Raw genomic sequence first — 60,996 nt, forward strand, 5'->3', positions numbered from 1 at the left:
GCATTTATAATCACATTTCTGAAGTTTTACCTTAAAATATTAAATATTTTCTGAGCTAAAATGTTTTTAAAGTTGCCTCTCGACCCATTTTCAGCACATTTTGTCCCCCCCCCCCCCACTTGTGCTACTGGTAAAAGCTAGAAACAATAAGATTCTCTGCCAACTTCAGAACTGTATTCATCTCAGTTTCTAAGTAACTTCCAAAGTTTATTATGATGGACATAAGAAATAATGATAATCTGGGAAAGCCAAACTTAATCTAGAAATCTGTTTTATGACTGTGAGTTCTTGATACTAAAACTAGCTTCTTATTGTTCGAAATGAGCTCACTTCTCTCCATTTGTGTCTCAGTTTAAAACTGAACTTTTTGCAGACAGAATCGTCATATTTTTGACTCTCAGACAGCCCATGAATGCGTCATCTGTGATGCATGAATCAAAATATAAGATTAAAATCCAGATATTTCATCAAAATCACTTTTTACACATTATATTTTTAAAAATGCTAAAATGCCAGCATTTATCAACCGAAAAATTGTAAAAAAGATAATAAAAAATTAACAGAACTGTCAGATTTTCTACTCTCAGATGGTCCTTGAATGCATCATCTGTGACGTCTGCCTCCAAATATTAGATTAAATTCTTGATATTTCATCAAAATCACTTTTTATTTACTCGTTTTATGTTTTTTAAATGCCACAATGTGAGCATGAATCAACCAAACAACTGTAAAAACTAACAGAACTGTCAGATGTTCTACTCTCAGATGGTCCTGAATGCATCATCTGTGAGATGTGATTCCAAATGTAAGTCTAAAATGTGATATTTCTTCAAAATCTCTTTATTTTGTAGGTTTCATTGAAAAGTCACCAAAAATGCCACCATATATTAACCAAAAAAGAGAGAGATTAGTCACTTTTTTACCATTACATGGTCATTAAATGCATCATTGGTGATGTGCTGTTTCAAATCTAAGTTTGAAATCATATTGAGTTAAAATTTCCCCAAAAAGTCACCAAAATGTTGCCATGTATCAGAATTACTGAAACCTCTGAAAAATGTAAATCACAAAGAACCTAAAAAAATCTGTTTCATGTTTAAATTTAACTCATTTCCAGCACTATGATTGACTTTCTGTTGTTTTTAAACCATCTCACGTCTCTCTATCTGGGCTTTATTTACAGTTTACAAGCAAACTTTTAACAGCTGGATGTTTTATTTATTTGTAAAGATAAAAAAAAAAACAAGATTTGAACATAAAACCGAGCAGACAAATTTAGAAAAAACGGCTGAAAGTCTGTCAACTCTGCAGCCACTTGTTGGATGTTTTCTCAACATAAAGAGACAGTAGGTTCATTTATTTGTCCTCCTCACTGCGTTTGTCTTTCTTCAGCTATAATTTAATGTTATTCTTTTCTTTCCCTCTGATTTCGCTGCTCACTTCCTTGGAAAATGTGGTGAGAAGAGAAAGTTAGTGGGAGCTTGGTGGATTTTCAGGCTCCTTTTCAGTGGGACTCCATAAAAGAGGCAGTGAGGCGGTGATCTACCTGAGAGGAAACACACACACACACACACACACACACACCAATGGGCTGTCAAGTGCAGCTGAGAGGGGCAGAGCGAGGGGCAACAACAATGAGCCCCTGGAGCTGCAGAGTGACCCCGAGGAGTGGACGATTCAGAGAGGGTGAGTCCATCATTCACACTCCCTCTGAACAGACTCACAGGGGCAAGACAGGCAGTTCATTATCACCCGGGGGGGAGGCAGAGGGGGGCAGGAGAAGGAGGAGAAGGTGTAAACAGATCTCCGCTGAGAATTAAAACAGCAAAATAAGCTTTGGCATTAGAAACGGCGGACAATAAAAGGGGAGCAAAGGGCAGATCCACGGGGACGCAGAGGACGTCTGTCATGGTACAAAATCACGTTTAACCCTCAGGACCCCCGAAACCTGCTGCTGGCTCTGAAAGGCAGGTTATCTCTGAAAGAAATCACCACAATTCCACCATTTATCAATCAAAAAAAAGAGCTTAAAACAGACAGAATTGTCCCGTTTTCGACTTTCAGATGGTCCTTGAATGCATCATCCTTAAATGTGGTTTCAAATCTGAGTGCAAAATCATCAAAATCTCTTTTGTTACACGTTTCTTTAAACACATCACCAAGAGGCCACAATGTGTTGGCCAAGAAATTGAAAAAAAAGAGAATAAATTGTGATATTTTCACTCTCCAATGGTCTTTGAATGCATCATCTGCGGTATTTGGTTCCATATCTAAGCCTAAAGTCTTGATATTTCATGAAAATCTGTCTTTTTTATGTGTAATTAAAAATTAAACAAAATTTCACCATATTTCAGCCAACAACAAAAAAAATGTTAAAACAGACAAAATTGTCACATTTTCTACTCTCAGATGGGCCTTGAATGCATCATCTGGTTTCAAATCTAAGATTGAAATGATCAACATCTCTTCTGTTACATGTTTGTTTAGCAGGTATCAGCCAAAAAAAACTGTAAAAACAGAACAGATCATCAGACTGTTAACTCTCGGATGGTCCTTGAACACATCATCTGTGACGTGTGGTTTCACATCTAAGCTTGAAAATATCAAAATCATTTTATTTTAACAAGTTTCATTTAAAAATAACCAAAATGTCCACCTGTATCTGCCAAGAAAAACAGACAGAATTATCCCATTTACGACTCTCCTATGGTCCTTGAATGCATCATCTGTGGTATTTGGTTCCAGATCTAAGCCTTAAGTTGTAATATTTCATCAAACTTTTTTTTTGCATGTTTCATTAAAAATTCAACAAATTTCCACCATGTTTCAGTCAAATACTTTTTAAAAACAGACAGAATTGTCACATTCTCAACTCTCAGATGGTCCTTGAATGCATTCATCCCTAAAACGTGGCTTCAAAGCTAAGCTCAAAATCATCAAAATCTCTTTTGTTACGTGTTTTTCGAAAAAATCACCATGATGACAGCATGTATCGGCCAAAAAACAGTAAGAACAGAACAGATTGTCAGATGGTCATTGAACATATCATCTGGATAATGTGGTTTCAAATCTAAGCTTAAAATAATCAAAATCCCTTCATTTGTTTCATTAAAAAAATCACCAAATTGCCCTCCTATATCTGCCAAGGAACTTTTAAAATAGACAGAATTGTCCAATTTTTAACTCTCCGATCGTCCTCAAATGCATCATCTGTGACATGTGGCTCCAAGTCTAAGACTAAAGTTGTGACATTTCATTAAAATTTCTCCTTTTTTTTTGCATATTTCATTAAAAATTTAACAAAATTCCACCATTTATGAGCCAAAAAACTGTTAATACAGTCAGAATTGTCAAAATTTCTACTCTGAGATGATCCTGACATTTCCTGAAAATCACTTTTTATTTACACATTTCATTAAGAAACATCAAAATGCTAGCATGTACCGGCCCCAAAAAAAAGAAGAGTAAAAACAGAACAAATGATCAGATTTTCAACTGTCAGATGGTCCTTGGCCAAACCGTGTTACTACAAGGTGATGCACTTTGGGATCCTAAAGCCTTTTTCTGATCGTTACAAACGTCACAAATTATTTTTTTTTATCACCGGAATTGGATCCAATCAGTCGATTTAAGTCTGTAAATTATTTTACTTTATCATATTTATGATTCAGCGTGACGAAAACCAACACAAAGTCTCAGGTTGTCCAGGTACGTAGCGATAAGAAAGTCTGGAAAAGGTTTCCAAAGTGTTTACAGATAAGCTGTAGCATTAGCATATTAGCATCAGGAGGCGTTCAGGTGCAACACGAAGCTGTAGGACACGACAGATTCACTGAAAAACCTGAATTTGAAGCTCGCTAACGAGGCTAGTTCTGCCCCCTAGTGGAGGAAATCCATCCATGATTGGAAGCCACGTGTGTGTGTGTGTGTGTGTGTTGTGCAATACCACACAGAGCTGTGACGAATGCAGCAAAATACAGACATTTCACACACACACACACACACACACACACACACACACACACACACACACACACACACACACACACACACACACACACACACACACACACACACTCAGAACAGTTTTTCAGCTCATTAGGCAGCGGCTAGCGTGAAGAATGAGGTTTTGTGAAGATGCTGCCGGTCATTATGATCTAATTTAGCATTAGTGGTTATTCAGCTGGAGGAGGGGGAGGAAAGAGGGAGGAAAGAGGGGAGAAAAGGGGTAGAAAGAGGGAGGAGAGAGAGGAGGAAAGATGGGAGAAAAGAGTAAGAAAGAGGGGAGGAAAGAGGGAGGATAGAGGGGAGAAAAGGGGAAGATAGAGGGGAGGAGAGAGGGAGGAAAGATGGGAGAAAAGAGTAAGAAAGGGGAGGAAAGAGGGAGGAAAGGGGAGAAAATGGGAATAAAGAGGGAGGAGAGAAAGGAGGAAAGAGGGAGAAAAGGGGAGGAAAGAGGGAGGAAAGAGGAAGGAAAGAGGGGAGGAAAGAGGAGAGAAAAGGGGAAGAAAGAGGGAGGAGAGAGAGGAGGAAAGATGGGAGAAAAGAGTAAGAAAGAGGGGAGGAAAGAGGGGAGGAAAGTGGGGAGAAAAGGGGAAGAAAGGGGAGGAAAGAGGGAGGAAAGGGGAGAAAAGGGGAAGAAAGAGGGAGGAAAGATGGGAGAAAAGAGTAAGAAAGAGGGGAGGAAAGAGGGAGGAAAGGGGAGAAAAGGGGAAGAAAGAGGGGAGGAGAGAGGGAGGAAAGGAGAGAAAAGGGGAAGAAAGAGGGAGAAAAGGGGAGGAAAGAGGGAGAAAAGAGTAAGCAAGAGGGGATTAAAGAGGGAGGAAAAAGGGGAGGAAAAGGGAGAAAAGAAGGGATGGGAAGGAAAGAAAGGACAAAGAGGGTGAGGAAAGAAGGGAGAAAGAGGGGAAGAAAGGGTGGAAAGACAAAAGGAAAGAGGTAGGAGGGGGAGGAAAGAGGAGGGAGGTAAAAGGGGAGAAAGAGGGAAAAAGAAGGAGGAAATAAAGGAGGAAAAAGGAAAGAAAGGATAGAAAGCAGGTGAGTGACGGAGGAGAAAAGGGAAGGGAAGGAAAGAGTAAGAAAGAGGGGATGAAAGAGGGAGGGAAGAGGAAGAAAGAGGGAAGAAAGAAGGAGGAGAGAGGGGAGGAAAAGGGATAAATTTGGGAGAGTGGAGGAAAGAAAGGAGAAAGAGGAAGAAAGGGTGGAAACAGGGGAGGAAAGAGGGGAGGAAAGAGAGAGGAAAGAGGGGAGGAAAGGATGGAAAGAGGGGAGGAAAAGGGTAGGAGGGGGAGGAAAGAGGATGGAGGTAAAAGGGGAGAAAGAGGGAAGAAAGAAGGAGGAAATAGAGGAGGAAAAAGGAAGGAAAGGATAGAAAGCAGGTGAGTAAAGGGGAGAAAAAGGAGGGGGAGGAAAGAGTAAGAAAGAGGGGAGGAAGGGAGAGGAAAGATTGAGGAGAGAGGGACAAAAGAGGGAGGAAAGAGGGAGGAGACCAAAATCCAGCGAATTTTGCTGGATTTTGGAGAAAGTTTTACTGATATATATGTAATCACTTTGGGTATTTTTTTAGGACTTTTGGAAGATTTTTTTACTCATTTTTTGAAAATATTTACAGGACTTTTTTGCTAAATTTGGGGGATTTTTTAAAATAAAACTTTTAAGAAATTTGTGGATTTTTTTTCTGAATTTTTGGATTTTTTTCAGACAAGGAAACAATATTTTTTGATGCCTGTAAATGAGGACAACAGGAGGGTTAAATGTGCTGTATAAATAAATAAAGTTGACTAGTTCTTTGTCCTCCACTGAGGCCTTGGATTTGGACCAGAGACTCGGCCGGTGCAGGTTTGCTCATAGAAACATGAATAATGTTGTGATCGGAGCTTCATCGGTTCCCAGCAGGACTCCCAACTCTGGCATTAATCTTTTGTAAAAACACTTGAGCTCGGCGGCTCGTCTGGAATCGTGTTTATCTTTTCAAACGCTCAGAGAGTCATTCAGCGGCCCGGACAAAGCAGCGCCTCTACAAATCAAAGCCTCTTAATGACGCCTTTCGTCTGATGCTGCCGGTTCAGGCCGAGGGGAGCTTTTGGCACATTTGATTAGGAGATTAGAAAAGAAACGTGAAAATTGGTGGAAGAGAGGAACGAGAGAAAGCGGCTTTGCGGGTGTTTACAGGTTTCCATTGTGTGTGGTCGAGGTCTTCGAGTGCCTCTACTCTGGACGTTTGGAGCTCTGATGGACTCGGCATTGTGTCACGTTGAAGGAACTCGGGGCAGAAAGCGGCAGATAAGAAGCGTGGAGTCGTCCGGCAGCAGCGGCCTTCCTTCCCATGACCCGCCGGCTGCAGGTCCTGACCGCTGTGTGGTCCAACACCTCACCTCAATTTGCACTTCAGATTCAGCCGCCGGTCAAATCCTCTAAATCTGGAAGCGAGCGTGGAGCTGGACGTCACCGTAAAGCCCCAGAGCAAATATCCTCATCCCTCATGGAACTTCAAGTACAGTTGACGTATTTCATGTCCATGTTTTTGCACATTCCGCACATTTCACAGGAAACTTTGTGCTAAACTCGCTGTACGAATGCAGGTTTTTGCAGTTAAACTTGTTCAGAGATGGTAAATAAGTAAAAATGAACAAAGTGATAGGAGAAATGACAAAAACAAGCAAAGAAAACAAACAAATGAGGCAGAAAATGACAAAAATGATTTGTTTGGTCTTTCCTCTTTTTGTTCATTTTTTGTTATACACGTGATTTTGTTCACTTTTGGTCTATTTTGTACCTCATTTTGTTCATTTTTGGTCCCGATACAGATAATTTTGTTCAGGTTTGACTTCTTTATACCTCATTCTGTTTTTTTGGTCACAGTACACATTTTGTTTTGTGGGGGGCTTTTGTATACCTCCTTTTGTTCATTTTTTTTTTTTTACCATGTTGCACATAAGTTTATTTTATACCTTATTTTGTTAATTTACGGTCCTTATACACAAAGTTTTTTCTTGTCGTTCTATACCCCATACTGCTCTTTTTTGGTCCCGATATGCATAATTTTTTTTTCAGGTTTAGTCTTTTTATACTTAATTTTAGTCATTTTATATCTCACTTTATTCATTTTTGACCATGCTGCACACACATTTGTTCATTGTTGGTTAATTAAATAAAATTAGAAACCTTAAAATGTGCAGAATGTGGACTAAGGCAGTCAAGAAGAACTGAAAATGGAATATTGAAGATTTAAAGACCTGAAAAAAAACTTAATGAACTTGCGACTATGAGAACATTTATCTGCACCTATGTGGGTAAAACTACCAAAACATTTGCTTTTTTTGGAGCCAAACACACTTAAAGACGTCACCTTAAGTTGTTTTAAAGAACATCTTCCTGACAAAATGATTAATCAAACAATTAATAAACATTTCCAGAACAAAATCTCAGAGCCAGACTTGGATTGTTAAAAAAACAAACAAAAACAAAACAAGACTTTATTGCCGTTTTCCACCATGGATTATACAAGGAGAGCAACGTGTGAGACTACAGAATTAAATACAAAAACAATGTTATTTATTTACTCCACATTCGGCTACAGAACAGACGAGTGACGCCGTCTTCATCATCCTCATCAACATGAGAAAAATTAAAGACTCAGAATTAAAACAGCAGATTTATTAATGCAAACTTTATTTACACCAGAAAATAAAAACATGCCATGCTCTACCAACGCCACAGAGGCCATGTCGACTCTGCAGCGGCCATCTTGGCTCTGCAGCCGCCATGTTGGCTCAGCAGCGGCCATCTTGGCTCTGCAGTCCTGATCCAAGGCTGCCGTTAAATAGGTGGAGGGACGCGTTAATGGTTACGTACAGTATTTACAGCCCGACGTCGACCCACGCCGCTCCGCCGCCACACTTCCTCTCCTTCAAAATAAAAGCTTTTTCAAACTACGTGCCACCCAAACCGACACCAACGACATTTCAGTTTGGCTGCGAGGGAAAAATCCTCTTAAAATCGAACGAGGCTCGAATTTAGCGACAGGAAAAGCACAAGTGCAGGTAAATTCTGTGTTTTACGTCATGCCACAGTGGCGGAAGTGAAATTTATGGAGTGATCCATGCAACCAAAACCCTAAATTTGAATTACCGGCTTTCAAAATGAAAAAAATTGCCGTTTGTCTTCATCTGGTGTGGATAATTTGAGCTGTATTTTTGCTTTCCAGGAGATTCTTCAGAGTTTTCTGATGTGTTAACCAGCACAAACATACAACTAACCAAGAAAGTAACCTGCAGATTAATAGAAAACGGACTCCTAAAACTAAACCAGCGATCAATGTCGTATTTTGACACACTTCTGCTTTTCCTGCCACCAAAGCGATCAACTGAAAACCACTGACACTGACTAAAAGGCCACAAAAACACCAGAGAAGAACCCAGATACAGAATCTGACAGGACTGAGTAAATGCATTTGATAAAACTAAGTGCTGCAGTTTAGTTTCACGCTGCTACTCTGTCAGGAAGTTAAATTTAACACGATTTTCTTGTAAAAACACCAAATAAAATGAGATTCACCATCAAACCTGTAGGGACGATAAGGCCAGCAGCTTCCTATCCATTTATCTGTCTACGTTCCAGCTGATTATAGCAATAACTCCTACTTAAATAAACCTGATACGCTGATTAAAGTGATTTTTGCTTTACTCTTTCAGTTCGGAGGTGAAAAACGAGCCCCAATAGCTGGATTTACATTAAAAATTAGGAGTTAGCGACCTGCTGAGAGCTTCTGTTGGGTGAATTTAACCACTAGATGGCACCGGTGAGCTGAAACCACAGAGCTATGAGTTACTATGACGGTGTACGACCACTAGGGGGCACTCACAGCTACAAATCTGTTCTTCACCAACAGGAAGTAAAACATTTCCTGTTATTCTTCCTGCGAGGAGCGGCTGTTTAATATGTACAGACGAAGAAGGAGGAGGCGGCAGTTTCACCGTTCTTTTTTTGTTGTTTTTTTTTAATATGATACAGTGTACAGAGAAGGCGGGAGGGGATGGAAGTTTAATCGCAGCTAAAAACACTCGGATGGTTTCTGGGTGCGTTTGATTTCTACTAACGAACAGGCACAGTGGGTGGAGTCAGATCCGAGGGTCCGTCTCTGTCGGAACATGGATAGAAAGTGAGTTGAAAAGGTGATGCCGTGTTTCCTACTAGCAGCTGGACTCCGCGGGCTCGGCGACGTGACGAAGCCGCCTCACTGCCGGTTGCTCTTTATTCTCTCCAGACGCTTCTTCAGGTCGTCCAGGTTGGCGGCCGGCGAGGCTGAGCGGGTGTGACCGTGGCTGGGTGAGTGGGAGCGGGCGTTGTGCTCCTGCTGGTAGAGCTCCCGCGACTCTTTGAGCTGCGACAGTTTGCTGTGCAGCATGTCGGTGGACGACGCCACCGACGGCTTCGACGACAGCAGCGAAGAGATGGCCGGTCGCTGCTGAGGCTCGTCGTCGCTTCCTCCGACTCCCTGCTGCTGGTGGACCAAGAAGAGGAGACGTTAGATTCTTTTAGACACCAAACATCTACATACAACAATCAGCCACAACATCAAAACTACTGAGAGGTGAAGTGGGGTAACACTGGTGTTCTGAGCTGTGAATTCTTTTAGTTTAAATGCTAAATTCACACATTTATACAGTTAAAAGATTCATTCATTCATATGTTTAATACAGTGAAAGAGATGCTTTTATTCTATGAATGCGATAACAGGAAGTGCATGCGTTTCATGTGCTTTTATTTTGTGGTGAACAGGAAGTAACCGCCTGGCAAAAAGTATGAGTTCCTGAAAGCCACGTTGGAGTGTTCCTCTGTAGCTGCAGCGTTTAATGTTCAGTAAAATGAACAGAGTTCTGAACATTCTCTCTGGATTCATTTAAGAAACAACATTCTGCTGGAAAACCTTGGATTTTGGCGTCCGTGTTGATGAGACTTAGACATCAAAATAAACGTCCCAGAACAAACACACTCCTTCATGCAATGGAAAACCTAAATATCACTGGTCTACCCCCTGAAGGAAAACACATCCCTACACATCGTAAAAAGATCAATCAGGAACATCTTGGGGAACATGACAACTGCCCAAAACGTTGAGTTGACCTCCAAACTTCCTAGACCTCTTTCTGATCAAGCACCCAAAGGATCCACTGCCAACGTCCTGGTTCCAGACCCCATAGGACATCCTGAGAGGTCCTCTGGTCAAGACCCAATGGTTCAGAGCATTTTTGACCACATAAGGGGGACCAACACAATATTAGGCAGATGGTCATGATGCCTGTGTCTGACTGGCGTATATACGAATAAATATGTCACTCACTGCAGAAAAATACACCCCACCATATCGCAAAAATATGAACCAATCAAGAACATCTTGGGAAACATGACAATCACCCAAGATGTTAATTTGATCACCAAACTTCCTAGACCCCATCTTGATCAAGCATCAACAAGATGCAGTGGAACAAAGGCAAGTTTAATTCCATGAGGCCCCACTGGTACCAGACCCTGTAGGAGATCCTGAGATGTCCTCTGATCCAGACCCAATGTTTCAGAGCATTTTTGACCAAAATAATACTAGGCAGGTGGTCATAAGGTTACACCTGATTGGTGTACATGTTGATGTTTTTGGGCTTTTTCTAAATTTCTGCATCATCTTAAGTTCTCCCATCTCAAATCATCACGTTCCTTCTGCTCAACCATCTTTGATTTGCTTGGAATTTCTTAATCCTGAATTATGAAAGTTAAAAGTCCTATCTGTGAAATTTAAGCTAATATATCACATACTTTACAAGATTTTTTTAATTTTTATTTTAAAACTGCCCGTCAACCCACGTTCAGCAGGTTTATTCTCAGATTGAAGTTCTAGGCTGTTTGAGCAACAACATCTCAGAAACTATCAAGATAAAAACAAATTCTTCACTGCCATTCATATATGCACCATCATGTCAAGGATTAAGAATCAGTAATATTCTACAAGTAGATGAAACAATCAATGACTTTTTTGTCAACGGGAAACTTCTTAAAGTGTTTAATCTATTCATCTAAAGGCTTCCTATTCTGTTAGAATGTTTTGAAGCTCAGAGTCTAAAGAACAAAACATGTGGAACAGAAAAGCTGATTTTGTGTGTAAACTAACCCTGGAGGTGTTTTCTAGTCCTTGTCTCTGTCTCAGGATCTTCAGTCTCTCGTAGTAAACGGCCGGTTTCAGCTCCTCGTTGCTGCTCAGACTGGAGTCGACGCCGTGTTGAGGAATCACTGCAGACACACACAAGTTAAAACACAACCCTGACTGGTGCTTTATCTACAACAATACAGACGTTTAACAACATTTTCCTCTCCGTTTCTGCCTCTCGTTCACACGAAATCGTCGTTTCACGTCAATCAAACTGAGGAATACCTGTACAGGCTTTAGCTGTACCTGCTGAGGTCTGGATCCGAGCTTTTCCCTCCCTCTCGGACTCGATCATACGAAGTCCTCGCTCCACGTAGCTCTGGAAGAACTGCGACGTGTTTTTGAGGAAAGGCTCCAAGTCGGCGTCTGAGTATTTCTGTTTGTACTCGTACAACTCCGTCAGACCCTGAGAAGGAAGTCACAGAAACTCATGTTTTCCAGGCTCTCAGTTAAAATACAACTATAGGTAAACATTTTAAAGTGTCAAATGAAACAGTGAAGCTAACGGACCTCTTTAGTGTTCTCCTTGGATCCGATCTTCTTGAAGATCTCGGACAAAATGTCGCTGACTTTTGCCTTCGACATTCGATCGTCCTAAAACACACACAAAAAAACACATCTCTCATCAGAATTCTAAGGCAAATTTACCTCCAGTCATTCTAGACAGAAACACTCAGTATTAGCTATTTTGCAAAAATATGTTCTGACACCCAAGCTCAAAGTTTCTGCAACATTTTCTCCCAAAGACCAAACAAAAACATCAGCATAAAATCCTACTTGAGGTTTACTTCATGTAAAAACTCATGAGTTCATTAAGTGAACTCCAGCTTCAAATTAGTCTTCGTGTCCCAATAAACGAAACAGACTGATCTAAAATTCTTAAAAACAATCATACAGCTGCTGAAATGTGCGTTTCCGCGTGGTTTTGTGTATTTATTGTGCGTTTCTAACCGAGCGCAGTCCGCCCTTCTCGTTTCCTCGGTCGCTCTTGTATCCCGACAGGTTTCCAGAGGGTTTGACGGAGCGTCTCAGATGAGCCTCCAACTCTGACTCGTTGCGGTTCTCGATCATCGACAGGTGATCCAGGATCTGTTCATCGAAAAACACAACAAAACCAGTCAACAGGAAGTACTTATTTATTCATAACGAGGCGCTACAGTTTGGTGTCAGAAAAGATATTCAAGCATCTAGAAAGTCAAATTTAAGGATAGTTGTTGGAGGAACAGAGTTCAGTGGGTGAAGAAGAGGCAACATTTTAGCTCGTAGATCCCCTGTGAACCAGAGAATTTAACTTCATGTCATACCTTTGCCCCGGTCAGCTTGCACAGTGTGTGTAACAGGGTCTTCAGGGTCCTGTGAGGGACGTCGCTCTTCAGCTGCTTGAGTTTCTCTTTGGGGAAAACCTTCATGAAGTTGTGGACGTCCAGCAGGATCCGGTCCAGGTTGATGTTGTTGATGGTTTCTGGGAGGAAGCGGATCATCCTCCAGAGACACTGAACGAACACAGACGGACAGATGGCTTACAAACACCGTAATAATCAGGTTCTACGGTGGAAACAACAGCTTCACAATCAGCATCAGGTCTGTTTACCTTCATGACCAGCTCAGAGACCATCGGAGATCCGGCTGTGGAGATCAAAGTGTCCTGAAGTAAAACCAGCAGAGCGCTGCAGAAGTGAGGAAAGAAAAGAGAAAGCTTTATTAATCCTAAAGGAATTCATCGGGGCGGGCCAGATATCGCTCAGGAAAAACAAGTTCATGATTCCAGACTATAAGCTGCACCACTGCCACAATCTAATCAGTTGGTCCTTATGTCATTTCTGACTTTTCATCTAAATCTGTTCCCAACATGACTCAAAAACTGACTAACAGACAAAAGAACAATCGTCACATAAGTCCACTGCATTCCTTTGCAGAGTAATTATGGTGATTATTTAAGAACAATTAGCTTTCAAACCCGTTGGAGAGTTCTGATGCACAGTGTTAAATCAAAAGCTGCATTAACTAGATTTACAAATCAGAAACCATCTTAGGGTGACCATGAACTGACCTGATCATGTTGGTCTGGTCTGAGTTCTCCAGGACTCGGATGACCAGCAGGTTAACGGACCTGATGACCTGCGTTCCGTCCTCGATGTCCTCCATTCTGCCGTCCAGCAGCAGCGTCATCAGACCGTGCATCAGATCCTTCAGGACGCCCATCGACGCCTCTCTGGCCAGAGACTCCATAGAGAAGAGCTGGAAACAGACAAAATGGTGCTTGTTCAGCTTCTGTTCACCCTGAAACTAACCTGACGTTCTTCGCTGGAGTCCGACCGGCGACTCACCGACAGCATGTTCCCAATGATGCAGCTGTACAGTTTGACGATGTCCTTCTTATCCAGCCGGTCGTCGGCCATGTGAGTGCTGTAGGTGAGTCTCAGCTGCATGATGGTGGCGATGAGGAACTGGTCGATGTGTCCAGACATCACTTCAGCTTTGTCTTCTTGCCGTAACACCTCGTCGATCTGAGGAGGACAAACCACACAGACGTTAATTCATTACCAAAAACTACAAATTATATTGATGGAGGGAAACCAACTGAAGCTAAGACAGCAGATCAGAAATTACTTTACTTCAAAAGAAACTCTTTTTGCTCAGTCAGCCATATAACACTACATGGCATTTCTAAGCCGTTTGCTGTACCTGTGCCAGCGCCTGTATGCTGGTGTTGATGTCGCCGCTCGCCACCTGAGAGATGACGAAGTTGATGGTGGAAGCCGTGCTGTTGTGGAGGTCGTCAAAGTGCGGAGAGACGGAGCGCATCCTTCAAACACAAAACCACAAAGTAACATTAACCACGGCAAACACTCATTTCTGCTTATTTGTCATCTCGGCGTGCTTACTTGGGTTCGGGGATCATGATGGGCTCCAGCAGCTCGTCCAGTTTGTGCTGAACGAGGTCGGGCAGCTCGCAAACTCGGCTCTGGTCCATCTCGATCATGTCCAGGTCCAACTGGAACTCCTTGGGGATGGACGGATGGGACGACTCGCTGTGCTGAGCGTTCTGCCGGGCTTGGCTGGATAAGGAGCAGACAGGATGGTACGTTTAGTCCGGTGTCTTATCGATCAGCGCCGCTCAGCTGCAGTCCCGACTGACACGTGCTTTAAGTTAATAGTTTAAGAATCAGTGACGGTAAAAGTGGCGATCCTCATGATGATGTGTGTGTCGGTCATAAGAAGAATGAAATATCTGACTTTAGTTGGAACATGTGCTTTTTTGGACTTATAAAAACATCATTGTCCAACTTTAATTAGCTTAAAACTACTTCAAAAACGTTCACTAATGAGGATTTGAAGTGTGTGAACAACTCGGTCGATAAATTTTCTGTTTGACCGTCCGAACTGCAGCTGATGAGCACTGATCTGAAAACAACATGAGGCGTTCATATCCTTTGGAAAAGGAGGGAAAAATCTGCAAGGACGAGTAGAGTACAAAAAACACAAAACCTCAGATTCTTTACCACATTAATGACGAATAAACACTCAAACTCTGCAGACTTTAGCTTCTTTAACTACTTCTGCAGCAAAATGTTGAGTAAGCTGCACGAGTTTGGGATTCACTGGGAAAATTCTAGGTTGTGTGGACTTTTAAAACGACAAACAAGGACATTTATTTTAATTCTGACAACATCAAACGGTGACAATCCTTCAAATCGGCTTGAACAGAATGATATAATCACTGAAACTATGAAATAGCGACTTTTGTAGCCACAAATTCTCACAGAAACGACACAAACACGAATCAAACTATCCTAAAAATACTTAAACTAGTCCTAAAATATGGTAAAATTACTTCACAGACATCAGTTACACTAAAAACAGACAAGAGAGAGTAAACAAACTTGTGGCATTGTTAGCGATGCTGAAGGTTGAGTAGCATCTGAAGCTACGTTAGCAGCTACATGCTAATTAAAAGCCATTAGCTGAGCAGCAGCGGCGTAATTTAATCCATTCATTTGGTTGTACGTTCAACAAGAAAATGCGGAGGACGAGAAATGCGTTTCTTTGTGTTTCTAAAGTCCTTTTCAGATGCAGTGCATGTCTGAAAGGGACTGAACTGTGGCAACTGAGGTGTCTAACTTAAATAATTCTGCTGCAACTGTTGAAAAGTTGCCAAATCGCTGCCATTTTCTGTTTTTTTACATTCACCTTTTCCTCTCACTTGGTGCAGTATCTTTCTGAAAAATGTCTCACAGCTCAATAAACTATCAATAAATCAATTTTCATCTCATAATTAAGGGTAAAACTGGCCCAATCTGGCATGAAAGGAGCCTAACCGTGATATTTATGCAATAAGTTTGATCAGATGCATCAAAATCGAGTCTACGTCCTTCGATATCTAATGGTGTTCTGTGGATTTTTATGAAAAAATAAAGTAGTTCTGTGTATGTGTAGCTGGCAGACCAAGCAGAAAACGGTTCATCTCATTCTCAGGTGTTAAACAGACACAGGTGAGACAGAGGGGTGATGGAAGAATGCTTAAAAAGTGACATTTTGAACATTAGTCCAGTGCTTTACCTACCATCTCACTGAAGAAGCACGACTAAAACTCAAATGTCACGACTTTTCTTAGCCTCGAGAGGTGTTAGAAAGCATTCAGAGAGGATTTCTTACAATGAAAACACGTAGAAAAGAGGAGGAGGAAGACGAGGAGGAGGAGTTGGTACTCACATCCTATACGTGCGATACATTATTCTGCTCCGGAAAGGAAGGCAGGCCGAGCAGAGAAAGGAGGAGGAAATCACACAGGAAGAAAGATGAAGGGTTAAGAGACACAGGTTGGTTTCACAGATCAAAACGCTGTGAGATCAACCCGGCATGCAGAGATTCAAACGGGACCAAACGAAGAGAAGGACAGATTAGTGGCGAGCGAACAGAAGTATGGCGTGGATCTGACCAATCACAGCACAGAGAAAAAAGAGGAGGCAGAATGGTTGACATGCTCATGAAGAACAGCTGGAAGAGACGGGGTTCAACACGTTAAAAACACGCTTAAATCTAAAAACTGACAGAAAGTCCTTCGACCTTGTTTATACGGTTTGATTTAGGGCGTAGCGGCACACAAAATTTAAGGTTTTGTATGTTTTTAATACAAACAAAACAAATGTGTTCATTGTTTGCAACCTATTTTTGTCAAAAACTTCGACACTAAAATTCTGCAAACTGTAAATATAAAATTAATGCAATGTCCATTAAGACAAGTGCAAAATCATCAGAATATAACAGCAGAAACAGCCATCTTGCTTAAATAATTGTTTGCTTAAATGCTTTTACTCCCCTTTTTAAAATCATATATATCTAATTTTGTATCGCGGGATTTTGAGGTATACAGGTTTTTACACATTTATTATTTTATATTTTTGTGGTAAAATAAGCATTTTCCAGCCTAAAAAGTTGAAAATTATATACACAAAAGAGAATTAAAACATTAAAAGAATATTAAATGAAAATAAAATGCGTAGCGTTCAGCATCTGGCCTCGTCCAATTCAAATCGACGTCTGATCGTTGCGCATAGTGTTGCTCTGCGGTGTCACGTTTTTGTGAACTTCTCAAAGAGAAATTGAATTTATTTCAAGCCCTATGATGTCGATCAAACGCTCTGCGCCTTCTAAGGCTTCCGGCATCGAACCCAAGCACCAGAGGAAAATGTTTGCCGTCGCAGAAAACTACAAAATTACGTAGGTTTAAGAGTGTAGAAAGTGTTTAAGAGCATAGGAAGTGTTTATCAGAGCGTGAGGAGGGTTTATAAAGCCTTAAAATGTATATAAACAATAAAATAAACATAAGGTCGCTACTTCAGGGTTCTGGAACGTAACAATAGATGAGGGACCACTGTATGCAATCATTAAAATAGTTGGTGATTAATTTAACAGTTGACAACTAGTGGACTAATCGCTGCAGTTCCTCCCATTATTGTACCATGAACAAAGAAAATGTTAATAGTTTTTCCACTATAAGGCACTGTAGCATGAGTTAGTAACTGGCAGAAGGCTGTTTAGAAAGCCAGTCACTGCCTAAATGTCTCTACAATCCATTATGCACATAAACATTTTTAATTTGTTGTTTTTGTAACAAATTATACTTTTAATATGGAATTTACTACTAAATTTTGATATAAAATGATTGGGAGATGAATGTATTCACTCATGCGTTGGGTTTTGTTACAGATCTTTGGCTGGTTTCCGCTCAGATAAAGTTAGCTTGGACCTACTTGAGCTTGTTGGGATCTTCCTGCGCCGGCTTGCGGAGGAAGGTGGCGTTGGGGTTCGTTGGATGTTCCCTCTGAGACCTCTCGGGGGCGCTCTGCTTGGGCGGGGCGGCCGGAGTCTTCTTGGCCGAACGCTTGATCCTCTCCTCCAGCATGCTCATGTCCTTCTCAGACAGCTGGAGAGGAAAGACGGACGTAAGAGCGAGCAGGGCAGGGTTTAAGGTGAGATTTTCAAGCACTGGCTCCATTTCCACTCACGTTTCCTATGAGTTTGTAGACCTGATCCCCACAGACGTTATAAACAGCCACCACGGTGTTGAGGGCGGCGTTGCGGACAGACGTGTCTCTGTCGCCGATGTGGACGGCGATCTCCTTCAGGGATTTAGCCGGAGTCGGCTGGCAAACGTTCATCCCGTAACCTTCTATCAAACAACCCAACTCCTCCAGACACTCTGAGGAAACAGAGGAGACGCTGTTAGAAGATTTATCCTCCAACAGACACTTAGAGTGGAATAAAACACCAAAACAGCACAGTGTCAGTTTCATCAAAAATATGCAAAACAACCAAAAAAAAAAAACCTGATAGAATATACTCGTTGACTAATTTTTCATGATAAAAATTTAAACCCAAACATTTCAAAATAAGAACTATTTGCCTTAACCTAGCTGATTTCTGCATCATCAGTTTTTTGTTAATGAGCTCAAAGATGGAACTTTTCAGGATGGCTTTCATTTTCTCTCCCCTAATTTAATTCAGCCATCGTCAGAGATTATCTGATCTACCGGTCCAATATTACAGAGGCTTAATCAATGACATGATGAGAAATAAAAGTAAAAATTTCACATTTTTATCTGTAATAGTTCCTGAGATATTATCATTCAAACAGCATACAATTAAATATGCAAAAAAATGCGCAGGAAAAGCGTTGACGTGCAGTTTTTAAAACAAATTTATCTCAAAGTGTTCGACATTCAAGTCAAAATTTGACCAACACCTTTATAAAAACAGCCTAAATGTAGGCTATACTAATTTTAGGTAAATCAGAGACGGTCTGAGTAGAATTTGTTCTAAAAATGTGACGATTTGAGATGGAATGACCTTTTTGATTAGGACAGAAGAGGTTCTTGAGAGTGACAGACAGTGGAAACAGCAGATAAAGGAGGCGTTAAAATATGCAGACAGAAATGTAAAATTCATGCAGTGGAGACCTGAAACCTTCATGTGATCCCGGCGTGAATATTACACTGAAAAGCTGACAGCAAGGTGACAAAAATAGTTCTGTTAAAAACTATAAAAATGAAAAAAGGCAAACATCTGTAAGACAGATTAACTTAATTAATATTTAACCCTGTTAAGTGTAAAACCAGGTTTGAAAAGGACATTTTCCTGAACACCAAAATTACGGCATTTATCAAAGCCACAAACTGTAAAAACAGGAAGAATTGTCTAATTTTCAACCATGTGATGATGTAAACTGCAGTTCTATCAGGAAAATCTAAGCTTTAAATTGTGATATTTCATTTAAACCCCTTTATTCTAGTCTCATTCAAAATAAAATAAAAATCCTGCTCATAAGATGTTAAAGACATGACATCAGTGTTGGGTTTTTCCATCTCAAATCATCAGGTGCTTTTTGGTTGAACATTTCTGACTTTTGTTTTTTTTTTAAAATCAAACTATGGGTATTTAAAATGGCATATATAAAACTTTAGCTTCATACATCAAGTGCTTTCCATGATACTTAATAAAGTATGTCAGCCCTCTTTCAGCAAGTTTTTTCATAAAAGTTTGAGGTTGTAAGAACAACAATATTTCAGAAACTATTTTTGAAATATTTTAGTTATTTCTCATCATGTCATTGATTCAGAATCTGTAATATTGGACAAGTGGATCAAATAATCTGATTACAGCAGAAGTCAACTAGTGATATTTTCTGTCCACGTGTAGCTGAATGTCACAAACATACAAAAAACAACAACATAAAAATACGAATTAATTTGTCAAAAAAGAGAAAGATAAAGTTATTCTCATTGAGCAGGTTCTACAAATTGCACAGCAAAAACAGAAATGTGATGATTTGTGATTGAAATACCGGAGTTACCCCTTTGATGCACAACATGGGTCACCCATGTTGTGCATCAAAGGGGTAAATACCACCCCTTTTTTGATGGAAGTTGGTGTTGAGACCTACCAGCTCTCTGTTTGGAGTTCTTGGACTTGGTTCCCTCCATGAGGAAAGGGAAGACCTTAGACGCTGGGTAAACTTTACACAACATGCCCAGGATGGCCCGGACGTCTTTACGAACCACATCTTTCGATTCCCCCACCTACGGAGGAGAAAAACTGAGCATGAAAACAGAAAAAGGAGCGTTTCCAGCGGCTTGTTTTGACTCTTCAGACGGCGCTCACCTTCAGAATGAGGTAGGGGACGAAGGAGTTGGCCTCGTACTCCGTCAGGTGGTAGTTCTCCCGGCTCAACATGGCGAACAGCAGCTTCAGATACTCCAGGACCTTCATCAGCACCGTGGTGTTGGTGTCGAAGAAGCGCAGCGTGAACCACTTCAGGATCAGGTCCAGGCAGCCGATGGTGGCGTCGCTCTCGCTCTCCAACCTCTGTTAGACACAGCTTATTACTAATAAAACCGGTATAAGACAATCCCACAGCGCTGCAGAGAAACAAACACCGACCTCGATCATCACCCCGATGGCCTTCACGTGTCTCTGGAAGTCGAAGTGAAACAGTTCGTCCTGAAGCCACTTGGCAAAGCAGGTCGACATCTGAGTTTTCAGCTGCTCCACGTATTCGTCCCGAGGAGTGATGAAGTTCCACTTTAGGATCTATGACACAAACAGTTTCATTTTAACGTTAGTCTATAGGAGGGATCGGCTGATACGGGTTTTTCAGAGCCTGTTGTTGGTACTCAAAGTTATGTCTGCACTTCTTCTCTATTCTCTGGATATTTCTCTGTTCTGTCATCTTAATTGCCCACTCAGGTAAAGATCCTAAAGCACTTTAATTGAGCGTTTTTCAGACTCTTGTTTTTTTTGTCTGTTTTATAGGCAGCTTTCCAGACTTGGCTACTAGCTGTTAACATAGCTTTTTGCCCACCAGTGTCCAGATCTTAAAGCATTGTTAGCTAGTGTTTTTCAGACTCTTTATGGGTTTTTGCCCATTTTATGGACGGCTTTACAGACTTAGCTGCTAGCCATTAAGCATAGGTTTTTTCCCCACCAGCGTAAAGATCTTACAGCTTTATTAGTTAGTGTTTTCCAGACTATGTTTTTTTGTCTGTTTTGTAGACGGCTTCCCAGACTTAGCTGCTAGCCATTAGCATATTTTTTTCCCCCACTAGTGTAAAGATCTTAAAGCTTTATTATTAGCTAGTGTTTTCCAGACTCTCTTTATGGTTTTTTGTCTGTTTTATAGACGGTTTTCCAGACTTAGCCATTAGCCATTAGCCATTAGCATAGGTATTAGCCCACTCTGGTTCAGATCGTAAAGATTCAAGAACTTTATTGTCACGTACACAGCAGAAACACAGTGGCTACCCACAGTAATGAATTCTCATTTTGCAAGTTTCCTTAACACAACTGAAATAAAAAATAAAATACGATTAAAAAAAGTTAAAAAAAAAAATTCTACAGCATTATTATTTAGTAACCAGCAACACAAACTGTTATAATACAGAATCCTATTGTGACATATCTGGAAGTTGTAGTTGAGAACACAAACATCAGCAGATTAATAAATTTAAAAATATTAAGTCCTTATAAAATTACAAAATTGTGTTTAACTGACAGAAAATTAATCAACAGCAGTCTTTTTTTTTTTGCAAATAAACCCATTAAACATTTGATGGCTTCAGATTTTCATCAAATAGGACAGTTTTGGACTTATAAGCACATAAATCAATTAGTAAGGCTTCTAGAAATGTTTAAAAGCCTTCAAAGCACTTAAAGCATTAAACTCAATTTTCTTAAATTTCTCATGAAATCAAACAGAATTCTGTTTTTATATGAAGTGTTTTGATCTATAGGCTGGTTATACACCAGTATCTGACCAGAACAATGACCACAAAAGTATTTTTTATAGACTAATCCTTCACTCTGAGACGTCTGTTCATTTTGCGAAGAATTCAACTCTCTCTTAAACTCAGAAAGCAGCAGCAGACACCATGTAGACGACCCATTTTTCATTCTCTCGTGTACCTTCAGCTGCTTCTCCTCCTTGATCCTCTGTTCCTTGGCGTTGGGGATGAGGGTGAAGATGGGTCCGGACTTATCTTCGTCATCCTTCAGGCCTTTAGCTGCAGGTTTCTTACCAGCTGGACCCTGAGAGGAAGGAGACGACAGGACAACCGGTTTCTGTCTGTGGATGTTTAATCTTTTTATTGAGTTATTCCACCTCAGATCATCTGCAGCTTTCTGCTCCACTGTCTCTGATTTGCTTAAAACTTTACCACAAAGTACGGATGGTTAAAGATAGTTTCTGAAGTTGGATCAGGCTATTTACTGATATTTTTTTGCTTTTGTGGTACAACTTACTCAATCAGGTATTCAAGTTTAATGAAAGTAACTTACTTTTTAAATATTTGCAGCCAAATATTTCACATCAATTGACCATTAACCGTTAACTTTTTTGTAATGTCCTTTAATTGTGACCTATTGTCCTATATTTCATTGTCACGTTTTTGTTTTTTTATTTGCCTAGGAACTGTGGATGTAAATTAGCATTGGTGCTATAGTCCAGCATATTTACATCTATCGCTGCCGAAATAAACATTCATTAATGTGCACCATCCCTATCAAATAAAGAAATAAACAAACAACAAATACTCCGTTTTGGATTATTAGGATGTGCAGCTGCATATAGTTCAGAAAATATCACCGGCTAACTTCTGCATTACACATTTTTTTGTTAGTGAGCTCAAAGATAGAACTTTCAGGATGGCTTTAATTAACTTTCCCCTATTCAAACTCCTCCATAAATCAGAGATCATCTGATCTACTCAGCTAAAATTACAGGTTCTGAATCAATGACATTATAAGAAAAATAAAAAATAAAAAAAATCTGGATTTTATCTAAGTGTTCCTGAGACATTGTTGCTCAAACTGCCTCAAATTTCAATGTTCAATGAGCAACTTTAAAAGAAATTTCTCTTCTAAAGCGTTCAATATTAAAGCTAAAATCTGACAATTATCTTTATAAAATTGCCTAAACGTAAGCTATACTAATTTCAGGCAAATCAGAGACGGTTTGAGAAGAATTTGCCCTAAAAATGTGACGATCTGAGCTGGAATGACTCGTCTGATTGGGACAGAAAAGGTTCTTGTGAGCGACAGACGGTGGAAACAGCAGGCAAGGGAGGCGTTAAATGGGTTAAAACGCACAAAACAGACGGTGCAGAAATGCAAAATCCATGCAGTGGAGACCTAAAACCTTCATGTGATCCCAGTTTCTTAAAGTGTTACAGTATGACACGGAAAATCTGGCAGCAGGGTGGACAAAAAAACCTTAAAAACTCTAAAAACTGTGGAGAAAAGAAGGCAAATATTTGTAAAATGTGATAATTTAAGCTGATGTGAATTCAGTAAAATGGTTTAATTTTACTGTGATATGTAAAGTTTTGGGTGTTTTTTAATTAATATGTTGCTCTTCTATTATTCTATTGCACAGAAAAGTGTTTTTGCTTCGGTTAATCTCATCTCAGTGTGTTGTTTCACGTATATATTAGATCACACAGCTGTATATTTAATAGTATTAGTGCTTAGAGAGACAGAATTAGACTGAGCCGAGGCGGTGGAGAGAGGTCGGACAGAGGTTAACATCTGTCCAAGCTGACGGCGTCCGCAGAGAAACTCAGCCCAGCTCTTTAGAGACCTGCTGGGCTGAGCTTCACCTGGAGGACACCTGTTCACATCTACCTGCTGACCGCCGGCAGCAGCCTTCCCTTTGCCGGGCGGCTTTTTGCTACCGTTACAGTCCTTGTCCTTGGAGGGAGGGGGAGGGACGGGTTCCTCGGGAGGGGAGGGAGGCTGGGTGAGTAAAGAAACCACGTTTACACTTCATGAAATGACACAAAGACTAGAGGGTGGACAGAACAGAAAACAACGGGAAATGAACTAACGGGACAAAATGGTGAACAGAAGAATGATCGGAGCTTCTATCTAGGAGTCTAAAAGCTGGAAACTACACACTCTGGAGGGTATAAACTGGATTTGCACACAAATATAAATAAGTTTTCTTCATTTATTATTAAATGATAGGAGAGAGAAATCCAGTCTGCTCACACTCTGAGTCTAGCTATTAAAACAAATCTAATTTTAGGCAGCAAATATACATAAAAATGTCTGTTTCTGTGAGCAGCAGAGCAGCCCTACTAAAAGACAATGCTTAAAAACATCAGTCCAGTATCACTGATTGGACTCAGATAATTCTAATTGAAAAGGACCAGATTCATGGAAAACAAATGACTGCAGTGTACCGTAAAAATATATATCTGTATAAACCAAAATAAACAAACAAAATTTAAAAAAAAAAAAACAAACAAACATTGAAAATGTGGCAGCAAGGTGGCAATTAAGTTATTTTGACTTTACTATAAAAACTGTGAAAAAAAGATATCTGTAAAATAGTGACATTTTAAGCTGATTTAACCCTCCTGTTGTCTTCATTTACGGGCACCGAAAAATATTGTTTCCTTGTCTGAAAAAAATAATAATAATAACAAAAAAAAAAATCAGCAAAAAAATTCCCAAAATTTGTAAAATCTTCAGGAAGAAAATTACAATAATTCCTTAAAAGTTTCCCTTAAAAGTTGTATTTTAAAAAAAATCCCCCAAATTTAGCAAGTAAATGCTTGTAAATATTTTTTTAAAAGGAGTAAAAATCTTCAAAAAAAAATCTAAAAATATCTAAAAATAATTACATATATATCAGTAAAATTTCTAATATTTTCTTTAAGAACATTCACATAAAAATCAACCAAAATCCAGCGAAATTCGCTGGATTTTGGTTGATTTTTATGTGAATGTTCTTAAAGAAACATTTTAAACATTTCTTTTTTCCCCCCACCAAAAAATATTTTCCCAAAAATATTAAAAATCAGAAGTTTCATTATGAAGATATGTTTGTTCTATTCCCACATTTTCAAACTTTAAAACGGGTCAATTTGACCCGCAGGACGACACGAGGGTTAAATACAATTAAATGATTTTATTGTGCTGTGATGTGTTGCAAAGGAAAAAACAAACAGATTTTGGATCCAGCTTTGGTCTGTTTTTTGTTTTTACAGTCGACATGTAAATTAACATTTTGCTCTTCTATTCTCTTATTGCTCTGAAAATTCAACTGAAGGTGACAAAAAAAACGACTAAAACCTTCCTAAATTTAGACACCATGATTTTCACTTGTGCTGCAAATGTTTACCAGTTCCAAATATTTGATATTATTGGCCCTGAGAAGAAGAAAAAAAACACATCGATCAACCTCTATTTTCACCTGAGAGGTGGGAAAAAGGTGGGAATTATAGACTGTTAAAACTACGGTTCGGGGGCAGCCCAGTGTGTTCATTAAAAACACAAAAACAGAAGCAGACAGTCGTACCTTCTTAGCCGCTGCTCCTCCTCTGACTTTCTTCACTTCTGGTTTACTGTCGCTGTCGTCGCCGGCTGGCTGAGATCTGGAGGCTGCAGAGGACAGACGGACGGCAGATTATCTCCTGTTACTGATCAAACACTGACTGGACAGATTCTGAATTTTAAACAAGCCTGGAGGCATTTTGTTCAATTTGGACATTTTTTGAAATATTTTCAAACCCAAATTTCCAGACTGTTTCCAGTCATTTATGCAATTGTTTTGAGCCAATTTAGAAAGACATTTAGCTCTACAGGGAGCCAAAAAAGGCACTAAAACTGGTCAGTGTTCACGGCGTCCTACGCTGCATTTATTTTATTGATCCAGTAGGTTTGAGTTTCACTTCAGTCTCATCTCAGTTTTGTGTCCTTGTATCTCATTTGTGTTCTTATTTCTTGTTTTGCATCTTGTTTGTGTCATTTTGCATCTAGTTTTTGCTGCTTTGTTTCTTCTTTTTGCACATTTTTTGTCCATTTGTGTTGATTTCTGTCTTATTTTTTGTATCTTATTTATGTAATTTTGCATCTCTTTGTGGTGGTTTTGTCTCCACATTCTATCGATATGTAACTATTTCCATGTTTCCAGCCTCTACAGACCTTTTCTCTCTCCTCTGCTCATCATCTGTAGAAAGCGGTTTCTCCATGCTGAATGTATTTTCCAGCAATGTTCACGGCGTCCTACATTTCTGCTCTCCACCAGCTGTATCCTCCTCTACCGCCTCATAATTCTCCCCTTCATCATTAACATTCACACACCTGAAGCAGATCTGCTCGTCTCTGTGGATCCTTTCCCTCCTGCTTTGGCCGGCGCTGCAGGTTTGGCCGGCATCACCGCTCTGGCCTTCTCCAACATGCCCACTACCTGGTCCTTGGATGAAGGCTGGAGGGAGACGAGAGGACAGAAGACGTGAATGAAAAACCGCTGCTGCCTGCTGCCTAAACGCTGAAACGCTCCGTTAGCTTCAGTACTTTGAGCTTCCCGGTGGCCTTGTTCATCTTGTCGTAGCCCAGGTGCATCATGAAGGTGGGCAGAGCGTCCTGAGCCTTCTTCCTCACGTCTCCGTTGCGGTCCTCCAGACAGGCGTAGAGGTGAGGGATGCACAGCATCAGATCCCCGGGGACGGTCCTCAGGGTGGGCAGCTTCTCCGCCAACCAGCCCAGCAACTGCAGACGAAGAGACGTTGTGATTCAGCTCAGGAACACTTCAATCCGAATTTTATCTCCCTGAACCGGACAGTTAAAAGTCGACGCTCACCTCCTGTCTCAGGAATGGATTCTCCCTCTTCAGCTCCTCAGACAGATCCTCCCCCTCCAGCCACTCCTTCATCCCCGTCTGCTCCACCCAGGCCTGCAGCGTCGCCATGGCCGCCGTCCTCACATTCGGCTGCAGAAAGACAAAAACACACTTTCGTCAAATCCACACGGTTCGTTCTTCTCACATCTGTGTCATTAGTTAGACCCTTGGGAAAAACATGGGCTAAAATCCTTGATTATGCGAATAAATATGCGGGGTTTTTATGCCATTTTATGCAGGGAAATTGCGGAAAGTTGCAAAGTATGTGAATAGTTGTGAAATATGCAAAAAGATGCGAAATAAGAACTGAGAAAAAAAAAAGGTGATTCTTCTCCTACATCCTGTTACTGGGCTACCACTAAGTTGCTGTTTGAGTCCTTTATGTTCAGCAAACCTTTTGCTGTGCTTCGTCATGGAGAAGTGCTGCAACACGGCTGATTTTCTTCGGTGCTCCAGAACGATGTTGTACGGGGTGAAAAAAAGTTTCCCCCCACTTTGGTGCAGTAAATCTGGGTACTGTTTTGCCCGGTCTCTGGCTGAAATATTCGTAGGTAAATGTGATCTTTGAGCATTCGCCATTCTTGTTTTTCGTCTCCGAGCGCCGCATCAGCTCGTGCTTCTAGTGTGTGTGTGAATGCGTGAACTGATGACGTCAGGCCGGGCGTCACATAAAAACTCACAACTCCATTTATATCAGTTATAGTTTTCTCATTTTATGCGGAAATTGTGAAATCAAGCGGGACCCGCATATTTCTCTTTTTTTTCGTGGAAATAAGAGATTCTTGCAATTATGCGGCCTTTTGGGAAATAATTGACCCCCGCACAATCAGCGGCATTTTGGTGATTAATGTGGGAATTCATGCGATCGCATAATCGCGTTTTTCTGGAGGGTCTCATTAGTTTTCTTCACATGTCGTCATATCAAGTTCTTTGAATCATGTCGATGGTTCTTAATGTTTCTTATCAGTTCATTTTCCTGCATCTGTGACGGCTGATAACAAAAATCCGGTGAGTTTCTGGGCTTTATTTGTTCCCGTCACATTTTTCTTCGCTATCGACTCATCTTTCACTGCAACACAACGGCCTGTGCCTCTATGGAAACAGAATGAAGAAGAAGAGAGAACGAAGAATCTGTGCAGAATGACAGAAATTATAAGTTAAAGAAATCCAAGAACAAATATTCACATCTGTCCGCTTCTGGTCTCTAGACTCACATTTAGTCTAATTTAAAGATTTAGTTTCTCTAAAATAAACTAAAAATGTGTTTTGCATCTTAAACACAAACAGAAATGTGCCAAAGATGAAGGAAACGCTGATTTATGATTGTTAATTTGGTGTTTAAAAGACATGCATCTAGTAAAAACCAACAAAAGGCCTACAAGGATGAAATTTGTGAAATGGGCAGCAGACTCTTTTCCTCATCTCATTTTCACTCATTGTAGGTTAATTTTTTCACTACTATCTGAAGTCCTGAACCTCTCTTTAAACAGAACAACTATGAAGGAGAGAGAATGAAGAAATAATGTCTTCTGTGCAGCATGACAGTTATTATAAGATAAACCAAATAATGGCTCAACATACTGTAGATATTCAACTAGTTACTAAAACCACCATCCTCTGTATAAAGATGTTTCTCCATGCTGAATGCATCTTCCATCATCTTGCTCCTCTGTTCACCGTTTCAGAGCCATGCTGCTTTTATTTTATTCATCCAGTAGCTTTGATTTTCCTCTCATTCTCTGTGGAAACACTGTCTGCAGTTCAACCTGAAAACTCTCAGTTTTGGTCATGTGACTTGAAGGTTGCATCAAGGACCAGAGAACTTAATTATTTATCAATAGAATCTAATGAAAATGTAGCATTTGAAATGCAACACGCAGAATAAAGTGATTTTGGAGAAATTTTACGCCTCGATTTATTTTTATTTTCCCCACAGAACCACACATCAAACATGATAGATTCAAGGACCGATTGCTTTTTTTCTTCTTCTACAGATTCTGGCTGATGAGCAGCATCATTTTGAGCAGGTTTTGGGGTTCAGACGGTGATAATAAATGGATGCAAACTGCTGAATATATGGATATAAACTACATTTTATGCTCTCCGTTTCTTCACCAGCTGGTGTTTCTAGTATATTTGGCTCTGATGAATCTTTTTTCCAGTATTTCTTTCTACAAAAACTCAATTTCTTACCCATAACTTCATGAAATCTACTTTTTTTTTTATAAATCAGTTTATCTACAAAGGGACCATGTACAATATTAAACATAAATGTTTCCATTTGACGCATTGTACCAGAGTTAGCTTTAAGCTAATTTCCATCTGCAGTCCCTTGTGAATTTTGGAATCATTCAGCAGAAATGAAAGGCTGCTTTTAATGTTAATATGTGCTCTGATAAATGAAGAAGCACAGTTTGCATAGATTTGTGTTGCTGATGTAAATACCTTGCTGTCTCCCAGAACAGTGATAACGGGGATTCCTAAAGCTTTAACGTGCTGCTTCAGTCCAGGTCCCATCGCTGTCGCCAGCTGCTGCAGAATAGTCAGAGTCTGCTGCACCTGGAGGCCACAAAACAAACAATATTAGATCTTCTTGTTGTAAGAAGCAGCTCTCAACTCCAATGTTTCTCCAACTTTGGTCGACTAAAAGCACCAATATGTTATAAACACGTTTAATAAGACAGCTAGTGCCTCATATTTTGCCAGGTTGGTGTAAGTCATTGCTCTTCAACAGTCAGCAGCAGCAGAACTCACCAGGATCTTGTTGGAGTCGTTGAGTCGTCCTTTCAGGGCTAGAGGAAGCTCTCCGATGTTCGGCGTGATGAATTTGGCCTCTGAGATGATGCCGACCACTTCATCCAGACCTTCCTTCCTGATCTTCCAGTTCTTGTCCTCGATCTTAGACACCAGGTCGGAGGTGATCTTGTCGCTAGGAGAGGAGAGGGAAGGAGATATTAAAAGTCGTCAGCGTAAATAAGTATCTTCCTCACTTATTTTTAAACAGAAAAACAAAGTTGGTCAGCTTAAATAAATGCTGTACGATCTGGAAATGCCCCAGTGCGACGTTTCAGGGTTTGTTGAGGCTGATATTAGTAAGATAACAGAAGATACCTTTATGTTCATCAATGTTTAGTGTGAAAACTGTAAGGAGAAAGTTTGCATATTGAGGAAATTATATTCTTTGTACCATCTCTCATCAGCTGCTGCAAAATTGCACTGCCTTCAACTCATTTAGAAGAGGTTTTTAAGTTTAACCTTTTCATAAGTTTCCTGTTTGTACTTCTTAAAAGCAGTCACAGCACTCTTTAGCGACAGTAAGAGAAGGACGTGGGTTTGGTGTTCCCTCAGAAAACTGACGTTGTAGTTATTTTGGTGGGATATTTGCATGCGAGGAGACAAGAACTGTAATTAAAACATTTGTTCCACGGTAAAACCAGCAGCGTTGCCTGACTGCAAGATCCAATCCCTGTGCAAACTGTGAAATTTTCAGTGTGCTTAGAGGTTGTTGGTTTCCTGTGGTGAAGGAAATGGAAACAGATCGCAGAATGTCAACTGAAATGATCTGGTGAGTCAGACTACCATCTATCCATGGTTTCTCATGAGGAACCTGGAATCAAAGCATTTGTAGACCCGAGTGTGTTTGGTTACCCGACATCTGTTCGGGGCAGCAGGTCCATGATGTCCTGTCCTCCGCCATCTTCATCCTGCTCCTCTCCGTCATCACCGTCCTCTTCTGCTGCTGATGACTTCTTGGTGGATCTGATTGGAGCTGGTGGAGACTGACCCTGCATCTGTTTGAATAAAAGAAAAAAAAAAAAAGTTTCTTATTTTACCTGCACATGTTGAGAAGACCCAGTGGTGAGAAGATTGAGAGGTTTACGGCAGTCTGTACCTTCTCAAACTCTGCGTCGATCTGAGCGAGCAGCGCCGGCTTCTCGTCCTCGAAGAACATCCTCAGAGGAGCTCCCATGTAGAGGTACATGACTCCCAGCAGGGTGATGGCTGCCGTCCGGACCGCCGGGTTGGTCGCCCCCAGAGCCGTCTTCACGTTGTTGATGAAACCCTTCACGTTGATCCTGCACAGGTCAGAGGGTTACAGAAGCTTTTAAACTGCTGCAGCAGGTTTAGGCTGCATTTCAAAGCGCAGACTAACAACTACTACAGCGGTCCTTTTTAAAGACATACACTGCCGTTCAAAGGTTTGGGGTCACTTAGAAATGTCCTTATTTTCGAAAAAAAAAGCATCTTTTTTCAATAAAGACAGCATTAAATGAGTCATAAATCCAGTTTAGACATTGTTAATGTGGTAAATGACTATTCTATCAGGAAACAGCTGATTTTTAATGGAATATCTCCATAGGGGTACAGAGGAACATTTCCAGCAACCATCACTCCTGTGTTCTAATGCTACATTGTGTTAGCTAATGCTGTTGAAAGGCTCATTGATGGTTAGAAAACCCTTGTGCAGTTATGTTAGCACATGGATAAAAGTGGGAGTTTTCATGGAAAACATGGAATTGTCTGGATGACCCCAAACTTCTGCATGGCAGCGTACAGACCGCATACAAACCATTTCATGCAGTATGAATACAACTCTGACAAACTACTTACATATAATATTGCACTTTAAACTTTAATCATGTAGGGTAAAATGAAATGCTGTCTGTTTGAGTGACCTCTACACCTCAAACTTGTTTATAGTCGCGTGAAACATGAAATATGCGACACTGAAGAAGCTTGTGGGTCAGAAAAGCATGCTGGCTTCAAACTGGACATAACACGATATTCTGGTCCTTTTAGCATACTACATTTGACGTTCTATGTAGCGGGACACTAAACAGTCTTTTTCTTCAGCCAAATGATTTTCTCTACAGCAGCGCCCTCTGGTGTGTGGAGGCCAGCATCTACAGCTTGCTTCCAAGTCTTTGTTACACAAATGCAGCTTTCACAATATCTAACAGCTTGTCAGCTATAAATATATGAAATTATACGTTTATAACTGTTGTTTTCTAATTAAAATAAAGTCCCTTCCGTTTTAATCACAGCTGAGTGCATAATGTGCACAATAAACCCACATTAAGATAAATAGTCAAATGTTTTTGAAGATTTTTTTCCCCTCAAACTAAAAATATAGATACTGTAGGCCCAAAACACATGGACTAGATTATTATAAACACTTACATGAAGGAAATATCACTGTTTCCCCTTTCTAAGGTATTTCATTCCCTGACATCATCCTAAATGATCCTACAGGTCAGAGCAGGTTACCACCTTTGGTCTCCTTTAACCTCTAATATGGTCTTCCAACAAGCAGACGCTGCAGGAGGAAGACATGCCAGGACGCTCTGCTCTGGTCAAGGTTGGATATTGTTCATTCTGGTGTGACTAAGCGGACGAATTGTTTCCATATTGGCCTGTAATCTAAATCTGACCTTCTCCCAACTACAATATATACCCGAAGGTCAGAGAGAATCCTCAGAACTGATGCTGGCGTTGCCTTCATGAACTGCTTCCTTAAATCATCTGAGTCTGCAGTGTCTCTCTGTGTCTGCCTCCTCAACAGCTTCTTTAATGCAGAAGGTTAAAATCAGGGCAGGATTTTACCCAGCAAAGCCGAACTCCTTCATGGCATTAGCCAGCCAGTTGAGCGTCTCTGCCTGGTTTTTGGGATTCTTCTGTGAGAACGCCATCGACACAACCTGACAAAAAGACAGCTCCCGTTAATACTGTACACCCACCATCATTAACATCAGGCCTGCTGATGAGTCTGTGTGATTAGAAGCGAGTTAGAACCTGTTCTGCAGTCCACGGCAGCGAGCAGGCCTCTCCGATAGCCGTCAGTCCTTCTTTGGCGTTTCCGCCACACTTGATGTCTCCGACTTTATCCACCAAACCCTCCAAAACCAACAAGGCCGACGTCTTGGAAAACTGTCCTCTCTGGGCGATTAGAGCCACGATGTGCAGCTTCATCTGCATCACCTGCACAGAGAGAGAGAAGGCCACATCATTAGAACAGATTCCGTTTTACTGACCGCTCTTTAATCGACCTGGAAACCCGCTTCATACTTCCATCATTAAGGCTGATAAACGACGAATTTATGCTCTGAGGAATCAAGCAGCAAAGACAGAACTACCAAGCTTGGTTCATTTTCACCCTCAAAGTAATTTTAACCTTATTTACCTCCAGCTGTTCTTGTTTTAGTGGATATGCTTACTTTTATCTGCTTTAAATGTTTCATTAATTTACCAACCGTTTCCGTTGCTACATCTATTAAAAGTTCTTATCCAAGTTGTTTATTTGTGACATCTTTTACTTATTATCGTATTCAGTAAATAAGGCCTCAAACCTCAGTGGACTCTGACCTCAGATAAAAATTGAACACACGCTGTTGTTTTAAATCTGTTTGCGACTTAAAAATAGTGAATCAATGCTTCCTGTAGGTGTAAGTCCAGTGCAGAAAAACAAACTTCACCCATCATTACAGAGATTCTTCTCTTTGTGATGCATCAAATTCTGACAATTTAAAAACAAAACAAGTCTGAAAGTCTTTGTGTGTTGGTTGCAAACTATAATTTAATACTTAGAGCTGTAATGAACCAAATAAAAACATGGTGGACTATTGATTATCATTCCATCATTTAGAGGCAAGAGCATCTCGTTTCTATAAACTGTGCGTCCTCATTTCCTCGATGTTCGGTGTGAAAAACTAATACATGAGTGAGGCAAACATGGACAAAGTACGGAAGCATTTAAAGTCTGGATGTGATGTTCTATCATGATATTATATGAGCTGGAATGGATCCGTTACCTGGAAGTTGGTCTCCTTCCAGCCTGGTTTCTTGGCCAACATCCTGACTAAAGCCTGGCAGGGCATCACCGCCTTATCCATGGTCTCAACCGCCTGCAAACAAACTCACAAATTAACATTCCTGTGCATCACTGTTAAAACGGGCAGCAACATGTCACCGTTATCCTCAGACTTTAACATGCAACTTTTAATTCTTCAATTTGGACAACTCTGAAACGTCATGGAAAAACTTTAAATAGCAACTCCAGCACCAAGTAGGATGGTGAGTAACGATTGTTTTCACACAGAAGGTGACGCAAAACTACTACAAGGAGATGGGAAATGAGCAGAAACAGACACATAAGGGTCTAAAAGAGACAAATTGACTGCAAAGAGACACAAAATGTACACAAGGAGACATGAAACAATGACAAAGAGATGCAAAATGACACAAAACAACTAAAAACAGGCACAAAAAGACAAAAAAATACCACAAAAAGACAGAAAACAACCATAAATAGATTAAAAATCACCTAAAAGCGATGCAAAATGACCACAAACGAATGTAAAAAAGCAGGAATTTCTTATTGGAATACTATTTTCTTTGTAATATTTCAATATAAATAATGAAAAATGCTCCACATATGAGTTTAATTTCATATCGCTTCAGCGTCAGTTTTCGTCTTGTGAGAATTGTTGCAGCTGAATTTTTAAACTAATTAAATCCATTAATGTTATTGATGCTCCGTAAACAAACGGCAGAAACACTTTACCCGCTGGAACTCCTCCATGCTGGCCAGTCTCTCCTTCCAGTTGGCCGAGTCGAGCTGCTGCAGACAGGCGGCAGGAAGTACACGTGCAGCCAGGTCCTCACACACCTCCATCTGACACAATGACAGCAAAACACAACATGTAAGTAAGCAGAAACAACAACAACATGTAAGTAAGCAGAAACAACAGCAACATGTAAGTAAGCAGAAACAACAACAACAACACAACATGTAAGTAAGCAGAAACAACAACAACACAACATGTAAGTAAGTAGAAACAACAACAACAACAACATGTAAGTAAGCAGAAACAACAGCAACAACACAACATGTAAGTAAGCAGAAACAACAACAGCTAGGATTCAAATGAAGCAGAAATAATTCAGAGAAGTTACAAAACTTGATTTTAAAGAACTCCATATGTCCCATAATGAAGGAGGCATTACATTAGTTTCAGACCAAAACAATGTGAAATTATTACTAATCCAAGGAACGCAGCGGAGTTATGTGACGATCAGTGTATGTTTTTCTGTCTGATATCAACATTACTCAAAAACAGACAAACAGATTTGGATGAAATGTTCAGAGAAGGTCAGAAATGACACAAGGACCAAGTGATTAGATTTTAGCAGTGATGCGGCTTACAGTCTTGATCCATGGATTTGTTAAAGATTTCTGTGTCATTGTGAGATAGCAGCACGGCGTCACTGTAACCATGACAACAAGTGAACACTACATCAGCTGCCTGCTGACGATGACATGACTGTGATCCTACTAGGGCTGGACCCGAATATTTGGTGGTGATGGTGGTATCCAAATATGTATTTTGAGATCTGAACATTCAGAGGTTAGCAGGTTAAAAGATCTTTGTGGCATTGAAAACTCTGTCTTCAAGCTCAACTAAACCCCCTCTAATTTGCCAACATTGTTATATTTTCACATTTTCACAAAGAAATCCAGGAGACGAAGCTCAGCAGGTGGCTTCACTAGAGGAGAATTGATCAAATATCTACAATTCTCATTTCCTTATCAGCTTGAGCTGTAAGATGGCATTAAGTTACTTCTCTTATTAAACAGAGACACTAGTAATGTGGTGTGTTGTAGTGCTCAGCTTTCACCAGCAGAGGTCAGTCATGATGCATGTTGTTGCTGAGATGAGAGGAAAGGTAAACACTGAAGAGGATAGAGGAGGGTTGATCTGGTTAGACTATAGAAAATAAAAATATTTCTAACAGAGGAAGTTGAAACAGAACTTCCTGTACGGGCGGTTTGAGACAAAAGTCAGGATTTCTACAGTTGCAACAGTGCAGTCATCTGGAAAAAAAAACAAAAAACAACATCTTCACCACTAGGAGTTTTCAGTTACATCAGAGGCTGAACTACGAAGCGAGATCAGTGGGTTAGCGAGGTATTTTGAGCTAAGAGTCAGAGTTTTCATTGTCACGAAGGTGGCTTTCTTTTAACCTGGCTAGATCTCCATGGCAACTATGCTGTGGCGCCAACCCAAGTCGTTTCCTTATGTTTATTTATGAGAGATACAGATTCTCAGCGGAGGGAAAATGCTTTATCTGTAAACCTGTTCAGCTTTGTTGCTAAAACCACTGAAAGAAGTCATGTAGTGTCAGTATTCGTCGCGTTGCCATGGGAACCTGACATGTATTCGTTTGGTGGTGCAGAAATTGTATAAATATGCATTTATGTTTGCTCCATTTAAACTGCTGGTACTGCAGCTGACAGAACACTGATTAGTCTACTTGTATTTAAAGAGAATATCGAGTCGTTAACTTTAGTTTCACTTTGATTTGGCCACAAATTAAAGTGACTTTCTGCATTGTGAGACAGTGTCAGACCTACGTGCACTGTAATACAATGTTGTGTGTAAATACATGAAGTTCAGTAGTTTTATTGTGCAGCCGTCAGAAATAATCTACTGCACTGATCGATAAAATGAACACATTACAGACGTTTAACAGTTTTCTACCAGCATTCCTGTCTTGCGTTGCTTTTTACCATCATATATTTTTATATTCCTCATTATTCTCCATTAAAACAACTTGTTGATTAACCCTCCTGTTGTCCTCATTTACAGGCACCAAAAAATATTGTTTCCTTTTCTGGGGAAAAAAAAAAGAACAAACAAAAAACCCCCGAAAAATTCAGAAAGAAAATTCTACAAGTTTCTGAAAATTTGCAAAACCTTCAGGAAGAAAATTCTAATAATTCCTTAAAAGTTTTATTTAAAAAAAAAAAAAAAAAAAAAAAACACCTAAATTTGGCAAGAAAATTCTTGTAAATATTTTCAAAAAATGATTAAAAATCTTGCAAGAAAAATGCTAAAAATATCTGCAGTGATTCCATATTTATCAGTATAATTTCTAATATTTTCTTGAAGAACATTCACATAAAAATCAACCAAAATCCAGCGAAAGTCGCTGGATTTTGGTTGGTTTTTATGTGAATGTTCTTCAGAAACATTTAAAATTTCTCTTTTTCCACCAAAAAATGTTCAAAGATTTCCCTGAAATGTTGAAAATCACTGTGAAAATATATATTTTTTCCCCAACTTTAAACCGGGTCAGTTTTGACCTGCAGGACGACACGAGGGTTAAAGCTTCTCATGGACAACGCCTGGCTATGTTGAACTTCTCTGGACTCAGACTCACCGCCAGCTCCGTCTCTGCCACTTCTTTACTGTCTGCAGCTTTCTTTGCTTTCCCTCCAGCTGCAGACGCTGGTTTTCCTTTCTTGGGTGGACCCGCCGACGCCTGCAGAGAAGAAAACGCTTCAGTACGACACAATATCGCCTCATCTTTTCATGTATTTTCTGGACTGCTGTAACCACCTTGCTGGCAGCAGCCGTGGTCTTCCTGGGTGGAGCTGAGGATTTCGGTGGAGCTTCAGCAGCAGCTTTAGCGGCTGGTTTCTTCTCCGCCGCTCCTCCACCTCCTCCTCCTCCTCCTCCAGCACCCTTCCTCCCTCCAGGTAGCTCCACTTTATCAGCGCACTCTTTAATCTGCAGTGAATTAGTTAAACAGTTAATTACATTAAAGTCAGCAGAATTCTCCAGGTCAGAGTTCATCCTCCTCCTGATTCGTACCTTGTCCAGTTTGAGTTTATCCAAATCTGCCAGAAACGGGTTCACGGCTTTCTCTCCCACCACCTTCATGGCCGTCCCCAGAGCCTCGAAGGCGGCGTCGCGAACCTCCGGAGCCGAATCGTTCACTTGCTGAAGGAGCAAAGGAGAAAAGGAAGATTTAATGTTGCTATGACATCCTATATTCCTGTAATGATGTGTCTGCATGGAGCAACACTGAACAGTTCTGTGTCACTTTCTTTGTATTTTTTTTTTTTTAACCACAAACTCAATTTTAACATCAGTATCAGAGTCGTTGCTTCACTAAAAGCAACTAATGAGTTCATCTTGTCCAGTTTTATCAAAAAGGGAAAGATAAGGAGCTGCATTGATGATTATTTTACACATTCATTGATTAGCTGCTTGGTCTAGAAAGCGTTAGAATACGTGCAAGATTACAAATGTCTTGTTTTGTCTACAGTTTAACCCTTTAAGCTTCAGTCAATTCCAGCCGTTTTCAGTACAAAAAAATCGCTAATATTCTATTTTTAAATAAAAAAAATTACGAAAAATACGGGGAATATTGGACGGGCATCGCGAGGTGCATTTCCTTGAAAATGACCGATTCGGGGATTTTATACCGACTTCAGGACATGTTTTGGACAAAATAGTTTACTGGCTTGTGTCATCTGGATGTAAAAGGTTGGATTATGGCCGTTTTTTGTGGAATCTTTTTTTTGTGTATAATAATGAACCCGGAAATGTGAGTCGCGCTGTGTGCTTTGAAGCCGTGTATAGAGAACGGATGGATGAATATTTGTTTTTGTCGGACAAATGTGTTTTTCTCACCCGCTGTGGTAATCGCATCTGAAAGTGGTTTATACCGGCAGATTCATGAGAATCTAAGCTTTCCATCGGCGTATAGTGTTTGTATAATCGCGTTTGCAGCCGTCGGACATTCTTGAAATTCCTATGCAAATTAGTAGGTGTACCGCCGGCGGTACACTGAAGCTTAAAGGGTTAAAAGATACTTAGTTTACTGTGATTCACTGCAAAAAACAAATTCCATTAAAAAAAAAGGGGTGAAAAGTGTAGCAGGAGAAATATATTTAAAAATTGAACGACGAGAAAATAAGCAGGTATCTGAAATAATGATATTTGAAGCCGATTTAAATGTTACAGCTACACACTGTCACAGAACAGATCACTGCTTGTAAAAACATTTGGTTTTGATGAAGATGTTATTTATAGTTTTGCTTGTTTTCCGTTGACAGTCAACATGTAAATAATCTTTGTATTTGCAAAATAATGCAAAGTTTTTAATGGAACAGATTAAAAAAAATGATTTGCAAATTTTGTAGTCCTTAGTGTACTTTTTTGTTAAATAAAGGCAAATATTGATAAAGAAAATGCTTTTGCTGGTTTAAATACAGTAAAACTTTATGGTCAAAGGTTTCAGAACAACTTCACATTTCCATAAACAGATTTTTGATGACATTCAAATCTATAGTTTGTTTAATTTATGCATTTGTTTATATACTTAATGTGTCAATATCTTTTCTGTGATTTCTTCAATTTTATTTTCAAACATTGCAAAACAACAACTTGTGCTTTATAAAACAGTTTTTTGAACATTTTACTGTTATTTTCACAGATTTATTTTTCTTAACATGCAAATTAATATGTATTAATATCTTTTTCTTGACTTTACTAAATAATATCTGTAATTTAACAACACACGGAACAATCTATGACTAAAGTATATTTTTCCACAAAAAAAAAAAACTACAGTTAAAAACAGTTATTTTTAGATTTTTATGTAGAGGAAGAAAGACAGCAGAAAAAAAAAAAAATCACTTTCTCACTAAAGCAGTTCCTCAAATGGATTAATTCACTATTATAAAAGTTGCAGATTAATGTCAAACTTGACAACTAATTAATAAATCATTGCAGCTCTGATTGTTATTGTAAAATAAACAGGAAAAAATGTAATATTTTCACACATTTTCATGAGGGAGTAGCCTGAAGGAACGTTTAGCCACTTCCACTGATTAAATATCTGTACACCAAAACAAATATGCACGTCTATTTAACACATTATGTTTTCAGATGGAATTCACTGCATTAATGTAGAATTTTACTGCTGTAATTTCACCAATATTAGGGAGTGTTATTACAGATATCCCTATAAAACTGGCGTCTTTGCTGGTTTTTCATTAGATGAGACCTTCTTTAACCGCAGGTCACTGATTTAGTCACTGACAATTGATGGACTGATAGTTGCAGCTTTAATTGTAGCCCACCTTGATGAGAGCAGCGCACAACGGCTTGAGGACGCTCTTGGGCAGCGTGGCCTGAGTGCAGTGTCTGAAGGACCGAGCCAGAAACAGGGAGGCCTGCTGCTTAATGGACGGGTTCTTGTTGTCCATCACCCCCAGGACGTCCTCCGACAGGTTCTGGAGAGTCGTCTGGGAAAGAGAAACGGGCATTAAACGTGACATCGGATACAGCGCAGAAAGAATTATCAGTCCATCTATCTGTCCGGCGTAGATCAGGATGTGGTCTGAAACACATTAGAGTGGGTAGAGTGCTCCATAAAGAAGAGCAGTTATCAAGTTAGGAGCAGCAAACAGACTGGAAGTGCAGATAAAACACACTTTGGTGGAAAATGCATCCTTTTCTGGACTTGTTTTCATCAGTATTTTTTATTGTTTCCCCACATTTCTTTGGATAACCTAAGAAGAGCGGCTTGCATGCTAATAGAAATGAAAGCATGAGGTGTGTACTTACAGTGAGGAAGATGGCATCGATGGCTTCCTGCAGAGCCTGGACCACCTGAGGCTTCTTCTCCTTGAACTTCTCTAGAATGGTGGGAACCACCTAAAACACACCAATGTCCATTTAAATAAAAGATGTGTTCTTGTAGCCGGTACTGGTTAAGTTACAGCCAGTAAGGCCAGTACTGCTCCATTTTTTAGTTCACATCAGCAGCATTCTGACTGGAGAAGATGTTTTGGGGAAGTTTTTGATTTACTTTTCAGCTTCATTATATATAAAAAAGATTGTTTATGTAGCAGTACAAAAAATTTCCTGAAAAATTTGAGACATTTTGTTTTCTTCTTGCTCTGGTAAGGGTCATTTCATCCCAAATCATGAAATATTTAAAGCAATTACTGCTTAACCAATTTTATGAATGCAAAAATCTGCACCTATCCACATTACTACCAGATATTCTATTTTACATTTGCACATTTCTAAAATAGTCTGATTGTGTGAATGGCCCAACAAGACAGTACAATGACAATACAAGGAATTCTATTCTTTTTTAGCTTAATACATGTAATCCTTCCTGGGATAAAAGTTTAGGTTCCCTCACTAGTCGAATTCTGAATTATCAGTTTGTTTTTGTTCATAAGCTCAAAGATGGCATTCGTCGGGACAGCTTCGGTCTTTTCTCATATTTAAACTCACCCATAATCAGATTATTTGATCTGCTTGTCCAATACTGCAGATTCTAAATCAATAACATATCGAAAAATAGTAACGAAAATTTCAGGTTTTTGTCTTTAACAGTTCCTGAGATATTGTTGTTCAAACAGCCTCAAATTTCAAAGCGCAAAAAATGTGCTGAAAGTGGGACAACGGGAAACTTTTGATATACAGCAGGTCCTCTGTTTATGACGTTCTTGACCTACGGCGTTTTGTGGTTACGTCGCTATCTTCCATAAATTTATTAAGAAAGTCTTGTTCCATCATTCCGACGTTAAAAAAAATTTCGTGTGGGAACTAGCTGGCGAGCGGAGCGGACGAATACATCATCACACGGTGCTACATGAGGAAGACGGCTTTGTTTACGTCACTGGTTCTACTCCACATTGGACTGCGCTGCCTCTCCAGAACCTTCTGCAGGTTCTACCTCTCCAACCTCCTCCCTCAGTAGTCTGGTATACGCCCGTCTCTCCTCTCTGCAACGCCCAGTGAGCAAGTCAACCACAGGGGTAAAGGAAAGGAATTATTCTCTTTTTCTAAATGTATTTTTATTACTGTACAGTGATTTATGTCCTAGATTATGATTTTAACAGAGTGTTAGCGTAGATGAGTGACATAAGTACTTATGTGGGTTCCAACTTATGGCAAAAATCGCGTTACTGCTGTAGGAACGGAATTCCGGCGTAGGCTGAAACTCCTCTGTATTAAGCTAAAATTTTACAGCTACTATTTCAAATATCCATATTTTACGATAAAAGAAGTTTCCGGTAAATCAGAGGTGGTTGAGCAAATGTTTCCTAATGTTTATAGATGGAATCATCCATAAAAAGGCTCCTTTAACTTACCTGTCCTGCGTAACTTCCAAACTTCTTCCTGAGTCCAGCAGCCAGTCCAGCCAGACATTTAGCCGCCATTGACACCAGCATCACGTTGGCGTCTTTACCTACGACCTGCGACCAGAACGACAAAACGGTCAGTACCAAATTTTATTTAGCACAAAAAAACGTCATCTGGAAGCTTTTTCCATGCGAGTGAGAGGAGCATTTTGTACCTTCTTCAGGGCTCTAACGAGGTCTCCGTAGTCTCCGTTCTCCAGTTTGAGGTTCTTGGTTAAGGCCTCGATGGCCTCCAGAGCTTCTTTTCTTTCCTGCCACTTTTTAGCTTCCTGCAGGAACAAAGTACAAACGTAAATTCTTACACGGTACACTTAATTCTCAAGTAATTTTTCACGCTTTCACCAGGAATAATTACAACTGACATGATCTCTGCTGCTCCTCCTTTAATTCAAACCCTGTCTGTGGTTGTGTCCTTGTATTTTAAAGTGAGTTTCAACTATTTTGTGTGAAAATCTGATGGAAACCTTTTAATTCAAACATACAGGCCTGGTTGGAGAGCTGCAGCATTTAAGCTCACCAATAAGCTGCTGTATTGTCAACTACAGGAAGGCAGTGCTGCTAGTTTGGTTCATGCTTTACATTAAAAGCAGCTGAAAGTTGTACTAGCAGCTCCAGTTTGTGACGTAGTCATGGATGTACAGATGAGCATCACCGTGTTACTATAAAACTGAAAGAGAACCGAAAAATGTGAAGATTTTCTGTCGTTTTCTCCAAGATTTCTAAGCAGATTTAATGTTTGTTTTCTCTCGGTGTCTTGTAATCGTCCAGCATCAAAACTTGGGCTTTCCAGAGACTAGAGGGAACATTTTTATCCCCCTCCTGCATGTGTAACACTAATCCTGTCCAAGTGGGTCATGACTCATTCATAATCTCCATTCAGACACATCAGAGGCTGTCTGAGGTGACGTTTGAGGACTAAACTTACTATTTTCTCGTAGAAGTCTTTGGGCATCTTGGACAGAATCTCCACAGCTTCCAGCAACTCGTACGGATCGACTGCTGCTGCCGTTTCCTCCTCCTCGTCTCCTGCAGGAGCAACAGGAAGAGGTCATTCTGGAGTTCCTTAACTTCAAATTAAAAAGCTGCTCGCCGCCCAGGTAAACCTACCTTCAGACTGGTCTCCTCCTTGTGCTTGTTGCTGCTCGAACTTTGCCTTCAGGTCCTGCTGCGATCGCAGGAACCGGGTCTGTTTGGGAGGAGATGACGGCAGCTTCACCCACTCCTCCTCCAGCTCCTTCAGCTGCAGGGACAAACGGGTTTAGTTTGACTGGACTGAAGCCGAGAGGTAAAGGTTTGTAAGGGGACATCTCACCTGTACAGAGTTGATGTTCTGCAGCGGCGGCCTCAGAGCGTCTCTGATCCATTTGTAGATTTCTACAGCGAGCTGCTTGGCCTCTTCTCTCACCGCCTTCTCTCTGGACTCAAACTGTTTGGGTAAAACCTTCACAACCGGCTTCAACGTCACTATTTTAGAGCCAAACTCACTGTGGGGAGACGGAGAGGTGACGGCTGGTTAGTGTCAGTGATGGGAGATAAACTGAGATGTTGGACCGAGAAGAACCAGCAAGAACCAGCGTGAAGCTTGAAGTCAGAACTGAAAGCAAACAACTGTTGTTAAAGAAGCGGATCATGCCGTTCTACCAGTCTTTCTCTACAAAGTCATTGCACAGCTTAAGCCCCTGTAAGAAGGGCTATGCATCCTTGTTATTACTTCTCCAAAAAAAACAAGCCAAAACATCACTATTGTCTCTATTCTGGCATCTTTTTTTAGCTATAAAATGTAAAGACGGAAAGATTTTTAGCTTTCTGACACGTGGTGCTGTCAAGTAAATTAACCAAAAATGAGCTTAAAATGGTAATAGTTCAGCTAAATCTTCTTGTTATATCAAAGAAGGTGTTTCCACTAAATAAATTCTGTAAAAAAGAAAAAATTCTGCAGTCCTCGCTGCAACCAAGGAGCCGTAACTGACTCGGCTGCGACGGACAGTGAAGTAACAAAACTTATTTTGGGATGAGCTGCAGGCTGCATTTACACGAAGCAAACGGGAGACGAGTATTGAAAAAATACAAGTAGTTAAATATCTACAGTACGTGGAGCCTCTATTTCAAGACTGCCGTTATTATTTCTATATAAATAAACAACAAATGCTGCAGTTCATTTAGGCCAGCACTGTTCCCGGTAGAGTGTTCATTTACAGATAACCTGCAGATTTCAAGATATTTTCTGTCTGCAACACGTCTTTTTCAGGCTAATGGACACAAAAAAAATAAAAAAAAATACACATTTAGGTGTTTGTTTTACTGCACTTCATATATTTGTATCTGTAGTTTTCAAGCACATTGCATATTTTACACCATATTCTATGTAAACTGGTACTCACTCAGGTGAATCATTTGCACATTCCTATTGATTTTTAATCACTTAAAATTGCTTCATTTGCTGTTTGACTAATAATGCTTGATTTCACTGAAAATCTTTTGGTCCTTTTAAAAAAAATAAAAATAAAAAATCTGCACTCATTAACATTTACTGTAATGCTCCAAATCACAAACCTATTTAAAACTAAAACGGATTCAGATTCTGACATCTAAAATCATTTTTATATCTTATAATCTCATCCTACAATCTCCACTTCAGCAGCACTTATATCTACAAACTTTCCACATTTATTCCTCTCTCCATTCTTGCGGGGTTCTTTTGTTGTTTTGGGGGTATTTTACAGAGGATTTTGCTAAATTAAAACATTTTTCATTCTTTCTGTGTGGCCCGGTAGTGGAAACGACTTCAGCAACTTGTGCAAAGGATAAATTATGAAACACACAGAGTCAACGTCCACGAAGAACAACCGACCTGAGAGCCCTCCTGAGCGTCTCGAGGCAGGCCACCACTATCTTGGGGTTCTTGTTGTCGAGTCCTTTGAGCAGCTCGTCCTGAACCACCTCGGCCTTCTCGATCTCGATGTACATGAGGCAGATGTCGGAGCCGAGCTCTTTGGCCCGGGCCTTGGGCTGGTTGAACACTTTGGTCACCACTCCAGATACCACCTCGCCCGTCGTCCTGCGGGAAAACACAGCATGTCAGAACAACCGAGGCTGCTGAGTGGAGTCTTTACGTGGCATTATTAGACGATAAGCAAGACGGAATATCACCAGGATCGATCTTTGAAGGGCAACTCCACCCTCAGATTCTGGTCATTTGTTGAAAGAAAAAACTTTCATAGCAGCTTCAGAAAGCTCCTCCACGCAAGAAAAATTCAGATTTGCATGAGCTGCTGGCTAACGTTACTTACTTTCCGGCCGCGTGTGCGTTTTCGATGAAGGCCAGCGCCGCCTCCAAACCTTTCAGCTGAGCCACGGCATTAGAGTCTGTGACAAACTTCTTTATGAGCCCCAGGTATTTCCCCCACTCTGGACTCTTCTCGTCTTCTATCCTCTGGAACAACTTCAGAGCTTCTTCGTAACCGTTCAGTCGGGCTTTCCACACCTGGAGAAGACACGGACAGAAGTTCAGTTAAGAAAGAGGCAAAAATTAAACATGACATGGCACAAGAATGAGGCAAAAACAGCCAAAATAATGGAAATTAACACAAAAATGACCAGAATTCCATGTAAAATAACCAAAATGAGACAAAAATGAGTATGACGACACAAAATTGAGGCAAAGACAGCCAAAATAGTGTAAACAGATGCTAAATTGATCAAAATTTGATATAAAAATGACCAAAATAAGGCAAAAAATAAGAATTGAAATGATGTAAACTGATGCTAAAACGACCAAAAAGAGACAAGAGTCACTATGACATGAAAAAATTGAGGCAAAAATGTGCAAAATAATGTAAATTGTCACAGAAATGACCAAAATCAGATGTAAAACAACCAAATGAGACAAAAATCAATATGATGAGATGCAAAATAGAGGCAACAACAGGCAAAATAACGTAACTTGACGCTAAAAATCACTAGATTTTGATGTAAATAACCAAAATGAGACAAAAATAAATATGATACACCACAAAATTGAGGCAAAAACAGCCAAAACTTTATAAATTGACACAAAAACAACCAAAATTATATGTAAAATAGCCAAAACGAGACAAAAATTAATATATGACAGAAAATTGAGGCAAAAAGAGTCAAAACCATGTAAATTGATGGCAAAATGACCAAAATTTGATGTAAAAATCAACATGATACGACAAGATTGAGTCAAAATAATGTAAATTGACACAGAAATGACCAAAATAAGATGTAAAATTACCAAAATGACAAAAATAAATATGACACGACCCAAAATTTAGGCAAACGCAGCCACAATAATGTAAAATGAGAAAAACAATTATGACACGAAAGACACAAACATGTAGAGCTCTCCAGAGCTGCTGCGAGGAGATGGAGGTCTGGATAACAGACAGGAGAGGTGACCCACATTCACAAAAGCCAGACGTCTGTTCAACAACTAATTTGTCCTCGTGGGCTCATTTGTGACCTTTAGAAAGCCGGACTGCAAAGATCCGCAGCGACATCTCCGCCCACGTCAAACACTTCAAAGCCAGTATTAATAAGGCCCAGTTTAAGTTGTGGTTTGATGGTGCACACATCAAAAAAGGGCTTTGATTGGGTGACAAAAAAAAAAAGTTGGTAAATGAGCAGCGAGGCAGGAAGTGGAGTTCAGCCTGTGGTCAGTGTTCTTGTTATTCTGGTTCAACAATGATCCGGCAGCAGAGACTAAAATTAACTGTGGTGAGCTCAGGAAGGAGAAAAACAAAACCTGCTGGGAGGATTTAGTTCTCTAATACGCCAATGATCATTTTTGTACTTAAAGTGTAGCATCCTTGTTAATTTAACTGTTATTTCATGTGTCGAAACTAATTCTGGCCGTTTATTTAAATCTTTAAAACTTCCTGACCACCCAGAGAAAACAAATATCAGAGTGTTTTTACTTAGAACAAACAGCTGCCGGTTAATTTTCCACTGGAATGAGTATCGATTAATTGTTTCAGCTCCAATAACAGCATCAATGAAGGCTGGGGGGATCAAACACATGGCCTGTGGCCCATAACCGGCCTCCAGAGGGTCCATTCCGGCCTGATTTTGTAAAGAGTAAAAATTCCAGAGAAGACGTTAACTGCAGATTTTAAATTAGTAAAACTATAGCTTTAAAAATCACTTCTGGACCAGGACAAGCTGTTTTGATCATAAAGTAAAATGCTAGATTGTACATTGTACTTTTGTCATATTTGTAATATTTTGTCTTTTTTCCTCTGATTTGTCTCATTTGTTTCATGTTTTTGTCTTGATTGTGTCATTCAAGTTATTTTTGTCAGTTTTTTGGTCCATATTTTTGTCACTTTGGTCAAATTTTTGTCTCTTTTTTGTTTTGTTTCATGTCATCTGTCTATTTTTTGTTGTTTTATCATTTTCTAATATTTTGCCTTGTTTTCTGTCTTTTTTTCGTCTGAATTTTATCATTTGTCTCATGTTTTTGTTGTTTTGTGTTTCCTTTTTGTCTCGCTTGTGTTTTTTGTTTATTTTTATCATTTTGTGTTTCCCTTTGTTCATTGGTTTGTTTCTCATTTTTGTCATTTTGTCCCATTTGAGTTTATTTTTAGAAAAACAAATTAAAAATTAGGAGTTGTGGTTATTTATAGTTTATTATGCTGTGATTTTATTGGTCACTTGAGAGGAAATTGGGCCGAATGTGGCCCCTGAACTAAAATGAGTATGACACTCCTGGTTTAGAGTCGTTTCCTGTGCGGTTGCATACATTAAAAAAAAAAAAAAAAAAAAAAAAAAAGAAGAAGAAGCACATTTTGCATTGTATTGAACTGGGAGAGCAGCATTTGCTTTTTTTATGCAAATACACAAGAAATGACAAGAAATTAGTGGGAAAAAAGCACATTTCTGGGAACAGTACGAATCAAAATGAGCCAATAAATAATAAAAGGACGTTTCTACCAGTTTAATAGAGTCTAATAGTTTCTGAACAACAATAGAGGTCAGAAGAATAGCTCTGAGACTATCCCTGTTAGAAGCATTTCACTGCTGGGTTGGGTCTTTCTGTGGCATTATTAGACAGAATATCAACAGGTTCCATCTTTAAAGGGCAACTCCACCCTCAAATTCTGGTAATTTTCCTTTGTTGAAAGCAAAAAGCACTTTGACAGGCACCGAAAACTCCTCCATGAAGGAAAAAGCCTCCCTTCTATAAGCATTGTGTGTATGCAGCAAAATTTAAATAAAAGTTTACACTGAAGAACATTCAGTTGATTAATCTAGTGTTAAAAAAACGGCATAATTTTAAGCGTGACATCAAACTATGGGAATTTATCACAGTATTTGAGCTTTACGTCTTTACAGAAGGTGTTTTAGATTTAGAACCCATCCATTTTACACAAGTTTGACAGACATAAACCCCAATTTTCATCATTTTAGTCACCTAAACAGGGCCACACACCACCAGAGCCATTTTTTTGTGCATCACCTCCCTTTTACGTGCAGAGAGTTTGTATTACAAGCCTACTTGATGCAAAACCAAACACCAGAATTAACCGATGAATCACGTGACGCTGTTACGCCGTTTTGCTGACATTATTATTAAGACTGATGTCCTGGATTACAGGGTCCTGCTAAGACTTTATCAGTTTAATCCCAAACTTTAAGCCTTGCGGGGACGAGGATCCAAACAAACGGGGTAAGCAAGTTTGGAAGAAGCTAATCAGGCGGAAAACTGTTTGCACTGGTTTAATCCCTCGTGTCCGCGGGGTGCGGCTCAGTCGGTCTGCGGTATTTCAGTGTCCGTCTGCTCTGAGAATACTGTTCAGCTGTTTTGTCGATATTCACAGTATACCGAGACACATCTGCAGCTGGTTTTTACTTGAATAAGATGGCGTCTCACTTTAAATGTTGGTACAGCTGCGGAACGAATCCATCGTCACAATAAAATGATGATCTCTGCTGCTCAACACCTCACAAAATTGAGGCAAAAAGAGCCAAAATAATGTAAATTGATGCTAAATTGACCCAAATTAGATGCAAAATTACCAAAATAAGACAAAAATAAATAGGACATGACACAAAACAGCCAAAATAATTTAAATTGATGCTAAAATGACCAAAATATATGTAAAATAGCTAAAATTAGAAATGTCATAACAGAATATAGACGCAAAAAGAGCCAAAATAATGTAAATAGATGCTAAAATGACCAAAATTAGATACAAAATTACCAAAATAAGACAAAAAAAATGTGATATGGCACAAAATTGAGGCAAAAACTGCCAGAATAATGCAAAAAATAGCCAACATTTGATGTAAAATTACCAATATGAAAAAAACAAATAGAATATGACACAAAACTGAGACAAAAACAGCCAAAATAATGTAAACTGACACAAAATGACCAAAATCATATGTAAAATAGCCAAAATGAGAGAATTAGAAATGTCATAACAGAAAATTGAGGCAAAATAAGCCAAAATAAGGTAAATTGATGCTAAAATGACCAAAATTAGATACAAAATTACCAAAATGAGACAAATAAATATGACACAAAGTTAGTATGTAAAGTAAATTTAATGCTTCCGAGACAAAAAAGGACTATATATGCCGGTATCATCTCCAGCACAAGAAAACAACGCTGATGGTAACTTAACACCAACAGACCTGAAACAACCAGTTGTTTGACAGGAAAATAACAAGCAAACAACGATTCATTTTTTGAGCAAAATAGTGGGAAAAAAAAGCAAAGATTTACTGCTTTTCTGAGTCATACATCACTGTGTGAACTAAATATTTGATGCTCTCATGCTCAGAAATGTCTCCATTTGTTTCTAAAGTTTCAGAGACCGAATGATTACTCAAAATTTAAAAATCCAAAACAAAAACAACCACTAGCTGCAGCCTTGGGTGCACAGTGTTACAAAGGAACATTTCCAGCAACCATCACTCCTGTGTTCTAATGCTACATTGTGTTAGCTAATGGTGCTGAAAGGCTCATTGATGATTAGAAAACCCTTGTGCAGTTATGTTAGCACATGAATAAAAGTGTGAGTTTTCATGGAAAACATGAAACCGTCTGGGTCAGGAGGGGCACATTCTTGCTAAACTTTTAAACAAGTTGAAACAACGTGTAAGAAAAGAGCAGTTTAGTCAAAATCTTTAGCATCCGTTGAGGTTTGATTTTAAGGAAACTTTATTAAATGACAAACATTCGCTCACCTTGTGTTCACATTTCTGGTCGATGGGAAGCTTCATCCACTCGCTATCGTCCCCCATGGTGGCTGGTCGGGGGCTGGGCTTCCCCAAAGGTACTCAGCTGGAAAACAACAACACAAAAAAATTAACATTGGGTGCATTTCCTCTGTGTTTGTTTACTGCTTTAACCTGCAGCTTCATCAGAAAAACCGGCTGTTCAGCAGAAGACTTCAGCTGTGGAGATTCAACGACAAGCAGCAAATAATTACAACTTCTGTTGAGGTAAACAAACGACTGGTCCAAACTGCGAGAGGTGCAACTTTAAACACGTCAACAACACATTCTGCTGCTGTAAACACAAACAGATCCTTTTAATTATCTGCTACATTAAATCTAGATCAAGTGTTTCAGGTGACCAAAGGGAAAATCTGAACATGAATCATTAGAAAATCAGAGGTTTCTGGTTCACCTCATTCTATATAACATTAAAATCTAAGTGACTACAGTGAATTTGAATTGTAAGATAAGTAAAGTCAAACGAGACGGTGCGTTTGGGGGCAAAGTTCTTGCTTTGCTGCATTTAAAGTCGTAACTTCGACATCATTTGTTTCAGATAAACTTTATTGATCCCATTCAAACTCACAGTTGAATGGATAATACTACACAGACTGAGGAAATCGCACGTAAAAAGCTGCATTTAGAGCAGTTTTCTGAGGCAATTTGAGGACAACAGTGATCAGCTGGAGATCAAAGTTCAGCTTCAGAATATTTGCATAAACGCTGATTCGTGCTTTTCCAGAAGGGATCGGAAGGTCATCCAAGTCTACACGGACTGCAAGAAAGTCGGATTTAAAAAGAAAAAAATGCTCCTACATATTTCAGAGAATATTTATTTTGAGTTACTTTTGTAAATGGTACTCCTTTATTAGTAGGTTGCAGCAATATCGATAGACTTTTTTATTTTTAAAGAAAGACATGGCCATAGTCTGTTCAGTAAACCAAAGTGTAATTTAAACAAAAGCAGTTTATTGTTTTTGTATTTTTTGGTTTTGTTGCACACAAAACTACATTCAGAAACTCAATTGTTCTGTACAGTTACACCTCTAGTGAGAAGCTCTTAATTCTCCAGATATCCTGTGCCATGTCCATCCACTGCGTTTATAAATCCCATCTCAGAAATAATCATTGAAACGCTACAAAAAGAGCAAAGTTGCCGCGTTTTAGAAACACCCCTGAGAGCCTTATGTTTTTCTGTATTTGATATTAGAAGCAATGACACCAGCTGTATAGTAGACCTAGAGCTGGGCGATGTGGCCAAAAAATAAAATATCGATTTTTTTGGTCATCTTGGACGATTACGATTTTAATCGATTTTTGTTGTTTCTTTGCGGTCTGTTTGTTATGGCTAGTGCTAGCCATGCCGCACTCCTGTAGCTGTGAGCACTCTTCCCATTCTTTAGGATGCATCTGCCGGAGGTGCTGAAAGAGGTTAGTTGTGCTGCTACTCTTCCGTTTTCACAGTACTTTTGCAAACCTTGCACATGACTGTAGTTTGCTCTGTGTCAGTCTTGTCAAAGCCGAACCACTTCCATATAATCGATGTAACATGAGGCTCTTTTCTTGCGACCAACTCTTCGTCTGCTGTTCTGTCCGCCATGACGGGGGTGTGAGTGTTTTGGTGGAAGGAGATGAGAGGCGGACGCAAACGCCAGTGCACAAGTCGTGAAAGGCAGAAGAAGAATCTGTATTGTTATATATTTAAGCTCGCCTCGATTTTACGATTTGGCAAATTTTCAAATCGTCAGGATTTAAAGAGGCGAATTAATTCGATTTATCGCCCAGCCCTAAGTAGACCAGTAAAGAGCATGTATACGATGACACTTAAGTTTCCAGTGACTTCTAAAATTCTTAATTTTCTATGACTTTTTCCGTCTTAGTCACAAAAACAATCCTGCACTTCGGTTCTTTCGCAGATTTAGACATAGAAACTTATTGTTAATGACTACTAAACTGTTATATCATTTTTGGTGATGTAGAAAGTTGTACTAATCAAATTTTCTTAGTTTCATGGCCTCCTAACATCTGATGAGTGATTACAGTTGACTACAGCTGGTGACTCTTCTGAGGCAATTTAAATAGCACAGAGCTGATCCACTCAGACACAAACATTACGGTTGACTCCAGCTGCTGGCTGAGCCAATTTAAACAGAACCCGTTTGATCTACTCAGATACCACCGCAAACACTACAGTTTGAAAGACTGAGGAGCTCGGCAAAGATCTGAAAAAACAAATCATTGATTTGAACAAGTCAGAAAAACACCATGGAGCCATTTCAAAGCAACTTCAGATCCTAAAATCATCTGTTAGTATAAAGTTCACAGTCCAGTTGTTTTACTGCCATAATTAATAAAAAAAATTCTTCATTTTGGTTCTTTTGTAAATTCAAAGGTCTTGTGGAAAAATGACAAAATCTGCTGGGTCAAAAATAGAAACTTATTATTCATGATTCATTTTCAAATATTAATTTATTATTTGTTTTGGTGATGTAGAAAGACGTATTTATCAAGTTTTCTCAGTTTCATGGCCTCATATCTTCTCATGGTGATTACAGTTGACTACAGCTGGTGACTCCTCTGATCCAGTTTAAATAGAACCCATTAGATCCACTCAGACTCAAACTCAACAGTGGGAAAGTCTGAGGAGCTCCGCAAAGATCTGGCAGAAAGTCATTTCAAAGCAGCTACAGATCCTAAAATCATCTGTTTGTTAGTATCAAATTCATGGCCCAGTTGTGTTACTGCCATAATTAGGTAGAAAACAAAAACTATGAACTTCTGCTAAGAGACAAGTGGTCAGGAGTCCACCAAGAATCAGCAGCATGCATATAACACTGTTTGCCATCCACATCGGTCAGTGCACAGGGATACAGAAACCATAAACCAGCCTGAACTTCACACTACAGTTACTTTAGACTGTGGTGTAGCTGCCAGGAAATTAGAAAATGCATTTCAGGAACATCCCACTTCATGACGACGCTGAAAAACCAGCTTCATCAGCACCAAACAGGAATAACGGGCCCCAAACCACATTTATATATTTAAGTTTTTGACCAAGACATCTCCTGTTATTCACACATAAAGCAAGACTCTGACAGCCTTCTTTCATGTGCAGATTAGTCAAAATGAGGAATATAAAGCATCTGTATCATCTAGGAGGGCCTATTGTGATTCCTTAATATCCCTTATAACTCTCTGAGAATCCTCCAGCTGATCCAAAATGCAGCAGTGAGATTACCGACCGCATCAGATCACATTTCTTCCACATTAACTTCTCTGCATTAGCTCCATTGTTTCTCACAGCACCACATTATCTCCACAGAGCACTTTGCTCTCAGACTGCCGGCTGCCTTGTGGTTGCTGAGTTTCATAAAGTCAGATCTTCCATCCATCCATCAGGCTCCTCTGCTGTAGATTCAGCTCAAGGAAGGAGACACCCTCTATGCTTTTAAGATCAGGCTTCTAACTTTCCTTTGTGCTAAAGATTACAGTCAGGGCTGCTCAGCTGACCCCGAACCATCCTTTAATTATGGTAATGGGGAATTTCCCATGGTGCACTGAGCAGATCAGACATGAGCAGGTACGTCAGCTGATATGAAACAAGGAATTGCAGTAGTTTAGAGGCATTTTAAAAATGGTTTCACCAGATTTTGCATGTCTAAAATCTACAGTTTGGTTAGAATTTTATATCTGTTAAGTTGTGCATTCCTTAAGCTGTCTACTAAATGTTTTAACTTCTTTAATATTGGTGCAAAGCTTTAAAAAAAAATCCACTTATTCTACCATTTAGATGCATTAACTTTAAATATTTTTCTTGGGAATCACCAGAACATCATCTCATTGTGAGACAGTCTGAATACAACGATAACCAAGCACACTTTTTTTTTTTAATATTAATGTTAAACACTATTTTCAGAAGAAAAAAATGCACATTAAAAGCCTAAAAATCCCCTCGATAGGAGTAATTGTATTATATCCAATGCAATATCCCATATGGCACAAGCTAAATATGATTAAAATGTTTATTGCAACAGCCTTGTCCACTAATTTTGGTATTTATTGGGAACAGAAAAAGAAGTTTGTAAAGTAATAAAGTGATTTCAGCCCGACCCATGTGTACATCAGTACTGAGAGAGCCGCTAAAGACAATAAAACAAGAAGCTGTACTTCCTAATCGAGCTATTTCAGGGTCAGAAATGACATAACAGTTATTCTCTCACATTTTCTAACCTCTAAAGTCTTCACAGATGAAACGTAAAGCGACATCTGAATGGCAGACCGGTCTCTCAGCTGCAGACTGTGTTCTGAGTGAAAGGATTCTGCTCCTGGAAGAGCCCTTCAGCAGAGATGCACTCTGAGTTTTTGTCGATAAAAGACTCGTTTCTTCGTCTGCTCGCTCACATGCACTCAGCTGCACTTGAAAGCATGAGCATGTGATCATCTAATGCACGTTCAGGGAGGGGTCACGGCTTCATATTTCACATCGATCCGGTCCAGTCTAGTAAACAGGCGGCAGGATGCTGTCGGCTGAAGGACAATCTCACACATAAACAAAGCAGACTGGGAAAATTTGGCTTTTCAGAGAGTTTAGGGGCATATTGGGGTGAAAAATCAGCCTTAAAAACACTATAGTCTGCTGCCAAACTCCGCTGAAATTTGCTAATTTAAGGTGACCTTGGTAATAAATAAAAGATGCACGACTTGAAGAAACATTTTGCATACAGCTCAAGCAAAGAGCAGTTTTTAAAAATGCTTCTTTTACAGCTTAAACTTCCAGTAACGAGAAACTGGTGGAGCTCCTACTTAACCCTAAGAGCCCTGAGCTATTTTTAGTTCACCTCCACTACTTTTACTTTTTAGCTCTCATCTTACATGCTGTCTTGCTTCGTTTTTTGCAGAACAGTGTCGCCTATCCACATCTTCCATCATCTGATATGATCATTTTTGATATTAGCCTTTAAATGACGCAGAAAAAAAACTCAGTATTATGAAATTGTAATGTTTTTCACACATATCTGACTATAAAATGCTGGTAATTTTTTATCTATGTGAAGCTGAGATTGTCTGGAAATATAAGACCCATGACGGTGGGACACTGTATGACTTAGAGATTGAGGAAAATGTATTTAGTATTATGAAATATTTACGTTTTAAATTGTATTTCATTATATAAAAATCTGGCAGTAGACATAGATTTTTCTATTTGTGAAGCCGATATGATCTGGAAATATCAGAGCCGTGAGAGCAGGACACTGTTAGCCTAGCCATGCTACACTCATGTTTCTGATGGCACAAGGGTCTAGGGAAGCTCGACAGGGAGGGAGGCGGGCTAAAAGTTTGTCTATCAAATCCCTCTGCAGCAATTGGGTAGGTATACAACCAATCAACGCAACGAATAGGCTGACATGGTTCCAAGAGCACCGGCGGATTGTGGCTAAGTCCCATCAGCTTCCCAACCAGCGGAGCCAACGGATTTGCCATATCCCGTCGGCATAAGTCCAAATACGTCTTTCTTCTCAATGAAACACTTCAGTGCCGTCCTTTGTTTATCTTTCAAGTTGAATTTTACCTTCAAATCTTTAAGTGCTGTGGCCAAAGCCGAGTCGAAAGATAACTGTTTATTGTGCACCGGTTGTTTCTGTCAGAATCGTCACGCCTCTGTCATCACTTTGTTACGCCCGCCTTCTGACTCTACACTTCGTGGTGATTGGTCCGGCCAGTTTTAGGAGAATCCAGCCTCGAGCCTTATGGAGGGTAACTAGACCCACCCTGGCAGAGAATTAAATTTGTTGCCGTGGGTTGTCTAGCACGGCTAGGCTAGGACACTGTCTGACTTAGGCCCCATCCACACGAAGACAAACCGAGGTCTAAACGCATAAGTTTCTTGCTGAATCTGCGTATCATCCACACGAAGACGGCGTTTTGGTGTCTGTAAACGATCATTTTTGAAACCAGGTTCCATAGTGGAAAGATTTTGAAACGCTGTATACGCAGCTCCGTGTTTACTGGCTCTCCGCTACTTTTCAGATACGCTTGCGTCATAGTTTCGTATCTTCATTGACATGCATGGGCAGTTTCATAACTTCATTGACACGCATGCGCCACACGCGGCAACGACAACAACAACGGCGGCGTACAGTGTAGCGAATGTGCTGATGAAGCTAGTGACCCTACTATCCCTGTTGCATCAAAATCTCCTTCTCAATCACCACCAAGTTGAACACTCATGCTTCCCGGCTTGGTCTCTGTTTACGACTTTTGCCGCAAGTGCGCATGCCCACTGTTTTTTCTTCTGTTTGCCAGTGTTTCCGTCATATCGTTACAGCGCCCCCAAGAGGTCTGGCATGTGTTTTACAGCGTTTCCATGCGTATCGAGTGCATTCATGTAGACGCACACATTTTCTGAGACGCCTTCGTCTTTATGGCGATCGTTTTTGAAACTGTTAAGCGTTTTGTCTTCGTGTGGATGGGGCCTAAGAAATTGAGGAAAATATGTGAGAAGTGCTGAACGGAAATAGGATAAAATGAACTTTACTGATCATTCGGGAGAGAAATTTCAAGACGACAAGAAATGCAAAAGCAGAACGAGACAAAAATGACAATTATGCCCAAATTGTCGGACACAAATTGCGTATAAAGCTGTACATAAAAAGGAAAAAGATAGCTTGCATTAAGGACTAAAATGAGACCCAGTGTTACATTATGCTCTGTAATTGTACACATTAACCCGCTCCAGAGGTGGCAAATCAGCCAAATCTGTGCAATGTGACCTAATAAGTAACTCAAATAGGTGTGAAGATGCACGATTAAATTTGCCGCAAATTCAAACTTTACTTTCAACTTCTTTCCTCCTCGGTGCACAGACGAGGATAAAGAAGAAATGACATTGTTGGAAAGGTCAGGTGGTGTAGCTTCATTTGATATGCGCTACAACTTGCTGCAATAAACACCTGTAGAGGAACTCACAGAGAATACAGGAGGTGAAGTCTGTCGGGCTCTAAAGGTTAAAGCGGTGTTTCCTCGTGCAGCCCGCATTCCTACACTCTTCCTGAAACAAAAAGGCTGTGCAATGCATTCATCATAAAGAAATATTTCACCATTTCTGACAAAAATCATCCATCTGTTCCTCATACAGAAGAATAATGACTGACCATCCATACACTTAAGCTCAAGATGGACGAATAAATCTAAAACAAATGCTGATGTGGCTGCACAATATATCATTTCTGCGCTGATTCTGCATGAGAGCAAGCGTGATAGTCTCATCACAGCTGGTGCACTATGAAGTAAAGCAAATTATCGTGTTACAACTTGCATGAAAATCTGCAGAGTTGTCATTTTCCACGGCTGATTTATACGACAAGTTTGACTGAAGGATGGAACAAGATTTTTTCTGATTTAAAAGGTTCATGGATACATTTTTCTTTCTTACTTTATTTGAAGTAAAGTTTACTGATGTGCAGATTCCACATAAGGAGATCACAAAAAGGAAGATCTGGTCGCTAAATGAAACGCAACATCAGTCATGGAGAGGATGATGAACAAAAACAGCAAGAGGCGACGCAGCTAATTTGTTTGCTCATTTAAATCAGCAGCACAAAGCTCTGTATGACAAATACAAAGCCAGATCTGAATGTCATCCAAACCTAATAACAGATTTTTAGCCATGTTTATTCTTACACAGAATCCCCCCTACGCTTCTGAACTGATCAATTCTTTCCAAATACAGTTAATCAAGTCATCTAGTGATGCATTTTTTTCACATTATGCAGCAGATAAAATCACTGTCTTTAATATGTAAATATTGCTTAATTAATTTTAATTACATTTAGTATTTTATAGATTTTAAAATTAGTCATGCTTTCAATTTTATGAACAGCAAGTTTTTGTCAGAGTATATATTAACCTTTAATGTTACTAACCTGCCTGTCCTGTCTTTGTGTTTGCTATTTATAAGCTGCTGAATACTTGAATGTCCCTCATATTAATAAAGTACCTATCCATCTGGAAACAAAACTTTGCATGATCAGTTTTTCCCCAGGTGTACTCTGCACAAAGAGCGCACCAAACTCCATTTAAAAAAAAGTGTCAATTTAACGTGACCTTGGTTATTAATGAGCTTATATCATGACTTGATTGTATCCCCTCCAACAATTAAACACCTTTCAGTTCAGGTTGAAGAAATGCTCCTCCTGCTTTAATTTCTGGTGAAATGAAACTGCAGCTATTAACCCTGCAGCCCACATTCCTGCACACATATGTGCAGGAACCAGCAGCTGTGTGACACTCTCACCATTTTTTTAATGATCTTATTTTTTATATGATCTTAAACTGTATGTCTAAACAATTAATCAAACTACAATTAGCAAAATTCAAAGTCTTCCATATCAAATAGACATTATGCAGAGTGTTTTTGTCAGACTTTTAACCGTTTTCTCAATACTTTCACGAATTCATATCGTCCTCCTCATGCGACAGTCATGCTTTTATTCATGTCCTGATGTTCAACCACATGCTTTAAATCTTATTAGTAAACTGAAGCTTGATGTCAAATCACAATTAGATATTTTCCCCGAATCATCAAGTCCTATTATTTGGCAACACACACAGAAAATATTGAAGCTGCACGGTTGGTTCACTCCAGCACGATAGAAAAATAAGGCAAAAGAGGCCCTGATGTGGGCTAAAACAAGGAGAAACTGGACCACCAATGAGCCATGCTTGTTATAGATGGTGGGGGGATATTCTGATCAGGCAAAAGGTTCCTGCTGTCTCTTATGTGCACTAAACCATGAGTGGAGGATACAGTCTAATAAAACTCAGCAGGTATTCCGGTAAGATGGCCCAACAGTAGGGCTGAAGGATCTGAGAAAAAATATCTCATCTTGATTCTTTTTTAATCTTGAATTGTGTGATTTCTTCAAGGCCTTCTTTAATTCAGTATTCACTGTGAAACCAATTGGACCCTTTACTCCTGAGATAGCATCAAACGCTCGACTTTCACACGAGGAGGATGGCATACGGAGCTGCTTGGAGCTTCTTCATGCAGCTAAACTTTGCATTTTCATTATGTTTCTTTGTGGAGATTCGGAAAAAAAACAAACAAACCTCTGCAACCCTGAACAAAAACGAGCATTTCTCTATTTTTGACACGAAAACCAAGTCCTGCTCCAATTCTATACTCACTGTGTAACTGATTTAAAACACGTGACTGAGCTTTTTCTCATGAGATGCCATTAAAAGGAGGACTTTAACATGAGGAGGACGGCAGGAATTTTTAAAAGAAAATGGTGTAGATCCATAATCTCAACAATAGTCTTGATTTGAAACAGATTCAGTCTTCTTTCCTTACAATAAAAAGCAGTGCAACATTCATCAAAAACAAATTTCTCCATTTTTGACACAATAACTTCTTACGTAGAAATATTACTCATATGTCTCACTATGTTCATTTTTCAGCTGTGATTCCTATTCATGTTCTTGAGCATGTGGAGGAAAAAAAAACACACAAAAAAACAAATATTTCTCCATTTCTAAAGCAATACCACCTTATACAGCAAAACTACTCCTCTGTCCATCATCTACACCATTAAAAAAACAGTTTGACAAAAAAGATTAAGAGGTTTGCTTTCTTACACGCATTAAACTATCAGCTAAGGGCACAATCTAACAAAACTTATTCAGATATAAAGGCCAAACGTGCTGATTGCATCGCCTCAAATCAAGATTTAGATTCTCAAAAATGATTAATTGCTCTGTCCTAATGATAAAAAGCCATGTAGCACTCACTGAAAACAAATTTCTCAGTTTTTTTGCTGCAATACCATCCTATATAGAAAAACTACTCATCTGTCCCACATGTGCCATGTTGACTTTATTAAAAAACTGTTTGATTAGAAATGATTAAGGAGCTCTGGTTTCAGCTAAGGGCACAGTCTAACAATGTATTCAGATAAAATGGCCAAACATGCTGATTGCATGGTTTCAAATTATGATTTTCAAGTCAATTAATTGCTCTGCCCAAAGAAAACTTTTTGGTCACAGTAACATCTTATTTGGCAAATTTACACAACTGCCCCACATATAGAAGATGGATGACCTACTGTAGGTCCATGCCAGCACAAATTAGCCACAAACACACGATGTGTACCAGAACTGGAATAAATTACACCCACTAAACTCAAGGTTTCACAAGATCTGACCCAACCTGCAGGACCGTTTGTCGTTTACCACTGACTACATTAACGGACACCACAGATGTTGACTTCCAGCAGCTCTGTGTTTTACAAGCATGCCAGCTCTGAACATGTGCATTCAGGAGGCAGCAGCAAACCGCCACAATCACGTTTGAGTTGTTGAACTTAGGACATTAACGATCAACACATCCTGAAGATTCTGGATTCAGACTCCGTTTAAACGCGAGCAACCTCCAGCAACAAGACTGCACCCTCCAGTACCAAACACCCAGTCATCCTCCACCGGGTTAGCAACCCAAGCTACCAACTCCACGTTTAACTAGTTGTCACCTGCCAGTCCCAGTTTGAGCTAACTGGGAGTGGTCAGCATCTTAACTAGCAGTTTCTAGCCAAATGAGCGCCATTAACTAGCTAACCTAGCAACAGCCGTTGCTACGTTTGCGCCGCTGGTTCAGGTTAAAACCGCCCGAGCAGAAAAACACTAGCGGCTCCGGTTGAACGTGTAGCTGCTCAGGGCGACTGTTAAAAACGTATTATTAGACGTTAAACGTTAACGGCGAGGGCTCATTGTTTGGTAACCGCCGCTAGCTGCTGTGAAACACGGCTAACTGCTAACCTTCCACCCGCGCCAACACAGCCAGGCCGAACAACGCAGTTCACAACGACAGCTGCACAAACACAACCGGCCGGAACACCGGCTCCGGGCCACACACCGGCTTCAGCTGCGGAAAGAAAATGCATTTAAATCAGCAGGATACCTGTTTGCGTCTCTGGGAGACAATACGATGCTGGCAGCCCGGTTAGATGAGGCTGATAATGAGATCACCAAGCGGAGCCCAGCCGAGCTTTATAACAGCTGCCACGAAGGAGAACACGATCAACTTCCGCTACAAAATAAAATTCCCCTCCGGGGCTGCGACTACTGTCTTGTTAATATATCGACTATTTTACCGATTTGTTATTAAGATTGAATTTTTTTTTTTTTACAAAGCAATGTTGTAAATTCCAGTAATGTATTTTAATTTATTAATACATACACATTTCTGATTATAAAATTGTATTTATGAAAATATATATTAATATTTAAGTCAGTAGTGTAAGTTTCTGTCAAACCTCATTAAAGTAAAAAAAAACTGTAAAAGAAAAGATTAGCCTT

The 60,996-nt window shown here is 39.7% G+C and overlaps 1 protein-coding gene across 4 annotated transcripts; it reads right to left on the reverse strand.

Annotated features, from left to right (window-relative positions):
- Positions 1-7,436: 7,436 nt before the first annotated feature.
- ckap5 (cytoskeleton associated protein 5) lies at positions 7,437-60,723 on the reverse strand. Of its 4 annotated transcripts, none has more exons than XM_022215490.2 (45): positions 60,599-60,723; positions 49,612-49,708; positions 44,685-44,878; positions 44,246-44,452; positions 42,707-42,878; positions 42,502-42,634; positions 42,320-42,420; positions 41,550-41,663; positions 41,344-41,448; positions 39,800-39,889; positions 39,313-39,477; positions 37,034-37,162; positions 36,779-36,949; positions 36,600-36,701; positions 33,940-34,050; positions 33,188-33,280; positions 32,172-32,357; positions 31,983-32,077; positions 30,271-30,454; positions 30,027-30,169; positions 29,133-29,307; positions 28,824-28,937; positions 26,340-26,468; positions 26,054-26,248; positions 25,841-25,964; positions 25,056-25,138; positions 23,375-23,485; positions 21,659-21,781; positions 20,138-20,287; positions 19,859-20,062; positions 19,641-19,776; positions 17,707-17,900; positions 17,452-17,624; positions 15,911-15,934; positions 14,083-14,256; positions 13,883-14,003; positions 13,525-13,704; positions 13,248-13,435; positions 12,789-12,864; positions 12,502-12,690; positions 12,149-12,286; positions 11,708-11,791; positions 11,444-11,603; positions 11,162-11,280; positions 7,437-9,502 (listed from the first exon to the last, which is right to left on the reverse strand). In XM_022215490.2, exons 2-45 carry the CDS (start codon positions 49,666-49,668, stop codon positions 9,236-9,238), a joined length of 6,183 nt encoding a protein of 2,060 aa, XP_022071182.2. In that variant the 5' UTR covers positions 49,669-49,708; positions 60,599-60,723; the 3' UTR covers positions 7,437-9,235. The 4 variants fall into 4 exon arrangements, with proteins under 4 accessions (XP_022071182.2, XP_022071183.2, XP_022071187.2 ...); XM_022215491.2 differs by having other exon boundaries at positions 7,437-9,499; positions 60,599-60,658; XM_022215495.2 differs by lacking the exon at positions 23,375-23,485 and having other exon boundaries at positions 60,599-60,658.
- Between the last annotated feature and the right edge of the window lie 273 nt (positions 60,724-60,996).

This window comes from Acanthochromis polyacanthus, chromosome 8 (assembly GCF_021347895.1).
Source record: "Acanthochromis polyacanthus isolate Apoly-LR-REF ecotype Palm Island chromosome 8, KAUST_Apoly_ChrSc, whole genome shotgun sequence".
NCBI lineage: Eukaryota > Metazoa > Chordata > Actinopteri > Pomacentridae > Acanthochromis > Acanthochromis polyacanthus.

Coding starts and splice junctions, on each gene's coding strand:
- ckap5 (XM_022215490.2), bottom strand. CDS start 49,668: ATGGGGGACGATAGCGAGTGGATGAAGCTTCCCATCGACCAGAAATGT. Junction 34,051..36,599: donor TGGCAGAGACGGAGCTGGCG/GTGAGTCTGAGT, acceptor TCATTGTGTCAG/ATGGAGGTGTGTGAGGACCT. Junction 23,486..25,055: donor GAGGAGCAGCGGCTAAGAAG/GTACGACTGTCT, acceptor TTACTCACCCAG/CCTCCCTCCCCTCCCGAGGA.